The sequence below is a fragment of the Hippocampus bargibanti genome, linkage group LG06, assembly GCF_051943395.1.
Source record: "Hippocampus bargibanti isolate YZ-2025 linkage group LG06, ASM5194339v1, whole genome shotgun sequence".
NCBI classification, from domain to species: domain Eukaryota; kingdom Metazoa; phylum Chordata; class Actinopteri; order Syngnathiformes; family Syngnathidae; genus Hippocampus; species Hippocampus bargibanti.
The window spans coordinates 9405495-9476766 of record NC_142739.1 but is presented as its reverse complement, the minus strand read 5'-3'; the positions used below and the strand labels follow the sequence as shown (position 1 = coordinate 9476766).

Below are 71272 nucleotides of genomic sequence, written 5' to 3'. Positions count from 1 at the left end.
ACCCAAAAAAAAGAGGCACAAAATGGCGACCTCCAGTGGCCACCTCCGCTTCCACAGGCTGATGAATTCCTTAATAATAATAATAATAATAATAATAATAATAATAATACATTTAATTTCTAAGCGCCTTTGGAGCTTGGATGCCCTCTTCTGGCGGCTTTTGGGTGCAACACGGTTCTCAGACCAAACATGTACAGCAAAATACATTGACTTGATGGAAGGACTGCTACAATGTGTCTTTTTTCGGTCAGGGGGTGGTCCTTTCGTGACGTCACGTACGGAGTCGTCACCAACTCAAAAACAAGACTTCCTGAATATTCAGAGCGAGTCTTAAAACGTAAAATATAGCTATATGCGGTGGAATCTTATTAAAATACGCTCAGTAGAAGTCATTTGAAGCCATTTACAAATTATGGACACAACTTGACCGAAGACGTCGGTTGTCCTTTAAAATGCATAATAAACCTACTTTGTACGGCAAGAACGTACAGGTTGACAGGTATGTAAACTACAATACGGTTATTGTATAAAACTTGAAAAAAACTTCTCGTGCACCAAATATACAAATATTGAATGCATATTTGAAAATTATGTCGCTGGGGAATTTGTTCAATATTCGTGCGCAGACAACTTCAAAGACCGCAACAAACATTCTTTTGAGTTTTTATTTGAACGGACTCTTCCGTACAACAAAAATAAACTGCGGCTCCAAAGTGTCAATACTAGGATTCTCTCAGCTTCCATTTTGCACAAAATCACAACTGATATAGAAATGCCAAGAACAGCCTTGATGAGAACCAACAGATAAATGATAAGGTCATAAAAAAATATATATATATAAACGACTCATACACATGTCAAATTCCAGTTAATCTAATCTCACTTGGCAAAAAAATGGCGGGGGACGTTAGTGGAGCTGTCTCATCTGATGCGAAAAATCTCATCAGATTTTGGCTTCCATGCATGCTAAATTCCTAAACAGCCACTCTAACTTTACTGCCAACTGGTTAAAAAATAATCTCTTTTTGGTCACTGCATCTTTATGACTACACTTCATGAAGCCAATTTTTAAAAATAAATTATGATTGAAATATGAAACAAATTTCTCCAAAAAGATCTAATTTAGTTATGGTACATTTGTCATTAAAATTAGATGCTTTTATCCATCATCAATTCCTGGATGTCTTAAAAGATTTTAAATTATATTTAAAAGAATGACGCTGCTATTTCCCGGGCTGGGCAATATTGAATAATTCTCTTAACTGTTGTGTCTTCAATTATGGAATTTGAAAAAAAAACATTTAATTTTGGCTCACTTAGGACCTTTTTGTTACTTGTTTTGATGAGCTCTTCCCTACACACAAAAAAAATATTTTCTTATTCATCTTAGTTTCTGACTGCTTTCTAAGAAAATCACATTTTTCAATAAAGATTGTGGTTAACACTTGGGGACTGGAGAGTGTCATCAAACAATGTGAACAAAAACCTTTTTTTCACTTTTCAAAGTAATTTTTATTAAATGCCCAACTCAGGCTGTACCACAAAAAAACAACATATTGAAAATAAATCTTACTCTCATAGAATTTTCCATCCATAAAGTCTCTTTCGCTTATACAAAATTAAATAAGTGACATCTGAAAAAAATACACTCTTTATCTGCCTGCAATTGTGGGGGGAAGCAAGGGGAAAAAACGTAAAAGTACACGCCGGAGAAGTTGAGTCTTCAGTCTTCGTCGCTGTCACTGCCCGACTCACTGAGCTGAAGATCACTTCCTGTTTGCATCGTCGGAAGGGGAAATAGAAAAGATGCTTTGAGATATGTTCACTTGTTTAAAAAAAATACCATAAATATGAAAACAAACCTTTAAAAACGATGTACACTAACACATGTACAATAAACATTAATGGAAAAAATATGTTTTCATTGTTTTTGATTTGTCATGTTGACATTTAGTTAATTGAAAATCCTTTGGCAAATATTGCAACTTGAACACTCACGGAGTGTGTTGATGAGCTGGTGGTTGGCACCCGCCGGCCGATCAGCGCCCCCGTTAGTGAGGGAGTGGCGGTTGGGGGGTGAAGAGGAGACTTGGCCCGGCGGGCGGTTACCGTCACGTTCACCGTTATCACTGTTGTTTCCCGGGCTGGGCGACGCACTGGCCGATCCGGACGAGCTGCTGCCGCTGCTGCTCATCTGCTCGATGACGTCCACTTCAGCTCGTAGCTCTGGAGGATAGAGAGGAAAAGGAAAAAATGACTCCGCACTTTTGAGCATGATGGATTTTGCAAAAAAGGTCTCAATTTCTAAAGTCGTGCGACTGCGGTTGTGTATCAGAGCTTCAAAGCGGCCGTCTTTACCTCTTTTGATATCGTCCAGCTGGGGCTCAGGCGAGGGGTCATCTTTCGAGGGCGACGGCGATGTCTTGAAGGTGATGCCCGGCTTTGTGGGGGCCCGGAATTGAGGTCCCGCCTGGGTGCTCCGTACCGCCTGCTGCTCGATACGAGCTTGGATCTTACTGCTGCCCTCGGCCCTAAGAAAAAAAATGTCACGGGCATTAGCCAACATACACCCCATAATTTTGCTGACTGAAAATCTAGCGATGATATAATAAGCAATAATGACTTTGGAGATGAGTCCGGGACGTTCTGCTTCCAATTGACCGCAATCCAGCATGTTTGTGTGTTGGATTGGATGTACCTTTATTCGTCTCGCAGTGAAGAAATTTACATTTCACAGCAGCAAAGTTATGAAGGGAAGAGGAAAGGAAAGAAAGTAGAAAAACAAATACGCCACCTTGAAGTCAAAAGAACAAAAAAAAGCTAAAGAATAAATAATATGACAACACGAAGACAGAGTCATTCATTATTCAGCACTTGCTGTACCCTCTTTGTGACATGAAGCAGTTCTAAATGAAAGAGGAGAGGATCAAAGCGCCCTTTTCAGCAGTGGATCAGGGACGCCATGGTGGAATGTGCACGTCTACCACAAGCTAAATGTTGTAAGCAAACACAAAGCTGTAGCATCCATTGAGGAAAAGTGATTGTCTCACATCTCCCGTCCCACATAAATCCGCTTCAAATCCAAGCCGCGACACTGAAGGTGCTCAATTCAAAATTCAGACAGTTGGCACCCTCACCTGGTTTTCTTGACCTGAATGCTGCTGCTGAGTTTCTCTAGGACAAAGCCGCCTGTGTCGTGATTGATGATGAGCACACAGTCCTTCTGATACTGCCGCTTGTTGCCTTTGAACACTGTCATGGGTGGAGTGGAGCCCTGACGGACGACGATCACCCCCCGCCCCCCCAAAAAAAATCACCACACTTTTCAAGTAACTACACAGTACTCAAGTGTCAGGAGCTGTACCGGAATGTGGGGCAATGTGATGGTGACTTCATCTCCTTTGCCTACGTGCAGTTCGCCTTCGCAGCTGGTGTCGATGGACGCAGGTTTGAAATCATCTTGAGGAAAAGAAAGTTAGTTGGATCTATTGTTTTGTAAGCAGCATCATGTTGAACACAATTTAGAGTTGGCACGAATTTACCTTTTGTCAAATTGTCTAGTTTGGGAGTTTTCACGTTTTTGTAGTATTTATTTTACGTTTTGTAATTTGCCAAATTGTCTTCATATTTTTTGACAGTTGTAATTCCATTATTTTGTATTTTTGAAATGATTTGGAATTGTATGCTTTTAGCCAATTTCTCCTTTTTTGTACGTTTCCAGCAACCTCCAAAATTTTCTCTGAGAATTCTGTTGTTTTACCTTGATTGATTGTATGTTTTGCCTTTATCGATATTGTATGCTAACATATACAGTAAAGTCTCGTTATATCGATATCGGTTATATCGATAGTACCGCTTATTACGATACTATTTTCATTTCCCTTGCACATTTCTAGTCTTTTTATGTATAATTAGTACCGTTTAGTACGATACCCGGTTATTGATAATCCGGTTATTACGGTGCTCCTTTTCATCCCCCGCCGGCCATTTTTGTTGTTTATATCGATATATCCGTCGCGCCATTGGTCAACTTGGTCACGTGTCTTGTTACGTGAGCCGCCATTGGTCGCGCCATTGGTCGACTTGGTCACATGAGCCGCCATCGGTCGCGCTATTGGTCGACTTGGCCGTGTGACTTTGTCACGTGACACGCCATCGTTCGCGCCATTGGTCAACTTGGTCACGTGTCTTGGTTACGTGTCACGCCATCAGTCGCGCCATTGGTCGACTTGGTCAGGTGACTTGGTTACGTGCCCAGCACCCGTGTAGCAGAGCCATTTTCATTTTCAGACGCTAGCTCGTGTGTAGCAGACGAGATTGAAGTGTTTGTGTTAAAAGGTAAAAATGGGAAGCAGAAGAAGATTGATGACTTTTTTAAATTGTATACATAATACAGTAAGATGTAAGCGTTGCAGTTTCCCTGTTGTGTTATGTACATGCCCACTGTACTGTATATGAATGCAATCGTTTTTTGCAACAATGTTTCTTGTTTTGTCTGCTGAAGCGCGATGATTTTGAAAATTATTAACATTCCATACTGTGTATTAAAGGACAGCCGATGTCACTTTTTATTCAAATGCAAATAAAAGTGACTTCACGCCAAGACGTCTTGCATTGCTTGTGAATCCAAACAATGGCTTCAGATTCGGATAATATGCTTTCTTGTTACACATCCAGTTATGAATATGTTTCAAATACACTGTAGTTCTGAAGATTAAAGCATACATGTTTACAATCATTAAAGAATTATATGTGCCATTTTGAGGCAACATTGGGGGAACATCTCTGACCCAAAAAAAAGGGAGCTAATGGCCAGCTCCGTTTCTTATATGGCGCTTGGCTGCCCTCTTTTGGCGGCTTTTGTTTAATGCAGTTCGGCGCAGGATCGGATATATCGATAGTCCCGGTTATATTGATATTTTTTCGGACTCCCTTGAATATCGATATAACGAGACTTTACTGTATTTCTCATTGCTTGATGAATATATATATTTTTATCCTCACTGTCTTGTTTTGGCATTTACTTTTGTAGTTTGTAGTTTTTGTCATCTGACTTTTTTTCCTACATTTTTTTGTTATTGTATTTTTTTGTTCAGCCACCAATTATTTATTTTCTCGAGTAAGTCTGTGTAAGCTCTCAGTCGTACAGGAGTGGTCCATCGATGAGAAGGTTTCTTCAGCCGTGCTGAATCGCAATGCTGATGAGGGTCGTTATGCTGATGAGGTGATACCGGGGGGGGTGGGTGTAATAGGCCAATCGTTAGTCAGGAATGTAGGAACAATCAGTGGGGCCACAGGGGGGGGGGGTCCCGCGCCCCCCCCCAACCTGAGAGTAGGGACCTATCATAGCTGTGTCACCAGGTCTGGACATTAGGGATATATAAATGGGGCCGATACGACCAGTCAGACTTTAGTTCGCTGACGAAGCCTCTTGGATAGGAGGCGAAACGTCCGAAACCTTCACTTTTGTACAGATGACGGCTGAAGAAACCTTCTCATCGATTTCTCGAGTAAGATATTCGTTTTTAGTTTTTTTCAGGCTATTTTTACATATACACCTTTTTTACACTCAATGTTTATTTTTCTTGCAACAATGTCAGACAATGGATGGAACTTGCTACCTAACAAATAAGCATGATGCAATTGTTTCAAAATAACGGAATGACGTACCACTATTTTCTCCCAACCATTTTGATTATGCTACCATTTTCTCAACAGGTGGGATAGAATATTGCTGCATTGCAAGAGGTGGGTGTGAAGCGCGTCTTGACTCACATCTGATTGTATGAAAGGAGGACTTGGGCCTTTTCTCAAAGCTTTCCCCAAGCTTTAAAACATGTTCTTCTTTGTCCAGCAACGGGTTCGTACTTCCGTTCATCTTCCCCCTTTCTTGTCTTCACTGGAGCCGAACTGTCATCGCAAAATCGATACATAAAAATTAACAAAAGTGAAACAGAAAAGCGATTTTTGTTAACATTAAATCAGCTGCGACAACGTCAGCCACAAGGTTAACTGTTAGCAAAACATGAGTGCGTCACTATTACGACACTTCCGTCTGCTGTCCAAGATGTCAAAAATAAACATTCTTTGTTGAAACACTATCAACCGCAATGGAAATGTATCTCTTTGTAACATAGTGCTACGTAGACATTTTAATTTCTTTAAATGTTCTTGTGATAATCATGAGATTAGTGTTGTATCCTTAAAATTGTTTTTAGTCCAGTATGATGGTGATTTTTGTCTACGTATTTTGATTTATATATTTTTGTAATAAATAGTGTCAAATCATTAATACTCACAAAATTATGGAATCTAATAATATTTGTGTGTTATTCCAAACTTAACGATGTGTACACAAAAACAGTTGCATCAAATGTGCATTTCTTTAATAGACTGTGGAACATATAGTTGTGGTTCTCTGCGTTTAACAACGTATGGAAACGTGTGCTGTGACGGCGACACCAGATAATCCACTCTGATCATCATACCCATTGTGATCTCTCAGGTATAATATATATACATATATAATTGCCATTTCTCTATTGTAATTTCCTAAACGTTATGCATACTTATTTTACCCGCATGTTTAATCACTTCCGTACAGCCCGCTATTTCATTTTATACTTTGAGGTAGTCTCGAGGATCATGATTGTATTTGTGACTTCCCGTACTCGTTTCTCCACGGACGTGTCAAATGTTGCACAACATGGAGCTGGGTTCCAAAAAAGCACTTTTTGTATTGCAATTAATTTTTACGTCGTTCCTTTCCTTTGTGTAGCAATTAACTATAAAAATGTTTTCAGTATAGAATACCACAAACTGAAAGCTTTTAATGCAGCATGGCCGCCCCGAAGAATCAAAGTTTCCTCACTGGGGATAGCGTCACACTTTGTGATGAACACGCAGGCGTGATGGATGAAGTAAACAAACCAGAAGCCTCGAACCAGCGAAAGTCTGCTGGAGAGCAAAATGTGGTCTCAGCCTTCAAGCAGATGAAGCTGGAGAAGGAAGCACAGAAGAATTGGGACTTGTTCTACAAAAGGAACGCCATCAATTTTTTCAAGGACAGACATTGGACCAGCAGAGAGTTCGATGAGCTAAAGACATGCAGACAAGTGAGTAATTAGGAATCAAGCCATAAAAATACAGTACTTCTCGAATTTTAAAACGTGTATTTTAAAAAGTATATGTTAAACCAAAACGAATAGTGCAGTGAGTATGTTGCCATAAATGAGTGCAAATTCTACGCCTTGCGTGTCTCATGGTAATATTTTAGTCACGTTCCTTCCACGCCAAAATACCCAAGTACAACATTGCGTAAAAATACTACTTTGACAAACCCCCTCCCCCATTTTTTAAAGCTGCCCCAGAAAGCCAATGTAGCAAGTGAGAACACCCTTTGTTGATGACACATATTCTGGAGTCTTACTTGTTTTTATGTGCCAAAGAGGGTCTTAAAATCCATCAATGTTAGCTGCATTTTGAAGTTCAAACAACTTATCAGAAAACCTTTATTTGTCCCACAATGGGGAAATTTGCAGTCCACAGCAGCAATTGAAAGGGGATGGGTTGGGGGGGTGAAAGGATAGAAAACAAGATATTCTAAGCTCAAACAATATGAATGAAACAACTATTTATATTTGATTTTCCGTGTTTGTTTTGCAGTCTGAATCACAGAAGTTAATCCTGCTGGAGGCAGGATGCGGCGTGGGGAACTGTATCTTTCCTCTGCTAGAGGAAGAATGTAACATATTTGTCTATGCTTGCGACTTCTCGCCCAGAGCAGTTGACTTTGTCAAAGTAAGCCAGCCCCACTTATTTCCCGTTACAGTATAAAACATCTGCCCACCCTTACCAGGTTTCTGTGATATGAAGAAAAGAGACCAAGATGTGTCATTAAAAAATATTCCACTACTCTACCACCACAATATTTGTATTTTTGAAAAGGCATGACAAACAACTCTGTGCACGATTAGCCAATAATATTAAAACTTATGTATTGTGTGCCACATGACATCGTTTTAAGAGCCGACTCAGTGTGATTTGAATTTGTTGCGTTTCGCCGACAGAAGAATCCCCTGTGCAATCCTGAGCGCTGCTCCGTCTTCCAATGCGACCTCACTCGCGACCACCTGCGAGACAACATTCCTGAGGGGTGCGTGGATGCCGCCATGCTCATCTTTGTGCTCTCCGCCATACATCCTGACAAGATGGCATCGGCCGTGCGCAACATCCACACGGTACGACTGCAATTGTGGTTTTGGCTATTTTGAATACAGTGTACTCTCCATATCCATACTTGATGAGCATCATTTTCCCTGTTTTCCTCAAAGGTGCTGAAAGCCGGAGGCGTCGTTCTCTTCCGGGACTATGGCGTGCACGATCACGCCATGCAGCGGTTCAAAGCCAGCAGCAAATTGGCAGATAACTTCTATGTGAGGCAGGATGGAACCAGATCTTACTTCTTTTCCAAAGGTGCACACCTGTTCACACCAGCTGCGAAGACACAAGCATTCACACATACATAGACTGTAATTGGGACTTTAAGTCCTGATAACAATGAGCAAAATGACGTTAGGCATTTGCTGCACTTGCACACTGGTAAAAAAAAGTGACTACCATATTTTCCGGTGTATAAGGCGCACCCCCAATAAAGGGTGTATTTTCAAATTTATTACATATATAAGGCGCACAAGAGTATAAGGCACAACTTCAATGAATGAAAAAAAGGTTTCCAAATATATATAAATATATAAGTTTTCCAAATATAAGGCACACCGCATTATAAGGAGCTAAAGTAGAGGTTGTTACACACTGCTTCTACTACAGGAGGAAAATGGAGTCAGTGACTGCTGACAGTAGTTGCGAGACCCGTCGTGGGCTCAATCTTATTTCGCATATAAGACGCATCTGTGTGTGAGGTGCAGGGTCATCTTTTGAAGACAATCAAGGCTTTTGGGTACACCTTATACACCGGAAAATACGGTATGTAGAAGATAAAAAGAATGCAGAAACACCTACCCAAAAATTGTCATTAGCTTTCCAAACAAAATAAAAACTGGACATTGCGCAACAAAATAACATTTGGATAATTAAAAATGTCATGGTAAAAAAAGGTCAAAACATTTAACATCCCGGTAAATAGACAAATTGTTTTGTTCAACCGATAATAAAAACATGGAACTATCCTGCTCTAAATCTAAGATTAGAAAATAAATTTTAAATAAAAATTAAATTGGGATCAAAATATTGAAAACTAATTACAACTGGACACATTTTTCTTATTATTATAAATACTAGAAAATACAAAAATATATATTGGAGGAAAAAAATAGCCACAAATTACTACAATAATTTTAAAAAGCATTAATTATGAATTAATACATCCTGAACATTAAAAATGAATCCCAAAATACAAGAACTTATCTACAAGAAAAACATTCGGTGGTAAAAATAATGATTCTACGAGAAAAGGTATGAGCAAAAAAAAAAGGTCCACAATATTGGGAAATAAATGTGCAAATATTGAAACAATATTAGATTGCTCAAAAAATTTAAGTAAACATACCCTCCCAAAAATCAAAATGAAATTACCACGCAAAAATTATTGAGTAAGAATATAACTAACAATAACTAAAATGCGATGAAAAACATTTTGACTGTGTTGCTGTCATGATCTGGTTGGCGACCAACGGGGGGCGCTGTCGGCCCCGCCTGCACCTGCACAGGTGCTGGTCGTCCCGATCAGATTGGCGACCAACGGGTAGCGACGTCAGCCCTGCCTGCAGCCTCGCAGGTGCTGGTCGTTTAATCACTGACACTTAAAAAGACAACCGGCACGACCATCCGGTGTCGGTTCATTGTTTGCTGCATGTTTGTTGCATGCATTGTGTGCTGTGCATGTGTTTGTTTAACCTTGGCGGACTTTTACTTTTGGTCTTCTTTTGATACTTTGTATTTTTTCCATTCAGATGATTTTGATGTTTTACATTTTGTTCCTGCTGACCTTTATTTTAATACAATTTGTCAAACAACCTCCTGCTCCCTCCTGCCTGCTTTTTGGGATCCGCACCCGCCATCACCACCTCGCAAACCGTGACAGTTGCTATGTTACATTACCCCTGTTTTTAGACTTCCTGGCGGGACTCTTCTCAGAGGTGGGCTTCTCCTGCATCACCATCGAGTACGTCCAGAGGGAGACAATCAACAAGAAAGAAGGACTTTGCGTTCCCAGAGTTTTCCTGCAGGCCAAGTTCGCCAAAAGAGAATCATGAGCCCAAAGCGCACACAAGATGAAAGACAGCGAAAGGTCGCAAAGTTCTCGAAATTATTGTGGAAAAAGGACTACTGTATTCACTTTTAATCGTCATTTCTTTTACATTTTACATAAACTTGCCATTTGTTTCATATTCACTGGAAATGTTTTTCTTGGCACGTATCCATCAGCTGTCAATTTAGAATTATTATATTATACAGTGGGACCTTGGCTTACGAACTTAATTGGTTACCAGACAGAGTGTGTAAGGCGAAAAGTGTATCCCGAAAATTAATTTCCCATTGGAAACCATTAAAATGAAAATAATCAGTTCCTAGGTCCCCATAAAACATAATTTTCTACTCTCTAATTTTCTAAGCCTTAAAACTACAGAAAATATACCTTATTTTATGTATAATAAATGTGCTATAGTATTATGATTAAAGAAATAAACTGTACTGTACAATAAAGTCATTTTATTTACCTTTGTGCTGGTCGTTAATGGCTTGACGGAATGGAGTGTCCGGTTTCCTCAGCATTAAACACTTGATGAGGAACATTGGCTTCTTTCACCATCTTGAGGAATGATCCCTTGTAGGTGCTTTCTCTGTGATAATTGTATCTAGTTCTTCATCAATTGTGATCTGTTTAGCTGGGTTGATAGCTTTTTGCATCAAGTGTACAGATGACTTGTGCGGGTTATTTGTGGAGCCTGAACGAAAGTGTGAGCGTATGAGAATAGTGAGCAAATGGATAGAAAACAGTTAAAATATTGCATATATTTTAACTGTTTTCTATCCATTTGCTCACTATTCTCTCAAAATACAGTAAAGTCTCGTTATATCGATATTCAAGGGAGTCCGAAAAAATATCGATATAACCGGGACTATCGATATATCCGACCCTGTTTGCATGTAATTTTCTCCGTGCGTGCATAGAAATAGTATCGATATATCCGATATCGATATAACGAGACTTTACTGTATCATCTATATTTTAACTGTTTTCTATCCATTTTCTCACTATTCTCACACTCACACTTTTGTTTTTGTTTCAAACTGTCAGCTCCCTTTCGTGTGTGTGTTTTCTCACTCTCTCTGTCTGCCTCTCTCTTTAATGTTTAACCCTCCCCACTGCTGGGTTCTTGACCAATCACGTGGCTTTAACCGGAGACACCATTTTGTTTTTTGGAGAACGGCCTCACTCTCTCTGTAACCCAATCCCCCACTGCTGTGTACTTGACCAATCACGTAGCTTTAACCGAAGAGTGGGGGCGGGGAATAGAGGACAAACATGGTGCCCACCATTTTCTTGTTAGAACGTTCTCAAACGACACATCACTCATTGTGGCAGCTCTGTGTGTATCCCGAAAAATAGTTCGTCTGCCAAGGTAAAATTTTCATAAACCGAAAAGTTCGTAAGCCAAGAGGTTCGCAAGAGGTTCTGTATATATTATATAATAATTAAGAAAATAATTATTTGGGTTGTAAACTACAAAGAACCTTCATGTCAAAAAGATGCCATTGAATATTCATGTTATGTAAGGAATTGTCAAAGCAAAAAGGAATGCTTTTGTTGAGTGACAGGATCCTGCAGGGTCATCCCAGGGAAACTGAGAGGAAGTGAAAATCGGCCAAAAGTCATGTGACCAGGCCTGCCTGAAATTTTTACTTTGCGGTTATATAACTCCCTCAAAACACTTCTCAAAAAAGCAGCATGTACAATTTTGAGCATTTTGCGATCCTGAGTTGACACATAACAGTGTGGTTGTGTTATCCATCAAATACCCGCACAGTGTCCATCTCGACATCAATGACTTTAATGCCTTCCAACCTTGGACTCGCTATCGATCTGGCAGCGCATCCCATTAGATAAAGTTTATTTTCATGGGACAACACTGAAGAAATGACACTTTGATGCGATTTGAAGAAATCAGTGTAGTTTGTAGTATGTATTAACTCATTCACTGACATTCCCGATTTGTTCGGGTTTTGGTTTTTCTTGCTGAGGTGCCGATAAAGCGCTGGCCAGACATCTGGCAATGTTTTTTCCCTTTCACATTGGATTGGATTGGATTGGCCTTTATTAGTCTCGCAGTGGAGAAATTTACATTTCACAGCAGCAAAGTTATGAAAGAAATGAAAGTAGAAAAGCAAAACACAGGAGCTGCTGGAAACGCAGCCACTCTCGCGGCGCCGTCTTGAAGTCAAAAGAACAAAAAGAACAACTAAATAACAAATAACATGACAACACAAAGACACAGAGAGACATTCATTCTTAAGCTTTCTGTACCCTCTTTGTTACATAAAGCAGTTCCAGATGAAAGAGGAGAGGATCAAAGCGTCTCTTCACCAGTGGATAGGGACATCATGGTGGAATGTGCACGTCGACTACAAGCTAAATGTTGAAAGCAAACACGCAGCTGTAGCATCCATTGACGAAAAGAGATTGTCTTGGGAGAGATTGGGGCAGCATTTCCCTTCTTTCCATGTTGACACTTTGTTCCAGCTCTATACAAACCAATATGTATGTATTGAATCTTGGACAGCCACCCTTATTTCAAGATCATATGACTTAAGATCCGGGGCGTACAACTTTTACGTCGGGCGTACAACTTTCAAAACGTCTCGGCCCAGGTGGCCGACAACTTCTTCAAGAAAAAAAAACATTATCAGACCTTTGTTTTATTCAATAAAGCAAAAGCTACAAGCAAACCGCTACAAGCCACGTGGCCTCCTCTTTCTAAGCATCATTCAAAACTTTCAAGTACACTTTTCAGTCACGGTATAGTCCGAAGCATAAAACAGGCTTCTTTCTGATGGGCTGCCGTGCCAAGTATGCAAATTGCCAAACGAACGTTCGTTTGGCAATTTACCTTGAACTTGTCATTGACCAACATTCAGACCGCATGAGTGAGCAAGCACAACAGCTCAATAAGCGTGACGCTTGGAATGCAGTTTACTCAACTCGTTCTCATTTTTTTTTATTTTTCCTCCCAGGTCACCTTCACCGTGTCATCATCTTGGGAGTCAAACAAGGTGGAGACACTTCCTGTCTGCTTTCCTGTGTGAGTCACGTTACCACAAGCACACATCCTGTTATTCCCCACCCATAGGAACAGCACCAAAGGTGTCCGGGTTTTTTTTTTTTTTTTGCTTATGTAGCACATCATGTAAATACCCCAAGCAGAAAAGAGAAGTTGTCTTCCACAAGGTTAGTAGAGTGTGAAACATCCCAACAATTAGTTCCCTGTCAGATTGATTAACATTGATATGCAGAAATGAGAGCATATTTAATGCTATGATAAGCGTGTGGACAACAAAGTGTCTCTGAATTAACATTCAAATCTGTAGTCTGGTCTTCAGCAGAGGCCCTGCTCATCTAATCACGGCATTCTGATTAAAATGGCCATCCCCATTATTCTACAAACACAAAATTAAACCGAGAAAAGGAAGGTGGGGGTGCATTGTCACACGGCACAGACAATTTTTGACACTATTTATTTTAGTATGGTCTTTGATGTGTCATGGGACGCTGCAAAAAAAGATTTTTTTACTTCATTTAATTTAGTTTTGTCTTTAATGTGTCAGGAGATGCTTCAAAATATGAAGCTAAATTGTGAGGTTTTTTAGAGTTAAAATGTGTTTTGTCTTTCACCAATCACTCATGAATACAATGAACATGTTCTTCAGCATTAAATGACAACCGACGTCTCCGGACAAGTTGTGTGCATAATTTGTAAAATGACTTATACTGAGCGTATTTTACAAAGATTCCACCGCATATAGCTAAATTTTACGTTTTAAGACTCGCGCTGAATATTCCGGAAGTCTTGTTTTTGAGTTGGCGACGAGTCCGTACGTGACGTCACTGAAGGAACGCCCCTGACCGAACGCCCCTGACCGAACAAAAGGACACATTGTAGCAGTCCATCACGCCAATGCTTGTTTGCTCTGAAAACCTCGTGTTGCACCAGAAAGAGCCAGAAGAGGGCGTCCAAGCTCCATGTAAGGAATTTATCTTTAAAGGCTGATTAATTCCTCACAGGAGGTCGGTGGCCATTTTCTGCCTCTTTTTGGGTGAGAAATTTCCCCCCAATGTTGCCTCAAAATGGCACGGAATAAATTCTTTAATCAATTGCAAACATGTATGCCTTCCTCTTCAGAACTATTTGAATCATATTCATAACTGGATGTGTAACAAGAAAGCATATTCTCCGAATCTGAAGCCATTGTTTTGATTCTCCTGCAATGCAAGACGAGTAAGACGAACTGGGGGCGGGACTTTCTGTAAATTCGCAGCTAATTTTTTTTGCAGATTTTGGACACTGAGTCATTTTTATTGGTGTTTTGCATTTGAATAAAAATATCATACTGCGTGTTTTGGGTATTTTAGATGCTATAAAACGTTTTTCTGATGTCAGTTAGGAAACAAAAAAGTGACGTCGGTTGTCCTTTAAGTCGTAATGCTTTAAAAATAAGACTTGCTATGTACAGCGCTGGATATATCTCTTCCCTTAGATCTTGCAAAGGGTCACAATGATGTGTGTATTTTTAGATGTTGTTACAAGGCCTCTTGACAAATGTTCTTTGACATTCCTCAAGCCTTTGTTTGTGCGCGCGGGCATTTGTGATAAGCAATCTGAGCAGCATCCTTGATATCCAACTGAAAGTTTGTGTCCTCGTTCTGAATGCTCTCACAAGTAGGACAATTAGAGTTGACCAAAATTGTGCCCTACAAGTACAGTGATACCTCAGCTTACAAACTTAATTGGTTCCCAGAAAGTGTGTGAGGTGAAAAGTGTGACTTCCAAACATTAATTCCCTATAGGAAACCATTAAAATGAGAATAATCCGTTCCCAGGTCCCCATAAAACATAATTTTCTACTAAATAAGCCTTAAAACTAAACAAAATATACCTTTTTTATGTATCACAAATATGCTATTGTATTGTAATTAAAGAGATAAACTGTACTATAATAGTACTGTAGTATAATAGTCGTTTTATTTACCTTTGTGATGGTCGTTGATGGCTTGATGGAATGGAGTGGGAGGAGATGGGAGGGAGTGAGTTAATGTTTGGAAGGACTGTAGGAAGGAGGGTTAGCCTATCTTTCATAGGCTTATGCCCAGGGATGGACTTCTCTTCCTGTGTGATGAAAGCCCGGTTAGGCATCTTTTTCCAAAAAAGGCCAGTTTCATCAGCATGAAACACTTGATGAGGAATGTAGCCTGCTTCTTCCACCATCTTGAGGAATGATTCCTTGTAAGCTTCGGCAGCTTTAATGTCAGAACTAGCTGCCTCACCATGACGAATGACACTATGAATCCCTGTATGACACTTAAAAGTTCGCAAACCATCTGTCGCTAGCCTTGAAATCATTAATGGATGACAAACTTTCAGGTTGCCTCTTGCCTGCTGACGATGTCCGAGTGAAGTTGCCGTGCTTTCTCTGCAATGATACCCACGCTTTTTGTTAATCCAAATTAACTGAAGTTTTTTAACCTCTTCTATTGCCTGAGACTGTTGCTTCGACAACACGGAAGCACCCAAAGCAACACACGCACCTTGAATAGCTTCCTTGTTCCGAAGAATGGTAGCAATGGTCGACTTAGCGTACTGGTATTGGGATGCTAAGTCACACAAACGTACACCTCATTCGTGTTTTTCGATGATCTCCTTCTGCTTGACCGTAATTTTGTTTTGTCTCCTCTTTGGCTGAACACTAGCCTTTGGTGGGGTCTTTTTCGGTCCCAAAATAGCAAATGTATCATTGACAACAAACCACGTATGCCACGGATGCACTCAGAGAAAGGGGGTGTGGAAAACTAGTCCCGCACCCACGGTGGTGCTGTTCGGCAATGTGGTTTGGTGTTCTTCCGCTGAAAATTAGTCCGCCAGCCACCGTATTGCTCTCTGTTTTCCGAAAACTAGTTTGTATGCCAAGATTATATTTTCGTGATTTTAATGTTCGTAAGGCGAAAAGTTAGTTAGCTAAAGCGTTCGTAAGCCGAGGTATCACTGTAGTAAATTATTTTATGATATATTGTATAATATTTTTGCATCCTCGTAGGACAACTCTGTCATACCTGGACACGTTACTTGCAATCTGGTCATTCTACACGAGTACGCTTAATTAGTTTACTGGTTGGAGGGCAAGGATGGTTACGAAATTGAATAAAAATGCTCAGGCATCTTTCTTTGTTATGTGCTTGCATGAGTATGGTTCTAACCCATCCGCCTAATCTTATTTTGCAAATGCGAAAGCGTCTCCAGTCCATCGGACACATAATTAGATCAAGCTCTTTAACAAGCAGTAATGGCTACAAATAGGGGTGATATGAAAGTGTTGCTCATTGCCCTGTAACTGTGTTTCGGGGGTCATTGGAATTGTATGAGATGCCCTCAAAGTGCAGCTCTGCCATGACAAAGTATCTTGTGTTAGATTTTCTAAGAACAAGTATCCAGTGTCATGTGAAACATGTAGTCGGTATGCTTTGTCTGTGTGTCGTGTCTGTGTGTATGAGATAGCATACACACAGTTCAAAGAACTGCAGCAGGCGCACTGTGGTCTTGATTGGGAGTCATTGTCCATTTGGCATGTCAAGTGATTGCATTACATACAAGGTTCAAGACCATATGAGATAGGAAAAGTAGCATCAAGTTGGGGGGATTTTTTTCTGTCATTCAAAATGTAAAATAGGAAAATGTGATGAAATATTGTTTAAAAAAATAAAACGATTCCATAAATCATAAGAGGAACACATTGGAAAACAAACTACAAAAATATTTATTTTTAAGACCTTTTTTTGATTGGTTCTCATTTGATACTGTGCGGAACAAAGCGTCCAGCATTAAATGTGTACTGTGGCTATAAGACGTCAATCAACATGTCAATGCATTGTCTCTATGCAAATGAAACGTATACCGGAAATCGTTTTCTGATTGACGGCCCAAATGACCTGTCAACTCGAGCAAGAAGCGGAAAAGGCTGGTCAACGTCACAAAAGAGAATTCATTGATTTGAGCACTGAACAGCGGTTGTTGAGAAGGTCGGAGCGGGGGGGAGCCGACACATAATTCCTGGTCCGTGTTGGTCCTCTTCGGTTCAATCTTGTTTGCATAGAAACAAACCGGCCAAGCAGGATGTGTTTTTCCGGACAGCCCCGTTGACCATCTCACGACGTCTCGTCGGCCGGTTCTTTGTCGGGTTTGGCACAATGGAGCAGCATCGCTGTGACGACGAGGCGGACTACGACGATGAAGATGTGGACCCTCGTATCCAGGTTGACACAGGCGACGTTCTCCTTTCGTCTTTTTATTATTCTAAAACGTCTAAAACATAAGTTGTCCCACGTCTTTAAAACTGTTTGCAAGCGCGATTGTCTTCCATTTTTTTGCCATCCGAATTGATTGATAATTGGTGACAAAAAAATGAAAGCTGTCAATGGAGAAATCCTCTTGACGTGAAACAATAAAATAGAATAAGTACATTTTGACAAACAGCGGTGAACGATTTCATATTTTCATAAAATTTCGTTTGTCACGCTTTGGTTAATATATTTAAGGTTTTTTTCACTCCCAAATATAAAATCTTTATATTTACGATTTTAAATGTTTTAAATGGGGTGTTGTGTGTATTTGAATTACAAGGCTGAACGATTTTAGAATGATTCAAATGACAACTGTCGCTTCAACAACAATAGTTATAGTCACTGTGCAGTAAGATTGATAACCATGAACCAAAAACCATTACTTTACCCCTTTACGGCTTTTAAAATGATTTGATAAAGCAGAGCGCCATATGGTGGTGTGTAATGACATGAGTGGTTTTATAGGGTTGCAACTGTCACCTTGACCAAATGTCTTGCCAATATCAGGGGTAAAAACTGAACCCAGCCGGGATGCAATACTGCTACATATATCAATATGCCTTTCTTGATACTTACACTACTTACACTATCTAAAGTTTTTTTAATGAAACGGTTTTGCACATTTACAGTATACATTTGACATTTTTTTAATTTTGCTATGCTTAGAATATCTTTTCTATCCTTTCACCCCACCCCACCCCCCTTCAAATTGCTGCTGTGTACTGCAAATTTCCCCATTTTGGGACGAATAAAGGTTTTCTGATTCTGATTCTGAAAGCAAGAACCTGCATTGGTGAGAGCAAGAGGTGAACATGACACATTTTAACATGCTCAGAGCTGATTGGTTTGTGTGACCTGTCAACGTGTAGTATACTGCTTCTGATTGGCCATTTTAAGAATGTGGGGTGGGGGTAATCATGAAATCATGTCTACGATCACAATTTGGATCTCAAAACAAAAACCTGTTCAGCCCTTTTAACATCGTCTTTCGAAAAAGTTTAATTGAGTCAAAAGTATGTTGCCCCAAAATATTTGTATAATTAACTCATTCGCTGCCATTCTTACTGGACCCTCCGCACCCTGCCCACCACCTTTCTCCGCTACTCCCCTCAGGCAGGCGCTCCCGATCCATGTGCACCAAATCCAGCAGACATTTGAACAGCTTATTTCCCCATGCCATTATCTCTCTAAACAGTAGCCCAAACAGAACTGTATAATGTCTCAATTTGTCTTATGGTGATACTAGTGCAGTGTGTTCTACCGGAGACAAATTGCTTGTGTGTTCTATATACTTGGCAATAAAGATGATTCTGATTCTGATATATTTTGTTTATATTGTAAGTGTGACGTGGAACGCCATTCCCGAATTTGTTCGGGTTTTGCTTTCTCTTGCGGGGGTGCTGATAAAGCGCTGGTCAGACCTCTGGCAATGTTTTTCCTGTCCACGAGGGGGCAGCATTTACATTTTGTCCATGTTAGCGCTTTGTTACAGCTTCAGCTGTTGTTAAAGTGCTATATAAATTAATATTTGGCATTCGACTCAGCATGATTCTGACTTCATCTTGTTTTCACTCCCTGGTGCTTCCTACTATCTTTGTGACTGCTTTACTCCCTGTATATGATAGCTGTCCATGTTAAGCGCTTTGTTACAGCTTCAGCTGTTATTAAAGCACTATATAAATCAACATGTATTGTATTGTCTAATATGTATAGTATTGTATTTTGTACAGTCGCCCCCATTTCAAGCTCGGATAACTCCAGACCCATATAAACTTTTTTTCTGATGAAAGAAGAGAGTCTAAGTTTTCTTATGCTGCATTAAATGTTGAAAACTCAATATTTTGTGTGTCCTGGAATTCAAGTGACAATGACAAAAAACCTGGCCCTGGAGTGGACAAACTTGCACATCGTCTGGCAGTGAATGAGTTAGAAATCTATGATTAGCAGCTCATCTGTGTTTATTTAATCCACAAAAAAAGAATTACAATTAATTTGCTCAGAAAATAATCCCTTCAATCAAAGTATGAAGTATTTAACAAAACAGAAACTGACCAATAAAAGCTTCCCCCAACTATTTACAGACAAAAATAACGGCTTGACTTTGTACTCTCAGCATATAAACTTGACGGCAGAATACACGCATATGTCCCCTTACATACCAGGCGCAACAAAAAAAAGTAATTTTTGATGTAATTCTGTGAAAATGTTAAGAAAAATGGAGAAGTTAAGAAATACTTCCTCTGTGTTATGGCTGAAGGGGGAACCATTTAACACACCTGCTGGTTGCACATTTCAGTTTAATGCTTTATCATCTGCATCAGACAAACATGATCTTAAAAAATCCTTCACCGTGTAACACACTTTATTCTGCAATGCAGCTTGAAATCCACTTCATGCTTCCAAGAATAGATTCAAAACGAATTCATTTGTCAGCGCACAATAAAAGTGGCGGATTGGTAAACCATGACGTAAAGAAATATGGGCATGACAATTCAATGTAGAAAATGATGAAGATTTCATATGTCGGTCTCTTGTCATGTCTCGCAGGGTGAGCTGGAGCGACTCAACCAGTCGTCGGACGACATCAACCGATGCGAGACGGCGTTGGAGGTTAGTGAAGTCGCACGCGACGAGCCACGTAGATTTCTAAGTACAGTACAGTGATACCTCGGCTTACGAACGCTTTAGCTCACGACCTTTTCGTCTTACGAACATTAAATTCGCGAGAACATAATCTTGGCATAGGGCCTAGTTTTCGGCGGACGAACCAAACCACACAGTAGCTAGCGGACTAGTTTTCGGCGGATGAACACCAAACCACACGGTTGAAAAGCGCCACGATCTTCTTCTTTTCCTTTCGGCTTTTCCCTTCAAGGGGTCGCCACAGCAAATCAGTGTCCTCCATCTTTAGAGGTTTGATCCACATGTTTGTTTTGGCCAAGCTTTTACGTCGGATGCCCTTCCTGACACAACCCTCTGTATTTATCCGGGCTTGGGACCGGCACAAGAAGACTTATGTCCCTTTGTGGCTACAGAACAAGCAACTCGCTCAGTAACAGACTCCCAAACACAAAATGGTCATCGGCACAGCAACATTCAAAGAGGCAAAAACTATACTCACCATTTGATGACAATATTCTGATCTTACCATGAATCTATTTCCCCTTTCTCCACATCCTTCTATGTGATTGTAGAATGCAATGACAGTTCAATGTTGCTGAAAAGCACCACGATGGCTGGCGGAATAGTTTTCCACATCCCGTTTGAGTGCAGATGTGGTTTGATTTCAAGTGAAAAAATAACAAATATGACAACACAAAGACACAGAGTCATTCATTCTTCAGGACTTGCTGTACCCTCTTTGTGATGACATGAAGCAGTTCTAGTTGAAAGAGGAGAGGATCAAAGCATCCATGTCAGTAGTGGATCAGGGACGTCGTAGAAGAGGTTGAAAAACTTCTGTTGATTTGGATTAACGAAAAGCAGCTAGCAGGGGACAGTGAGTGAGGGTATTATTGCCGAGAAAGCACGGCAACTTCACTCGGATATCATCAAGAGGCAACTACGTCGACCATCACGAGGGTAAATAAAACAACTTTATTATGCAGTTCTGTTTATTTCTTTAATTACAAAACAATAGCATATTTATTATACATAAAATAAGGTATATTTTGTGTAGTTTTAAGCCTTATTTAGTCAAAAATCACGTTATATGGGGACCTGGGAACAGATTATTGTCATTTTTAATGGCTTCTTATGGGAAATAAATGGTTGGCAGACTAACTTTTCGCCTTACACACACTTTCTGGGAACCAATTCAGTTCGTAAGCCGAGGTATCACTGTCCTCTTATGGATGTTCTGGGCATCAAAGTCAAACTCGAGCAAGCCTGAATATGCTTCGTAAAAAAAAAAGTCCAGTTTCGGTCGATTCAGCACCAGGAGCACCATGATTCCACTAAACGGTGCCCCAAATTCTCAAAAAGGAATCCATTTATCTTGCCCTTTTTCACATTAAGTCTATTTTTTAGTCTACGGTCATGGCTCGGGGAAAACAACAAATTAAGCAGAACTGGAAAGCAGAGCCACTTTATTAGGTTCTCCCCAAAAGTTATTTGTTTACTCTTGGTCAACACAATTCGACTTTTCACAGTTGGGCAAATTATGATGTGCAGCCATGATTGAATTATTGAAAATCTGAATACATATTTGAATGTCGCTTTGCTTTTATGATTTTTGCAAGATGAAACTAATCTGCAGGGACTAGGAGGGGGTAGGGATCATTTTGTGCCACATTTTGAGTTTATGTGCTTGTCGGTCAGCCACATCATTAAAGGAGGTGAAAGTCCACTTTTATTACCAACTTACAACAGTCTTGGTGAAGTCAGCAATTGACGTGATCTCAATCTGCTCGGCTCGCATTACCTAATCAATTGACATTAAGTAGATGTTTGAAGAAGGAAGACGACACAAGAAATGTTTATTTGTCTTAAAATGGAGACATTCTCAAAATTAAATAGGTGAGGGCTGGGCGAGTTACATGAATAATGCTTCAATAAAACTGCAGTGCAGCTCAAAAAAATGTTGGTAGACCAAGTTCAAAATGAGAACACATCGAATGACCCCGGGATAAAGAAGGTTTGAATCACTCACGTCCACTGGAAAATGTTGTAAGTCATGTTTCCATGTAAATGCCCTAATCCGTTCCAAGGTCCACAAAAGTTCAGCAATACTTTGGCATACCACTAGAAGGAGTCCCTCAAACGCTCCTCGGTTTATTTGAACTCAAACAAATTTAATAATAATAATCCAATAATTCAAGAAGGAAAAAGATGACAATGCCATCTTTCTTCTTTTGACATCCAGCGGTTCTTTACAAGTACAAGAGCAGCTTTGTTGAAGAAAAAAATGGCTTTTGTCAGCGTTATCAAGCATGCATGAATTGATTTGCCTCTGTTTATTAATTTGCTCTCTGTAACTATCTAGCTGACTAGCTATCTATCTATCTAGCTATTAGTTATATAGCTAGCTAGCTTTCTATCTATTTGAGTTACTTCCGGGTTTATGTGAACGCTGGCGCGTGGCTGCCGCTGCTCGCCCACTGCATAACTTATCCTGTGACTGTAATGTGACCTTGAGAGTTTTGAAAGGTGCTTATTGTTGGAATCTTTTGATCGTTCGCCCTCGGTTCATTGCTTCGACGGGTGTTGATGGAAGATGATGGTTAAATCATCAGGGAGCCAGTTGTAGAACAGAAAGTTGGTTTAATCCTGGAGAGAGCGGAGACATCGCGGTGTCGGCTAAGGAGGAAGCATGGCGAGAGAGAGAGAGAGAGAGAGAGAGAGAGAGAGAGAGAGAGAGAGAGAGAGAGAGAGAGAGAGAGAGAGAGAGAGAGAGAGAGAGAGAGAGAGAGAGAGAGAGAGAGAGAGAGAGAGAGAGAGAGAGAGAGAGAGAGAGAGAGAGAGAGAGAGAGAGAGAGAGAGAGAGAGAGAGAAAGCGACACTGCGGGAGTATTTATGCGGCGCACAGTGTGTGACGTGATAGGATGTTTCCCCCACTCCCACCGGTATCACCTCATCAGCATTACGTGTTATTATTGTTATTTATATGCACACCACATTTTAAAGAACCTCCAAAGTAACTCTTTTGCTTGTGTCAGGATGCCCGTCAGAAGTTCCGCTCGGTGTTGGTGGAGGCAACCGTCAAGTTGGACGAGCTGCTCAACAAGATCGGGAAGTCAGTGGACGAATCCAAACCGTATTGGGAGGCTCGTCGTCTGTCCCGACAGGTCGGTTCTTATAATCTTTTTCTTCTTTAAAACAAAAAGTTGAATGTTTTATAAAATGCAGAAGTTCGTTTAAAACTGGAAAGTATGCGGTAGGAAGTTTATTTCTTCTTTAAGACTGATTGTGTGTTTTGAGATTGCGTGTATACTGTAAAAATATATGTAATGATAGCTTGCTGTGACAATTGAAATTACCACGTATTTTAGTTCTGGTACTTCTGTGTACCTCTGCAAATCTGAAGATGGAGGTTACTGATTCGCTGTGGCGACCCCTTGAAGGGAAAAGCCGAAAGGAAAAGAAGAAGTTTTATTTGCCATTAATGGGTTTAATTTTGATTGTTTGTCCCTGATTCATTGCTTCTACGGGCGTTGATGGCAGTGGATGGTTAAATCATCAGGAAGCCAGGTGTTGAACAGAAAGTTGGTTTAATCTTGAAGAGAGCGGGGACATTGTGGGAGGGCAGCGAAGTAAGGAGGCACAGAGGAGAGAGACGAACTAGAACGGGAGAGCATTTATACAGCGCACAGTGTGTGACGCGATAGGATGTGACGTAATGTAAATGCGACATCATGTAAAGGAAGGCAGGATACGACGTATCAGGAAATCCGAAACGTAAACAAAGATTAGAAGCGATGTTTAGAGATGTTTGTATAGCGAATTACCCCAACAGCCATAAGCCGTTTATTAGTTGCCCTGGTGTTAAAAAGTAGTCATCATTTTATTTGGCACTGTTAGCCCACATTACTCAGTCCTTTCTATGAACCAAAGCTAGCTAGCTTAAAGGACAATCGACTCCTCCGCACAAGTTGTGTCCATAATTTGTAAAATCACTTCAAATAACTTATACTGAGCGTACTTTACAAAGATTCCACGGCATATAGCTATATTTTACATTTTAAGACTCACGCTGAATATTCAGGAAGTCTTGTTTTCGAGTTGGTGATGATTCCTGACGTCACGTCAGGAACACCCCTGACCGAGAAAGCGACACACAATGCATTTTGGGTACTTTATTTGGTCTGAAAACACCGTGTTGATGGCGAAATTAGAAGGAAAACACATAAATAACACAATAGTGAACCGTTGTGTGTTGCACCAAGACTACTATTTGTTACTAGTTGACACAAATTCCCAGCAGACAAATCAGCCCATTTCCAACGGATCTTGTGCGCCATCTTGTGCATATTCTGGGATGCTACATTGGAGTCCAGACGCCTCAAAATGATCCGGAAGGACTTTTCTAATCAATTGCAAACATTTATGCTTTCCTCTTCAGAACTATTTGAATCATATTCATAATTCGATGAGTAACAAGAAAGCATCTTCTCTGAATCTGAAGCCATTGTTTTGATTGTAGAGCAAGGCAAGAGGTCGTGGTGTGATGTCACGAACAAGGAGGTGGGACCTTCTGAAACTCGCTATTTACGAGGTCATTTCGAAGTCGTTTTGGGACACTTTAAGTCATTTTTATTGGTGTTTTGCATTTGACTAGAAATATCAGCCTACGTGTTTTGGGTATTTTAGTAGCTATAAAGCGTTTTTCTGATGTCAGGAAAGAAAAAAATGGTGTTGGTTGTCCTTTAAGGCTAACATATATTGCAAAACGTCCTTGACAGGCTAGCGGAATTAAAACAGAGCACAGTTGTAGCTCTTACAAAATTAATTGTTTCAGGAAAAAAATATCTTAACTGGAAAAATGTGTGAGTCAGGACACGTTTTCCATGGAAATGCAAGGTATACAAAAGTTCAGACAAATGTTTTTTAAAGCATACAAATGCATCAAAATATGCAACAAATACACGTTACAGATCATTGCCCAATAAATGAGAGTTGTGCATAATGTAAAAAAAAAAAAAAAAAATGAGTCATTTCATTTTTAGCTGCACCCTCGTCGTTTTTTGTGAGGATGATGCTCGGTAATACCCAATTGCAGCAAATAGCAGCACTGTATTTTTACTTTTAATATCTTGAAATTTCTTTTATAACAACAACATAAATCGAGAGGTACTATTTTTATTCCGGATCTTTTTTTAAAACAAGACATGATGAATAAGTCCACCACATGATAGTTTTGCTTTTTTTTATATCTCGTTGTTACTGCTGACATTTTATTGTTCGTTTGCAAAGTACACTCAGGCCAAAGTCGTTGGGGAAAAGTGCTGACTAACAACATTTCACTGTCACTGATTCATAAACTACCAAAGAGTGTCCCAGTTTAGTAGTGTTGCGCTAGTCATTCTGGCAGCAGTCCGGCAGCGTTTTAACAGTAATCAAAATGGTAACTTTTCGTAGCGATTGAAAGTACTCACGAGAAAAATTATGCACAGCAGTGTCAATCATTGGTCTGGGAACTCGACAAACGTTTTATTCTACGTATGCGCTTAAAAAGGCTTCACATTTTCCGGGTATCACATGATCAGCTTTCGCAGGTGATATCAATCATGTCTTTGTCTCACACACACATCCACACACGCACGATCAACAAGTAGCATAAGACGAGCTTAATGACGATGTGAACGCTTTCCGCGTTCAATGCTGCGTTCAAGTACCTTGAGAAATCACCACCAAAAAAACATCAGCGTTCACCAGAATTGTGGCTCGACAAACATGTTGCCAGACATTGACCTTGTACTGGCCCTCCAGAAGGCTTAGCGATTCATTTTGCTAATCGCAACGACAATAAAGTCCTTGTGATCTCTGAAGTTTTTTGGGGGGGTGTCTGGCATCTGGCTGAAAATAAATTATAATCACACGTTTGTTTTTTGTTTTGGTCTGATGTCTTTGATTGTCCGCATGGCATCACACAAACGGACCTTGACGCAATTGGACACGACTCCCTGATGCAGTTTACGGCAGATAAAAATATCTCCAATTTGTCTACGCTCTACTAACACATTACAGTATAGTTGTTCATTGCCTCACCGTCTTAATTTCTTCTTGTTCTGCCATCATCCATCGCTGTCATTGCGATAAGAAACGGTGCCTGTGTTGACTAAGATAACTGCACGTGGTGCCGTCGTTTGGCAACACGCCTGTTTGACCTCATTCAGCCTGGAAGGGAAAAACAACACTGAATTGCAGATTTGCATTGTGAAATTAGTGATTATGAGTTTCTGCTGGGGGATGTCAACCTTTGATTGGTGCCTGCAAGTTTGTTCTTGTCACGCGAACGATAATTTGCAATTAGCGTTCTTTAGCTATGTCGCCCAAACGGCGTCATTCTCATTCAAGAACCCGTTTTAAGGAAATCCAAGTTACTGGGTGTATTCTTTTCTACCTACAAGAGGCATCAACATGTCTTCAGAATGAGACGTTTTGATCAAACCACCCTTTTGGGGTTGCATTTTAACTCATTCACGGCCATCCCCAAATTTATTTGGGAAATATACATCTGAGGTGGAGTGCCATTCGCGACTTTGTTTGGGTTTTGGCTTTTCTTGCGGGGGGTGCTGATAAAGCGCTGGTTAGACGTCTGGCATTTTTTTCCCTTCCACAAGGGGCAGCATTTACCTTTTGTACATCCACCCCTATTTCAAGTTCAGATTACTCCAGACACATATTACCTAGGAATTAACTCTTTCTTTCTGATGAAAGAAGAGGGTACAAGGCTTCTTGGGCTGTTTTGAATGTGCATGTAGTCCTAAAACTCAATATTCTGTGGGTTCTGGAATTTGAGTGAAAATTACAAAAACCCTGGCACTGGAGTGGACACATTTTTGTACATCTGGCAGTAAATGGGTTGGATTTGTTTGGATGTACCTTTATTTGTCTCACATTTACATTTCACAGCAGCAAAGGTATGAAAGGAAAGCAAGAAATAGAAAAACAAAATACATGAGCTGCTGGAAAGGCAGCCACGCTCGTGCCACCATCTTGAAGTCAAAAAACAAACAAAAAAACTCAATAACAAATAACATGACAACACAAAGACAGTCATTCATTCTTCAGCACTTGCTGTACCCTCTTTGTGACATGAAGCATTAAGTTAATTATCATCCCACAATGGGTACATTTGCAATCTACAGCAATTTGACAGGGGTTCGGGGGTGAAAAGATAAAAAAACAAAGTACAGTATTCTAAGCACAATAGAAATGTCGGAGGACTGAAATGTATAACTGTTTGAAATGTTTCCTAAAGAACTGTACATAGTGCAAGTATAAAAAAAGATAATTATTAAATTGGTAATACAGTAAAGTCTCGTTATATCGATATCGGTTATATCGATAGTACCGCTTATTACGATACTATTTTCATTTCCCTTGCACATTTCTAGTCTTTTTATGTATAATTAGTACCGTTTAGTACGATACCCGGTTATTACGATAATCCGGTTATTACGGTGCTCCTTTTCATCCCCCGCCGGCCATTTTTGTTGTTTATATCGATATATCCGTCGCGCCATTGGTCAACTTGGTCACGTGTCTTGTTACGTGAGCCGCCATCGGTCGCGCCATTGGTCGACTTGGTCACATGAGCCGCCATCGGTCGCGCTATTGGTCGACTTGGCCGTGTGACGTTGTCACGTGACACGCCATCGGTCGCGCCATTGGTCAACTTGGTCACGTGTGTTGGTTACGTGCCCAGCACCCGTGTAGCAGAGCCATTTTCATTTTCAGACGCTAGCTCGTGTGTAGCAGACGAGATTGAAATGTTTGTGTTAAAAGGTAAAAATGGGAAGCAGAAGAAGATTGATGACTTTTTTAAATTGTATACATAATACAGTAAGATGTAAGCGTTGCAGTTTCCCTGTTGTGTTATGTACATGCCCACTGTACTGTATATGAATGCAATCGTTTTTTGCAACAATGTTTCTTGTTTTGTCTGCTGAAGCGCGATGATTTTGAAAATTATTAACATTCCATACTGTGTATTAAAGGACAGCCGATGTCACTTTTTATTCAAATGCAAATAAAAGTGACTTCACGCCAAGACGTCTTGCTTTGCTTGTGAATCCAAACAATGGCTTCAGATTCGGATAATATGCTTTCTTGTTACACATCCAGTTATGAATATGTTTCAAATACACTGTAGTTCTGAAGATTAAAGCATACATGTTTACAATCATTAACGAATTATATGTGCCATTTTGAGGCAACATTGGGGGAACATCTCTGACCCAAAAAAAGGGAGCTAATGGCCAGCTCCGTTTCTTATATGGCGCTTGGCTGCCCTCTTTTGGCGGCTTTTGTTTAATGCAGTTCGGCGCAGGATCGGATATATCGATAGTCCCAGTTATATCGATATTTTTTCGGACTCCCTTGAATATCGATATAACGAGACTTTACTGTAATTAAAAAATATCTGTTAATCGAATGTATTTTAGCTATTTTAATCTAATTTATTTGAGATATCTGACGAATCGCGATTACCGTAAATGTAAATTGTGAATACACACGAACTGGGAGATTAGCATTGTTATGCTTGCTGGGAGAAAAATGATGTCAGCTGGACGCTTTAGGTCAGCAGCGAAGCTAAGGAGCGAAAGTTCCCAGCGTTTATTCAGCAACGAAGTGCCGAGCGAGATGTTTTCACCGCCATAAAATACGCACTTCATTCTTTTGTTATTCTCATTTTTTTTGTGGGGCTGAGACAAAGAAGAAAAGCCCTTGTCACCTTACATTGCTATCTAGCTTTAAGCTAAAATTGTTTGTCTTATTTCCGCACGGTCAAAAAAAAGGGATTTACGAAGCGGAAAAAAACTTGCTGGCGCCCAGATATTCAACAACATCACGGTCACACTAAAATCCGAAAGCAGATGACCTTGCCCCCAACGTGTTTTTAAGACGTCAGCGTTTGCTTTTCGACCGCTCGCCCCCACACACACAACGGCGGTGCACTCGCTTTCCTAACCACATGACAACAAGGCAACGATTATTGGCGTCACGCTGCGCCGGCCAACAAGCTAACTACCGACACGAATTGAGTTAGCTCTAGCATGTGATGATGTCAGCGTTTCGGCACATGTACAACTGAATCAACAGCTTTTTTCATCTGTTATTTTGAACTCTCTATCATGGTAAAAACAGCACTCAAAAATATTTGTAAACGTCCCATCTGCGTGCTTCAGGCCCAGCTGGAGGCCCAGAAGGCCACGCAGGACTTCCAGCGAGCCTCCGAAGTCTTGCGCGCCGCCAAAGAGACAATCTCGCTGGCCGAGCAGCGCCTCCGAGAGGAGGACCGTCGACAGTTTGACTCAGCCTGGCAGGAGATGCTCAACCACGCCACACAGAGGGTCAGCATTCAGCTTCCCTAACACGATTTGCCACCGCCAATGTGCTGATGAGTTGCGTTTTGGCGTTCGCAGGTGATGGAGGCAGAGCACGAGAAGGTCCGAAGCGAGGTGGCCCACAAGGAGACGGCGACCAAGCACGCCGACGCCGTCACTCGCTTGAAGCAGCTGGAGAAGAAACTCAAACGCACCATCAACAAGTCCAAGTAACAAACTTCTTCTTCTTTTCCTTTCGGCTTTTCCCCTCAGGGGTCGCCACAGCAAATCAATGTCCTCCATCTATCCCGGTTTTGTGCATCCTCCTCTCTCACACCAGCTACCTTCATGTCCTCTTTGACCACATCCATAAACCTCCTCTTCGGTCTTCCTTTCGGTCTCCTGCCTAGCAGTTCAAGGCTCAGCGTCCTTCTCCCGATATAGTCACTCTCTCTCCTCTGGACATGTCCAAACCATCTCAGTCTGGCCTCTCTGACTTTCTCTCCAAAGCCTCTAATATGAGTTGTCCCTCTAATGTACTCATTCCTGATCCTAGCCAACCTGGTCACTCCCAAAGAAAACCTCAACATCTTCAGCTCTGCTACCTCCAGCTCTGCTTCCTGTCTTTTCTTCAGTGGCACTGTCTCCAGTCCAAACATCATGGCTGGTCTCACTACTGTTTTGCACACTTTTCCTTTCATCCTAACTGAAACCCTTCTATCACACATCACACCTGACATTTTTCTCCAGCCGCTCCAGCCTGCCTGGACACGCTTCTTCACCTCTTTTCCACACTCTCCATTTCTCTGGACAGTTGACCCCAAGTACTTAAAATCCTCCACCTTCTTTATCTCTTCTCCCTGTAGCATCACTCTTGCACTAGGATCCCTCTCATTCACACACATATATTCCGTCTTGCTGCGACTGATCTTCATTCCTCTCCTTTCCAGGGCACATCTCCACAGCTCTAGTTTCTCCGCCACCTGTTCCCCGTTCTCGCTACAGATCATGTCATCTGCAAACATCATGGTCCAATGAGATTATTGTCTAATATCGTCTGTCAGCCTGTCCATCACCATAGCAAACAAGAAGGGGCTCAGAGCTGACCCCTGGTGGAGTCCCACCTCCACCTTGAATTCCTCAATGATACCGACAGCACACCTCACAACTGTCTTACAGTCATGACACCGCTCTGACATACTTTTCCGTCACTCCAAACTTCCTCATGCAATGCTACAGCTCTTCTCTGGGCATCCTGTCATACGCTTTCTCCAGATCTACAAAGACACAATGCAATTCCTTCTGACCTTCTCTGTACTTCTCTATCAGCATTCTTAAAGCAAACATTGCATCTGTCGTACTGTTTTTTTGGCATAAAGCCATACTGCTGCTCACAAATGTTCACTTCTGCTCTTAGTCTAGCTTCAACTACTCTTTCCCAGAGTTTCATTGTATGGCTCATCAACTTTATTCCTCTGTAGTTAGTACAACTCTGCACATCTCCTTTGTTCTTAAAAATGGGCACGAGTTCACTTCGTCTCCATTCTTCAGGCATCTGTTCACCATCTAAGATCTTGTTGAATAACCCAGTCAGGAACCACCGCCACCTCTCCAAGACACTTCCATACCTCAATTGGTAAATCATCAGGCCCGAGTGCCTTTCCCCCCTTCATCCTCTTCAGCGCCCTCCTCACTTCATCCTTGCTAATGTTTGCTACGTCTTGGTCCACAACAGTCACGTCTTCTACTCTTTGTTCCTTCTCATTTTCCTCATTCATCAATTCTTCAAAGTACTCTTTCCATCTTGCCATCACACTACTGGTACCTGTTAATACATTGCCATCTCTATCCTTAATCACCCGAACCTGCTGCAGGTCCTTACCATCTTTGTCTCTCTGTCTCGCCAGCCTGTAAAGATCAGTCTCGCCTTCCTTGCTGTCCAGCCGAGCATACAAGTCATCATAGGGCTCTTGTTTGGCCTTTTCCACCTGCACTTTAACCGTGCGCTGCATCTCCTTGTACTGCTGTCTACTCTCGTCCATCCTCTGTGTCCCACTTCTTCTTTGCTAACCTCTTTCTCTGTATACACTCCTGCACCTCCCCATTCCACCACCAAGTCTCCTTATCTACTTTTCTTTCACTCGATACACCAAGTACTTTCCGACCTGTGTCTCTGATTATGTTCGCTGTAGTTTGCCAGTCAAGTCCAAGTAAGAAACAAGGGGGAAAAAGGGAAAACTATGATTATACAGTAAAGTCTCGTTATATCGATATTCAAGGGAGTCCGAAAAAATATCGATATAACCGGGACTATCGATATATCCGACCCTGTTTGCATGTAATTTTCTCCGTGCGTGCATAGAAATAGTATCGATATAACCGGGACTATCGATATATCCGATATCGATATAACGAGACTTTACTGTAGTTTTTTTGCGATTATAGATTTTGTTTTAGAATGTAATTTTTGAAATTTCACCGTGACTTTTCAAATGTCCCTTCATCTTTTGTCAATGACATCGCTTTTCTTTTTAAATTGAAAATTCGACTTCCTGGGTTTCATATTCATTGTTGCGAATGATGCGTTCATGTGTCGCTGGGAGAAAATATACTTTAATTTTCCTTCATCCATGCATCTTCGCTTCTCTATTCTTTTTTACTTCCTGATTTTCTTTGTCAATATTTGTTTTTGGTTTGATCAAGTATACATGATTAAATACTCAAGTTTCATCGTGTTTCAGTTGAATGAAAAAAAATAATTGAATCCTTCCATTTGTATTTTCCTCCTTTTCCACAGGCCCTACTTCGAGATGAAGGCCAAATTCTACCTGCAGCTAGAGGTATGCAACAATTTCTTTCAATTCAAAGCCAATCCTTCATCTTTTATATGATTTTTTTCCCTTCACCGCGCATGCAGAACCTGAAGATGACGGTGGATGAGCGACAAGCCAAGTTGTCACAAGCCAAGGCCGAATATAAAGCAGCCCTCGGGAACCTGGAGGCCATCTCGGACGAGATCCACAAGCGACGGCGAAGCTCCGTCATGGGACCGAGAGGGCAGGGTGTCGGCGCAGAGGGGGAATGCCTAGGCAGCGACGGCGGGGACCAGTCGTCCGGCATCGAGATGGACTCCGATGGAATTTCCAGTAAGATGAATAAGACATTCTTCATTTTTGTTTTTTTTAGTCAGGAAATGTATTTTTTTGCCTCCTGCTTATTTTAATGGCCAGGGGAAAAACAACAACACATATTTCAATATTTATTCTCTCTTCCTTCAATCAACCCCCCGCAGTGATGTCAGTGTGTTTTGACGATGCCGTTGGGTACAACGGTAGCACTATGATGTCTGATGAAAACGCCTCCGGTTCTCGTCTCGGGTCTTCAACCAGCACACCTCAGGGGCTCCAGTCGCCGTCGTGTCCCTTCACCAACTTCACGTCTTCATCTTGCGCCTCCTCCACCTCCACCTGTCCGTCACCGAGCCCATCCTGCTCCTCTTCCTCCTCCTCACCTCCCTCTAGACCTTGCAGCCTGGAGCTGCCCAACTCCGTCTCGCTGTCGGACTTTGGCCTCATTTCGCCCGTGCTCGGCCCTCGAAGCGAGTGCAGCGGGGCGTCGTCGCCCGAGTGTGACCTGGAGAGAGGTGAGTGACGGGTGGATGGAGAAGACCTTCATCTGTTTTAGGTCTCTTTATACTTTGGTCCAATTTCCATGACTTTTGATGAGTACTAAATGTTGCATCTTAGGTGACAGAGCAGAAGGCGCTGAAGTGACGTTGGACAACAGGCCGACCCTCATCATCAACAACAACAACCAGAACAACAACAGCAGCAGTGGGACGACTGCCACCAAGAGGAGCTTCAACCTGGAGGCTCGCTTCAGCTTCCTCAACTTGCGACGCCAACGCAGCGACGCCAAAAACACGGACAACTTTACCCAGAAGGCAGTGGTGGTCAAAAGGCTTTGAGGAACCACAAGAACACTTTGATTGATTCGGATAGAAATAAAAGCATACTGATGTAAAAAGATTAAAAAATCATCCTTTTTAGCATCTATTGATTCTGTCCTCCAAGATGGTAGCTTACAGCAAATGTTGTGTTGGTGTCATGTGAGGGAATTTTTAACAAGTTAATGTTGAACTGTTTATAAACATAACCTGAGTATCAACACTCCTTTGAAACCCAAACTTGAGAATAAAGTCCAACCGTGTGACCCAATGACATACAGTACATAGCAGTCCATTTAATGTCTTCATAATAACAGACATCCATAATCCTTGACACAGGTCACGGAAGCATTTTTGTCTCAAAAAAATCTGCATAAATGATTGGCCTGCAGATGAGTCCAATAGTGATTAGCAGCTTTGTGGACCAATCATTGCAGCTGAGCCACTTTGAGGGGTGCGGTGCTGGCAAAGTCCAGGAAGAAGGGGCCTTCCTGTTTGGGCAGGAAGGTGGTGGGTACCACGTTGTAAACGCCTGCCGGGACCTGCTCACAATCCATATAGCAGAAGCCGCATCTGCCGGGGACGACATCGGACAACATGCATGCACGTGTTAAGATGACAAGCCTTAAACCAGCTTTAAAATGAGATCGACTAATTTTTTTTTGACACCGAAGTTGAAACGGCCACTTTAGACGTGGTGACCAAAAATCCCACCCCCCCCCCCCCCATTTTTGAGCATGAAAGTACCTGTAATCTCCACTGCTCCTCTTAGATGTAGAAGTCGCTCCGCCATCGGTGGTGGTTGACACGGTGACCATCTCGAAGCCAACGCTGTATTGCCTTAAAGTACACGTGATGACAATTATCGCATGCAATCCACATGAAGTTCTCGTATTGGCATGTCATTCCGCGGTGTTTTTCATTTATTTCAGGGGTCGGGAACCTTTTTGACTAAGAGAGCCATAAAAGTAAAATATTTCGAAATGTTTTTCAGTGAGAGCCACACGCACGCGCGCGCACATACAAACGCTCGCGTGCGCGCACACACACACGCGTGCGCGGCCACTTTTCAACAAAATATCAGAATGTATTATTTAAAATAACTTTGTGATAGTACTCACCGTTAACATGAATGGTTTTCCGTTCCTTGTGATTGGTCAAAATCCAGGCAAACGATCGGAATGAAACTCAATTTGCCGGTCCAGAGGCGAAGTTACTGCTAGCTAGCCTGCACACGGCTCATAAGCTTCCACACTTGCTATCTGCAATCTACTTCTCGCAGAAGTATGTTGATGCTAACGTTAACATCGGGCTTGTTAAAATGTCACTGACATTCGACTGTTTCATCGATGGTATTGTTTCATTGCAAATTAGAATCAGAACATTTTCTCTCCTCTAATGCTCCGGTGCATTCACGCTGAAGTGCACTAGTTGGGCGTTTACCTGTTTCAACATGACAGCCACTATCATCCAATCAAAATGGCGCTTTCGGCCATTCTAGGTCTGTGTCATCCAATCAAAATTGCGCTTTCCGCCAACTGCACCCGCAACGGGAAATGAACGGCGAAAAAAACGACAATATGTATTTAGTTTTATCGGCGAGCCATATGCAATCATCAAAAGAGTCATATATTGCTCACGAGCCATAGGTTCCCGACCCCTGATTTATTTCAACCAAAAACTTGAGCGTCTTGAATAGGAAGCCACAGGTCAACAAAACGAGGCTAGCGTGATGCAAAGGCACAATGCAAAACGCCATTGATGGGTCTAGTGCACAGCAAACATGTTTTGGTGCTTTCACTAATACATGAACACTGATGGTGGAGCAACACATTTAGATAGATACTCGTACTCGCGGTTTATATTTTCCAAAATTATTTTCCTGCGCTGAACATTCATTTGACTTTGCTTTGAATGTTGCAAAGGTTTCATTTTTTTTCCAGTTTTTTTTTCTTTTACATTTAACTCATTCACTGCCAGACGTGCAAAAATGTGTCCAATACTTCCATGGTTTTTGGTCATTTTCACTCAAATCCTAGGACCCACAGAGTATTGAGTTTTAGGACTACATAAACATTCAATGCAGCAGAAGAAACCTTAGACTCTCTTCTTTCATCAGGAAAATGAGTTAATTCCTAAATTATATGGGTCTGGAGTTATATGAGCTTGAAATGAGGGTGGCTGTCCAAAATACAATGCAATACATACATATTGGTTTATATCGCGCTTCAACAACAGCTGAAGCTGGAACAAAGCGCGAACCTGGAAAAAAGGGAAATGATGACCCCTTATGGAAGGGAAAACGCTGCCAGAGTTCTGCGCCGTGCTTTAATGGCAAGAAAAATCAAAACCAGAACAAATTCGGGAATGGCGCGCTACGTCATATTTTCAATTCTCAAATACATTTGTAAATGGCAGTGAATGAGTTAATTGTTGTTTTGTAACTTTGTGAAGCATAATGAATTACCTTGAATATTAAATATATGAAACATATTGATATGTTGGTGACTTACTTCATGGCAACCAAAAGTGAACCCATCGATCCAATAATTTTGAGGATCACGCTGTGTCTGGTTTGACGAGTTGCTAATGGGATTTGATGTGCCTCTCCTAATGTGGCATTGCACCCCCCCAAAAAAATGGTGCAGAGAATAGATGCTTGCCCAGCTGTCACGGGAAAATGACCCGTGAGACCCATTTGAAGCTTCATAAATCACATTTGCACGTTTGTCCACACGCAAAAATGTTGTAAATAAGTTGGAATTCCGTACTTGGCCACAAAAGAGACATCGAGAAGTTTTACGTGTTGGAAAATGTCACAAAAGCTGTGATTCTTGTTTGAGGATTTATGTCAGGGACGTCTTGTGTCAGGCGTAAAAATGAAAAATGCTATTCCGCCAGATGACATCGGTTCACAATTTACCTTCAACCATTTTCAAACACTGAAAAAGTAGTACCGCTTCTTGATGTTGTTATTTTGAAGGAAAATCACGAGAAAAAGACATCAAGTTAACCACATTTTTGGGATCATGTGCAAGTGATGGACATGTTCGAACTAAGTAAATCCAAAGGATCTAAAATATCATTGCACGGAAAAAAAGCCACAAACATTGCTTTTGTAAGTGCGCTTAAGGGCGCTGTGAAATGTATTGTCCACGCACGTGCGCGCGAACAAACAGACAAAAGTTGGATTATTTGGACGCTACGCGGGAGGGGGATTCAGCAACTTGATGTCGCTGTTCGCGTTCATGAGTTCACATCATACTTGAACACCCCGTGAAAATGTGTGAAACCTCAGCAAAGTGGTTCACGTTGCTCAGCAACGTCGTTGCTGCGATGTCGCACAAGGGAAAGACGTCGCGTGATTAACAAGAGGCAGGGAAGGTCCCCCAACTAGTCACAATGTCAACGTTCTTGCGGAGCAGATGGAATTTATGCCTGTGATGATTTTTGTTGTTGTTTTAAAGAAGCAGTTGGATGATGTTTGTCATCACTGCTAGCATCTATGCTAGTTTCCATTAGCCTGCCTTTGGCGTTTCGCAGCATATGTTAGCTTTAAGATAGTGTTACAGGTTGGAATATTTTCACATTCACACATATCAGGAACATATTTCTGCAAAGAAGCAATGTCACTCACATATTTTTTTAAATATGAATGTTAGCATGACTTAGCACTTTGGTACTGAGCGCCTTACTTAGTTGTACAGTGGTAACTTTACTTACAAATTTAATATGCTCTGGGAGAATTTTCTGTATTTGGAAATGTATGCAAGTCAAGACTCGTTTTGCACGTAATTACTCTAATTCGTTCCAAGCACCCCAAAATTCAGACATACTATATGTCTGGAACGTATCCCGCAAAGAAACAATGCCACTCAATTTTTTTTTTAAATATGAATGTTAGCATGACTTAGCACTTTGGTACTGAGTACTTGACTTAGTTGTACAGTGGTACCTCTAAATTAATATGTTCTGGGAGAAATTTCTGAATTAGAAAATTTTGTATGTAAATCAAGACACGTTTTGCATGTAACTACCCTAATCCATTCCAAGCCCCACAAAATTCAGACATACTGTATGTCTGGAACGTATCCTCACAAAGAAACAATGCCAACGTTTTTTTTAAATATGAATGTTAGCGTGAGGTAGCACTTTGGTACTGAGTACTTTACTTAGTTGTACAGTGGTACATGTAGTTACAAAATTAATGTCGAGAAGAAATTTCTCAACTCGAAAATTTTGTAAGTCGAGTCACATTTTGCATGTAATTGCCCTAATCCGTTCCAAGCCCCTTAAAATTCATACATAGTGTATGTCTGGAACATATCCCCACAAAGAAACAATGCCACTCTTTTTTTTTTAAATATGAATGATAGCATTACTTAGCACTGTGGTACTGAGTACCTTACTTAGTTGTACAGTGTAGTATGTTCCGGGAGAAATTTCTGAACTAGAAAATTCTGTAAGTCAAAATACGTTTTGCATGTAATTGCCCTAATTCGTTCCCAGCACCCCAAAATTCAGACATACTGTATGTCCGGAACATATCCCCACAAAGAAACAATGCCACTCATAAATATTTAAAATATGAATGTTAGCATTACTTAGCACTTTGGTACTGAGTACTTGACTTAGTTGTACAGTGGTACCTCTACTTACAAAATTAATTCTTCTTGGAGAAATTTCTGAATTTTAAATTTTGTATGTAAGTCAAGACATGTTTTGCATGTAATTACTCTAATCCGTTCCAAGCACCCCAAAATTCAGACACACTAGATGTCTGGAACGTATCCCGCAAAGTAACAATGCCACTCCAAAAAAATTAAAATATGAATGTTAGCATGACTTTACTTAGTTGTACAGTGGTACCTCTACTTACAAAATTAATGTCCAGAAAAAATTTCGGAACAAGAAAATGTTACAAGTCAAGTCACGTTTTGCATGTAATTGCGCTAATCCGTTCCAAGACCTCCAAAATTCAGACATCAATGATTTTTAAAGCATAAAAATGCATTAAAACGTGTAACAAATATGTGTTACAATTACATCATTCTGCAATAAATGGAATTTGTACATAATGTAAAAAAGAGCGGCAAGAATAAACATGGTCATTTGACTTAAGCCCATTCTAGTTTTGTTCATCCTCAAAAGTGATTTTGCCTGGCAATTTTTTTTAAATACCTGCGCCAAGGATGTTTGCTTTTGTCGGCGGGTGTAGCTCACTGACCTGGAACCTCGCAGTTCTACGAGCAGTGGACCGGCTCGCTCCAGCTGCAGTTGGTAGACTGGATTGTTCTTGTACGAGTCCTTATAATTGCCGCAACCACCGGCACTCATGCCTTTCCACTGGCCGTTAATCTGAGCCCCACAGCAAGTAGTCAACACAAACAAGCACACAAAAATGACACACAAACATACCCAGGAGCACCAAAACCACAAAAAAAGAAAGAGATGTTCTCCAAAATGCACATGTTTGCGTTTCATCTTGGCTTACCCTTTTGGTGTGCGTGAAAGGATTTGGGATTTTGGAGAAGTTGAATTTGCAACCAGAGTAAACCTGCAGAAACGGGCCACAAAAGACAAGAACTCATTTCTGTTTGGCTTCGGACTCACAATTAGTGTAGCATTATTTGTAGCATATCAACACGCTTTTTTTGCTGACTGTATATTGGAGTCTCCACTTAGTATTTTTGAATCATACTTTTCATCCATGATTTTATTTCTTTTACACTGCAGGAAACATTTTCTTTTCTACACTCGGGACTCCACATCCGCAGGTGAAGCCGCTTGCCTTGTGGCAAGTGGTCACAAAAGCCGGATTTTGCTGTTGGACAGTATGCGGCTGGATGAGGCGTTTTCATGTTTATTATGTTTGTTAAAGTCATTATAAGTGCCTTGCACGCTGGGTCCGAGAGGACAGTAATTTCATCTGTGCTGTATGTCATGCATATTTGACAATAAAGCTGACTTTGACTTTGTAGCAGACACACACATTTCACCATGACGTCCCTGATCCACTGGTGAAAAGGAAACTTTGATCCTCTCACTTTCATCTAGAACTGCTTCGTACGACAAAGAGGGTGCAGAAAGTTCTTTGGATTGAATGACTGTTGGTGTCTTTGTGTTTTATTTAGTTTATTTTTGTTGTTTTGACTTCAAGATGGTGCTACGAGAGTGTCTGACCTTCCAGCAGCTCCTGTATTTTGTTTTTTTACTTCTTCCTTTCATCACTTTGCTGCTGTGAAATGTAAATTCCTCCAGTGTGGGGCTAATAGAGGATAATCTAATGGAATCTAATCTAATCTACCTTTAGCGCTGCAGTATGCTTAACTGTGAAAAAAAAACATGATTTTGATCCCTTAAATGTGTGCGTGTGTGTGTATGCATCACCTGACCCCCCCCCCCCCCATCCGGCAATATGGGCATAATGATCATTTTGATTGCTATTAGCAAGAAATGTGATATTTTTTTGGGCAGGGTATCATGATCGCAGCTATAAATAGCTATTAAAGACGAAATAATAAAAAAAAAAATCAATTTAATTTGGTGAGATTAAAAAAAGCAGTCTTGGTATTACAACTTGGAATGAAATTTTTGGGAATTAAATCAGAAAAACAACAAGAATAAAGAAAGGTCTTCTGCAGCAAAACAAACGCCATTAGGCAAGGACTATTTTTGTCCCATTTCGGATCAAATCAGGTCTGTAACAACAAATATAAACTCCGCCGATGACTTTGGGCAATACCGGAGAGACTTCTTCTGAAAAACAATTGCCACCTGGACAACTCCAGAAGAGATGACGTTGTCACAAATCCCTGTGGAGATTTCTCGTTATTATCTTACATAAGGCTGCATTCACACTTTCGATTGGTTTTCCGCACAAAAACAAATCCATCAAGTGGAGGTCGAAACTTCATCTGAAGGTGACAAATTATTCGCTTTCGGGCAAGCAACACCAGAAAATGTGTCGATACGGTGCGACGACCTCTTGACGGCGAGAAAGCATGAACGGGCGAGGCCTCCTACCCTCAGCGTGTAGTTGATGGTGTTCTGCTTCTCATACTGCGACACCACCAGCGTGAAGGTGTGCGACCCGCCGCCGGTCAGACGGATCTTGGTCAGGTAGTGGGGGCTGTTGATCCGAATTCCGTCGATGTAAGGAGGTGGCTCGGCTGCAGCGGGCATAACAGGTGTCATTTGTGTCTGATTGAGAGGAGCCGCACCGCACACTTTATTTGGTGCAGCGATCACTTCCTCTTGACTGTGATGTCATACGTTCGTATTTTGAAATGGGTCTTGGATTGTTATCCCTTCTGATTTCATCAGAGTGGATCGACAACCAATAAAAACGTTTTTTAGCTTCTACATACATAAATATAAACATGACAAAGTAAAAAGTAAAACCGTTAAAACGTTAAAACATCAAAACACTAAGACACTAACACACTAAGACATTAAGACATTAAGATATTAAGATACAGTAAAGTCTCGTTAAATCGATAGTCTCGGGAGTCCGAAAAATATCGATATAACCGGGACTATCGATATATCCGACCCTGCGCGCATGTAATTATCTCCTTGCGTTCATAGAAATAGTATCGTAATAAGCGGTACTATCGATATAACGAGACTTTACTGTATTAAGATATTTAAATATTTAAATATTTAAATATTTAAATAATCAAATATTTAAATATTTAACGATTTAAATATTTACATATTTGCAAAAAAAATAAATAAATAAAAACATAAAAAATAAAAATTTAACATTGAACATTTCACATGTTAAATTTCAATTATAAATTTTACAATTTGAATTTAAATTTTAAAATCCAAAAATAAAAAACAAATTAAACATTACTAGTTCCATCCATCCATCTTCTGCCGCTTATTCGAAGTCGGGTTGCAGGGGCAGCAGCTTCAATAGGGAAGCCCAGACTTCCCTCTCACCACAAAGTCACCTCTTCGAGCTCGTCCTGGCGGATCCCGAGGCGTTCCCAGGCCAGCTGGGAGACATAGTCTCTCCAGCGTGTCCTGGGTCGTCCCTGGGTTCTCCTGCCAGTGGGGCATGCTCGGAACCCCTCACCAGGGAGGCGTCCTGGGGGCATCCTAATCAGATGGCCGACCCACTTCATCTGACTCCTCTCAATGTGGAGGAGAAGCGGCTCGACTTTGAGCCCCTCTCGGATGACCAAGCTTCTCACCTTATCTCTAAGGGAGAGCCCAGACACCCTACGGAGAAAGCTAATTTCGGCCGCTTGCATCCGGGATCTCGTTCTTTCGGACACAACCCATAGCTTGTGACCATAAATGAGGGTTGGGATGTAGATCGACCGGTAGATTGAGAGCCTTGCTTTTTGGCTCAGCTCCTTCTTCACCACGACAAATCGGTACAAAGTCTGCAACACAGCAGACGCCGCACCGATCCGCCTGTCGACCTCTCGCTCACTCACACCCTCGTACGTGAACAAGACTCCCAGATATTTAAACTCCTCCACTTGGGGCAAAATCTCCTCCCTGACCCGGAGAGGGCACTCCACCCTTTTCCGACTGAGAACCATTGTCTCAGATTTGGAGGTGCTGATTCTCATCCCAGCCGCTTCACATTCAGCTGCGAAACGCTCGTGAGAGAGTAGGAGAGCTCCGCTTGAAGGCCCCAACAATACCACATCATCTGCAAAAAGCAGAGATGCTATACTGAGGCCATCAAAACGGATCCCTTCAACGCTTCGGCTGCGTCTAGAAATTCTGTCCATAAAGGTTATGAACAGAATCGGTGACAAAGGGCATTCTACTAATTTTTAACTAAAATAGAAATTGAAATAGAAATATATCAGAAATTGAAACAGAAAGTGAAACAATAATGTTAACAGCGTCACATTGAGGTGCTATTCATTTGATATGCGCCGTGGTTTATCAATCTTCTTCGTATTATGTCATAATGGTGCACAATGTGACACCTCAGAATTCTTGATTGTGTCTTTTTTTGGGTCCTTTCGATTGTTCACCCATCTGGTTGAACTTTTTGTTACAATGTCAATTCAAAAAAACAACTGTGTGTGGAAAAAAAATATTGTGATCCAAAAAAATATAAAAATGATGTTGGCGATAATGTGGACAAATAATGACAAAAATAATAAGGAAGAATATCACACCTGGATAGTAAACCTTCTTGCCGTCTGTCTTGTAAACAACCAATGTGATGAATTCTCGGTTCTGCGCAAAGTCCTCCTGCATCAAGAAAAAATAAAATTAAATCATAAAAAAAAAATCCACATTTTATGAAGCTTTCTGTGTGAGACCAAATCCTTGTCAGTCTTTGACTCTGTCCGACCTTGTCAGTGATATGCCTGGAAAGCAGCACCCACACAGCAGCGCCCCCTGATGGACACTGGACCTCCAGCTTATACTGCGGGTTGTTGGCTAAACTGTAGACATCCTTGACCGGGCCCTGCTTTCCATCCCAGCTGCTGCATTTCACACAGAAAGCACAAGACGCACTTTGAGCTTATTTGAAGACATCGCTTCAGAGTTTACAAAGCAAAACCTGTGGATGCAGGTGGATTCTTTGAACAAGGACGGGTTCCAGCTCAGGTAAATGACATCATAATATTGACACAAGTCCTCCCAAGCGATCCAAAACACACCTGAAGAGACAAAAATAAATACATCTTGGGGTTTGAGAGATACCTGTGTACCTGTTGTTGTGTCATGAGTTGGTCTGGGAACTCAGTGAGTTCAACCCTTGCGGATTTAAATGTCCTCCCCGGTCAAAGTACCATTATCAAACTTCCGCGCCGTCTTGGGGTCAAAGTTGAGGTATTTGAGAAGCTCGGGGGTCCAGTTGTTCTCATCTCGCTCGCTGTAGCGGCCTTTCCACCGCAAGTGGCTCCAAGGGTTCTTCAGCTGAAGGAAGCGCATGTTCTACGAGAGGTGGCAACAGGTCAGTAGGAGGAGGAGGAGGAGGAGGACTCTGGTGCCGGTTTTGCGGAGGCTAACCTTGTATTCCCTGATGTCGAGGACCGCATAGGCGTGAGTTGGCACCAAGCCCCACTGCTCCCCTTCCTCTTCTGTCATCACACCGGTTGCCGTGGTGATTAGGACATCACCTCTGTGGAACCTGCAGATGCAAAGGCACCAAATTACGATTGAGTTACATCTCAAAACATTTTAACAGCCTTGTCTTCTATGGATTGGATAGCACAAATATTCATTGTTTACAGTACATATAATATTTAGTAACTTAACAATGGTACATTTGACACACTTTCCGAATTATTTATAGTAATTACTATTTCGTAGTTGTAGGAATAATTTTGAGAGAGAAAAAAATGAAAAAAAAATACAATTAAAAATTTAAAGAATGTATTTTTCATTTATTTAAAAAAATTAAAATTTTCAATGTCCACTTCAGAAAGCCTTCAATAGTCCCACAATGGGGAAATTTGCAATCTACAGCAGCTAAATTTAAAGGACAACTGACACCACTTTTTTGTTTCCTAACTGACATAATAAAAATGTTTTATAGCATATAAAATGCCCAAAACAGGCAGCATGATATTTCAAATGCAAAACACCAATAAAAATGACTTAAAGTGTCTAAAAACTACTTCAAATTGAACCCGAAAGTGGCCAGTTTCAGAAGGTCCCGCCCCCTTGTTCGTGGTGTCACGCCAAGACGTCTTGCCTTGCTCGAGAATTAAAACAATGGCAACCGATTCGGAGAAGATGCTTTCTTGTTACTCACCCACTTATGAATATGATTGAAATAGTTCTGAAGAGGAAAGCATACATGTTTGCAATCGATTAAAGAAGTCCTTCCGTATCATTTTGAGGCGTATGGACTCCAATGTAGCTCCCAGAAAATGCACAAGATGGCGCACAAGCTCCGTTGGAAATGGGCTGATTTGACTGCTGGGAATTTGTGTCAACTAGTGTGAAATAGTAGTCTTGGTGCAATACACAACGATTCACCATCGCATTATTTATGTGTTTTCCTTCTAATCTCGCCATCAACACGGATCAACACGAAGTTTTCAGACCAAACAAAGTACCGCAAAATGCATTGTGTGTCCTTTCTCGGTCAGGGGCGTTCCTTCCGTGACGTGACGTCAGGAATCGTCACCAACTCAAAAACAAGACTTCCTGAATATTTAGCGCAAGTCTTAAAATGTAAAATATAGCTGTAGTAGAATTATTTAGTAGTGTGTGCTTGTGCAGCATCCTCTGCATGCACATGTGTGGATGTAAGTGCATGTATGTAGGTACGGTCATCACTTTGACTTCTCAATTAACTCATTCTCTGCCATTCCCGAATTTATTTGGGAATGGCGGCGTCAAGCGGCATTCCTGGATTTGTTCGGGTTTCGTTTTTTTCTTGCGGGGCGAGTCAGACCTCCTGCAATGCTTTTCCCCTCCACAACGAGGCAGCGTTTGCCTCTTATCCATGTTAGTGCTTTGTTCCATCTTCAGTTGTTGTTAAAGCGCTATATAAATGAATTTGTATGTATTGTATTGTATTTTGTACAGCCTCCCTCATTTCAAGCTCAGATAACGCCAGATGCATATAATTTGGGAATTAACTATTTTTTTTCTGAGGAAAGACGAGAGTCTAAGATTTCTTGCGCTACATTAAATGTTTATGTCGTCCTAAAAGTCAATATTCTGTGGGTCCATTTGTGTGGCAATTTGAGTAAAAATGCCAAAAACCCTGGCACTGGAGTGGACACATTTTTGCATATCGTCTGGCAGTGAATGAGTTAATTGACAACAATTGCGTTACTGGTAAGCCACACTAGGAATCTTTTTGAAGACATTTCACTTGAACTGTGCTCAAAGACTTCAGGTGACTTCACCTCTGGAAGAGCATGCGGAAAGTGTCGTCCTTGCTGAACGACTGATTGTCCGAATGCATGGCGATGCGCTCAGGGATCCAGCCGGTGAGCGCGTGGAGATCGATGTTCTGAGGGAAGGGAGGAAAGAAAAAAAAAAGAACATGAGAAATACATGAAGAGGCCAACACGTAGAAAGCATAACGGCGCCTGCCTACCGAATTGGATCCGGGGAAGTTGTACCCTCCCATCACCTTCATGTAAGCCTTCTCGATGAGTGACACCCATAGCTCATTTCTGTTGCTGGAGTACGAGCACAGCAACTCGCCGTTGCGGTCCACGGGAAGAAAGTCGTCGATGATCACCTGCGTGAGAAGACGCGACACACTTGTCCGATTCTGTATTTCTCTTGATTCCTCGCAAGGCTTTTACCTTCCTGGGGACGCCGTTGATGTGCAGCTTGACCATGTACTTCCCGCAGGGGTTGTACTCTGGCTCCCCTCGTCGGTTCTGAGGATAGATGATGCTGAAACACATCAGCATCACATGTCGAGTGTGTGACTGGTTTTATCTTGGTACTTTATTAGCCACATGCTGTCCAAAGTGAGGAATTATTATTTTGTTGATTACTCGATTAATCTGATTTGAAAAAAATAACGATAAAAAATGTTTGAATTCTCATCCCCTGAAAGCGAAAAGTTTAATTCGACAATTTTAACTCTTTTACTGCCATTCCCGAATTTATTTGGGAATTAAAAATGACGTGAAGCGCCAGTCCTGAATTTGTTGAGGTTTTAGTTTTTCTTGCGAATGGTTCCCGATAAAGTGCTGGTCAGACCTCTGGCAATGTTTGTTCCCTTCAACTAAGGGGCAGCATTTGCCTTTTGTACAGCCGCCCCCACTTGCACCTCATATTACTCTTGAACTAATAAATAAGATTTTTTTTTTCTGAGGAAAGACGAGAATCTAAGATTTCTTGCGCTACATTAAATGTTTATGTAGTCCTAAAAGTCAATATTCTATGGGTCCTGCAATTTGAGTGAAAATGACAAAAACCCTGGCACTGGAGTGGACACATTTTTGCACATCGTCTGGCAGTGAATGAGTTAATTAATCGCACCAGCTGCTCGCGATCAAAATGGCTGCCACACGCTTTTCACTAAGAGCTAGTTCTTTATTTTATTTTTAGTATGTGTATTTGAGCATCAAATTAAAAGAAATATGAAAACAAAAATTCAGGGTCATTCAACCGACCTGGTGATGAGTTTCTTGTTGTAGCGTCTCTCGTAGGCGGCACTGATGGCGAGCGAAGCCACGAAGGAACAATCGGACACCACCGTCTGTGCATCAAAACAACAATCGTGTTCATCTAAAAGCAAAGTTGAACGAGGGCGAACGAGAGGGGGTGGAAGTGTCACCATCGCACACCTGTTTGATGCTGAAGCTGGACACAGACATGATCATGGTGGGACTGGTACAGATCTCATCGGGTCGGACCCAGCGGGAGAAGATGACTTTCTGCTTGGGCGACAGAGCCAAAGTGCCTGATTTGTCCCTGGTGGGGAGGAAAATAAAGACAAAAGACATTCCAAACATCTAACAAGAGGGTGGATGCTGGACCCTGTCGAAAACTCACGAGAAAGGCACGGGAAAGGCGAAACGCTCTTTGAGGTCCACGCTCATGAAGGGAACGTAGGCGATGCCATTGATTGTCGACGTGCTCCTATGAAAGCGCCAGGATGTGACGGGCAGAAACGTGTCCAAGAACGACAAATGAGAAGAATATGAGGAACACGAATCAAGGAGGAAAACTTGAAAAGTAGATATCGAGGACTACAAAAAGAACCAGACGTGAAGACAAGTTGAAGAAGATAAGGGGCCAAATGACCTGAGGACCTCGATCTCATCAGACGAGTATCGCTGACCGTGTGGTTCACTGGACTGGACCGCCCTCATGGGCTGAGGTTGCGGGCGGTCATTGAGAGAAAAGTCAGGACCCAGCGGGAAAAACTGGCGGGCGGGTCCCGATGAGCTGGACTTCACCCCCGACGGTCCCGCCCTGTCCTGAGTCTGCGAAGGACCAGATTTGGCCTGTATTTGCTTGAGACCTTCCGCCCTGAGGGACACCACTTGACTTTACTCACATCACATCGATGACGACTGGAAACATTGCATACTTTCAGGCGGCAGAATGTTCACAATCACTTTTTTAAAATGCTCTACTCAAACCAACCTGTCCAAAGCTTGATGGGCCAACTGCTTGAGCTTGGTCTGCATACCCTGGTCAGACGTTTCGTTGGACTGCCAATACGTAAAGAGACAGGCGGAGCCGAGCATAAATACCACATACCAAAGAATATGAGAAGACACATGCAGATGAATACAGGGATGCATCTGGGAAATTAAAAATGGGGGCTAGTTGCCCCCCCTTGTGTCTGAAAAGGGGCCAACTTCTAAAATGGATGGGGTCCGATTTAACTAGATTGCCAAAGTATACAAAACTGATCGAAATAAACCAAAATACATTCATTGGAGCATATTTCTAAATTGATGCAAAGGTTTCTTCAGCCGTTATCTGTACTTCTTTTAAGGTGTTGGACGTTTCGCTTCTTATCCAAGATGCTTCGTCAGCGAACTAAAGTCCTTTGCTGGTAGTTTCAGCCCTATATATATATATACAGTAAAGTCTCGTTATATCGATATTGGTTATATCGATAGTACCGCTTATTACGATATTATTTTCGTTTCCCTTGCACATTTCTAGTCTTTTTATGTATAATTAGTACCGTTTAGTACGATACCCGGTTGTTACGATAATCCGGTTATTACGGTGCTCCTTTTCATCCCCCGCCGGCCATTTTTGTTGTTTACATCGATATATCCGTCGCGCCATTGGTCAACTTGGTCACGTGTCTTGTTACGTGAGCCGCCATCGGTCGCGCCATTGGTCGACTTGGTCACATGAGCCGCCATCGGTCGCGCTATTGGTCGACTTGGCCGTGTGATTTTGTCACGTGACACGCCATCCGTCGCGCCATTGGTCAACTTGGTCACGTGTCTTGGTTACGTGTCACGCCATCAGTCGCGCCATTGGTCGACTTGGTCAGGTGACTTGGTTACGTGCCCAGCACTCGTGTAGCAGAGCCATTTTCATTTTCAGACGCTAGCTCGTGTGTAGCAGACGAGATTGAAGTGTTTGTGTTAAAAGGTAAAAATGGGAAGCAGATGAAGATTGATGACTTTTTTAAATTGTATACATAATACAGTAAGATGTAAGCGTTGCAGTTTCCCTGTTGTGTTATGTACATGCCCACTGTACTGTATAGGAATGCAATCGTTTTTTGCAACAATGTTTCTTGTTTTGTCTGCTGAAGCGCGATGATTTTGAAAATTATTAACATTCCATACTGTGTATTAAAGGACAGCCGATGTCACTTTTTATTCAAATGCAAATAAAAATGACTTCACGCCAAGACGTCTTGCATTGCTTGTGAATCCAAACAATGGCTTCAGATTCGGATAATATGCTTTCTTGTTACACATCCAGTTATGAATATGTTTCAAATACACTGTAGTTCTGAAGATTAAAGCATACATGTTTACAATCATTAAAGAATTATATGTGCCATTTTGAGGCAACATTGGAACAAAAAAGGGAGCTAATGGCCAGCTCCGTTTCTTATATGGCGCTTGGCTGCCCTCTTTTGGCGGCTTTTGTTTAATGCAGTTCGGCGCAGGATCGGATATATCGATAGTCCCGGTTATATCGATATTTTTTCGGACTCCCTTGAGTATCGATATAACGAGACTTTACTGTATATCCCTACTGTCCAGACGTGGCGGTGCCAGACTCTACTATCAGAATCAGAATCAGAATCAGAATCATCTTTATTGCCAAGTATGTAGAACACACAAGGAATTTGTTTCCGGTAGAACACGCTGCACTAGTATCGTTGTCAAAAAAACTGCTAAGTGGCACTATACAGTTCCATTTTGGCTACTGTTGAAAGAGTTCAAAGAGTTAATGGCTTGGGGGAAGAAGCTGTTTAAATGTCTGCTGGATTTGGTGCGCATGGATCGGTAGCGCCTGCTTGAGGGGAGTAGCTGGAAAAGGTGGTGGGCAGGGTGCGGAGGGTCCAGTAGGATTTTCCGCGCCCTAGTTTGGATTCTTGCAGTGTGCAAGTCCTCGAGAGTGGGTAGGGCGGTGCCAATGATTTTTTCCGCCGTCCTAACTGTCCGTTGAAGTCGGACTTTGTCCATTTTTGTGGCGGCCCCGAACCAAACGGTGATGGAAGAACACAGGATGGATTCGATGACAGCCGTGTAGAAATGTGGCAGGCCATGCTTCTTTAGCAGCCTCAGGAAGTACATTCTCTGTTGGGCCTTTTTCAGGATAGAGTTGGTGTTGACCTCCCACTTCATGTCCTGGGAGACTGTGATTCCCAGGAACTTGAAGGTCTCAACGGTTGACACCAGGCAGTTGGATAGTGTGAGGGGTAGCTGTGGTGATGGATGTTTCCTGAAGTCCACCATCATCTCAACTGTCTTGAGCGTGTTCAGCTCCAGGTTGTGACGGCTGCACCAGAGCTCCAGCTGCTCCACTTGTTGTCGGTACGCAGACTCGTCGCCGTCTTTGATGAGACCGATGACCGTGGTGTCGTCTGCGAACTTTATGAATTTGACAGCTGGGTGCGTTGAGGTGCAGTCGTTCGTGTAGAGAGAGAAGAGCAATGGAGAGAGGACGCGACTATGATTGGTCCCTACTCTCAGGTTGTAGTATAATCATATTAGTGGGCCTCAATCGGCAGTACATATGCACCTAAAAGCTAGCAACCACTCATTTGACGACAATGAGGTTAAAATCTTAGCGAAAGAAAATAGATGGTTTGAAAGGGGAGTAAAAGAAGCTATTTTCATAAAACAGCAAAATCCTTCACTAAATCGGAATGGTAGGGTGACTTTCAATTTGGATCGTTCGTATAACAGACTTCTTAGGCAACATAGGCTTAGTTATGCTGATGAGGTGATACCAGAGCAAATGGGGCAATAAGGCCAGTCGTGGACCTCATACTCAGTCAGGACAATAGAAGTAATCAGTCAGGACAAGAAGAAGAAGAAATCAGTGTAGTCGCAGGGAGTAATCATAGCAGGGACCAATCATAGCAGAGTACGGCACCACCACGTCTGGACAGTAGGGATATATATATAGGGTCAAAACTACCAGCAAAAGACTTTAGTTCGCTGACGAAGCGTCTTGGATAAGAAGCGAAACGTCTGACACCTTCAAAGAAGTACAGATGACGGCTGAAGAAACCTTTTCATCGATGGACCACTCCTGTACGACTGAGAGCTTACATAGACATATTTCTAAATTGCAACGAAAAACCATTATTTGACTAAAATCTATTTTTCTAATATCTCAACAATTTTAATTCAAGTCAAAAAATGTATTAATACATAAAACAAACATTTTAAATTTTCTTTAGTTACTACATAAAGTTGCGCCAGTGGCTGTCAAAACGCGTAAATGGCGCGGCCCAGATGCAGCCCTGTGAAAATGAGGTAGACGCGCAAAAGAAGAAAAGGCCACGATGGAAGAACGTTTAACAACGTGCTGGAGAGAACCTTTAGAAGGGGACGTGTTTGCTGACCGTTTTGATGCAAAGCTCGACAGCCTGAGTGTAGAGTTCCACGGCTTCGTCGTCATTTCCCTTGCCATCTTCCTCGAAGGCTTGCGTGACCAAGAAGTGGGCACGCTCCAGGTCGAGCTGATGACGGGACTTGAGGGGGTCGCTCTTCTGCGCCTCCACTGCGCTCACTTGGCGGGGAACAGGGTAGAGAATTTTAGGATTGGGGAACGAGGGGGGGAAGGGGGAATAATACAAGCATATTTCCACTCTTTGATAATATTATCCTTTTTTTTCAATTTTTTGTTCACCGAGATTTTTTTTTTTTTTTTTTTTTTTTTTTTTTCCAAAAAACACTCCAGAGTTAAAAAAAAATTGATTTTGGACATTTTTTATTTTTTCAATAAAAAAAATCCAAAGAGTAAAAAATGATTTTGGACCATGTTTCTTTTTCAGAGAAAAAAAAACTCCAAAGAGTTAAAAAAAAAAGATTTTGGACCATTTTTCATTTTCAGTAAAAAAAAAAAAAGGAAAGAGACAGAGTAAGTAAGTACGTACATACTGTAAGTAAGAAAATAAAGAAATTAATAGAAATGGTAAATGACTACTTTACTTAAAAAAAAGACAATGTAAGGAAATAAATATATAAAAAATAGAAAAATAAAAATGGTAAATGACTTCTTTATTTTAACCGTAACAAACATAAATAATATAAATAGTTACATTAAAATGAAAATGCTTTTATTTCGAGAACCCCCCAGTGTCAGAATTAATCGCTGGAAAAGTTGACTGCGACGAAAGAAATATGTCATCCACCCAGTTTTCATAACACCGTTCTCTCTCTCTCTCACACACACACACACACACACACACACACACACACACACACACACACACACACACACACACACACACACACACACACACACACACACACACACACACACACACACACAAAGAGCGTGTAAGAAAAGTCATGGAAAAACTAACTCAGACATCGACTGTGCATACACTTCCTTATGGGCAAGTCTGACAGGAACATTCACATGAAAATAACATGCTTGAAAGCATCATTGGGATACAAAAATATCACATGAATAATTTACAAATAAAAAAAGGCAGGAAATGTGAATCTTTCAACCAAAATTTGTCCATAAACCTCCACACAAACGAGAGCTTTTCACTCTGTGTCACCACGTGTGTGTTCTTGTGGATGATGTGCAAGCATGACAAGTGTGAGGCGAGCAAGCGGAGAGAACGAAAGTGTGTGGGGTGCATGAGAGGCGTCTACGACACAGAGAGAAACAGTACGTGTGAAGCATGTCAACGGTGAAACGTAAAACGGAGACTGGCAAGCAGTGAAGGGGAGTGAGTGGGAGCGTGCAAGGGAGGTTTGTGTGCACCAGGCAAGCGGTTAGAGAGGAAGCTTTGCGAGTGGAGCAGGTGGACACGTACAAAGAGTTTGCAAGCAGAGTGAGTGTGCGCGAGACTGGTTCACGAATGGAGTGAGTAGGTGCAGGCGAAGCAGACAACAGGGGGGGGGGGAGAGTGGCTGCCTTTACAGCACCTCCTGTATTTTGTTTTTCTACTTCCTTCTTTCCTTTCCTCACTTTGCTGTTGTCAAATGTAAACAATCTGCACTGAGAGACTAATAAAGGTTAATCCAATTCAATCCAAAAATGACACCAGTAGTGGCGTTGGTTTTTGAAAGGCAGACAAGAGGGGAAAAAGTTTGTGAGTAGCATACATATTAAGTCTCACGATTTGGTTGGGAGACTACCGATTTTGACCACGATACTCACTTTACAAAGCAACTATTGACACAACACAGACAGATCATTTGTAAGGTGAGACAAAATAAAATGTAAAAAACAAAAAACATTTTAATTGAATTTATTAAAAAACAATGAATGCATTTTTGTGTTTTATTTACTTCTAATTTACACTTTTGCAACACTCACATAATTTTATTACGCACCACAGAGTCGCGAGTGCGAAACTCTCCCAATTTATGATTTCTAAAACTTAACATGTACGGAGTAGAGCGAGTGAGTGTTGATAATTATTATGCTTGCTAGTGTATTAACGAGCTCGTAAGTGTGTTGAGTGTGGTTTTGGTGGTCTTACACGCATTGTGGAGGGTCTGTACTCGATCCAGATACTCGTTGACTTTATCCTGGATTCCGTCAAGCTTGGAGCCCGCCATGCCGGCGTAGATGAGGGCCTGGGCGGCCTCCTGAAACGAACAAGTCACGCTCCTCAAACATCGAAGTGCTAAAGTCATCCGCGTACACCAACTGTCGCTCACAGATTACAGACGAATAAGTAGTTGACATTCGACCCTCGCACTCACTTTATAGTAAAACACAGCTTCGTTGTATTTGCCATTCTGGTCGTAGGTGACAGCCGTTTTGGCAAATTTGATCGCGTCGATCTCCAACGCTATGCTGTCCATTCTCAGCACAAAGTGTTGGCCAGGGGAATGGAAAACACGGTTAATTTATTTGACAAGGATAGCAGGTAACTTCAGGGAGGCGGACGCAAGACGGCGACATGTTGGCGTTCATGTAAAACTACGGTCACTGATTTTAAGACCAACGCTGCTAGGTTGAAGTCAAAATTGACAGACGGATGTTTGCCGGGTCAAAAAAAAAAAAAAACATGCGCGTTACTTCCGGAACGTTGTGTAGCGCATGCGCGGCGCAGAGGCGTTCGAAACGACGTGACGTTCAGGAACTCGGGGTAGAATAGAAAACTACAAAAGCCCAACCTCTGTAACTTTCGCCAGAGGCGGCCAGAAGAGGACGATATAGTTGCGTTGAAGTAGAGGAATGTCGCATCTCTCTTTTTGACACCACTTTCTCATAACGTACAGCCATTCTTTTTTTGCAAAGAAGGCCGTTTGTGCAGGCCATGTCTGGGATACAGTACAAATAAAATTGCATGGGTCCTTCAGGTACAAAAGGAAAAACAATGTTTTACAACATCTGATGTAGTAATGACAGATGTGCTGATATTTGGACCGATTTACTGTTTGTGGGAATGTTCATCGTCATCTTCTGCCAGTTGATGAGCATTTCACGGATCATACCTCGGTGATCGAACTAAATGTGGCGTTCCAGTAGAGGAGGAAAAGAGGATATCGCCTAAAAAAGAATACGTATTTAAATCTATTTACCGTAATCTCGTTCGCAAGTGAAATTAAACCTATGGAAATCCGGTTTTGAAAATATAAAAAGTCACCCAGGAAGCACAAATTTCTCCACTGCGAGACTAATAAAGGCAAATCCAATCCAATCCAAAACTCTGTGAGGAATTAACAAACAGAACAGTGCATGATGTGACGGGAATAAACCGTTTAAATCTAAGGGACACTCAAACGAATTAAAGTGCATATCTTGAAATTGGTCTGTATTTAAAGAGTTAACACGAGAGATGACTTCACCCTTTCTCCCACCCCACTGCCCAATACCCACCAACCAAAGCCCCTCGGTCCACTCCTCCCTTTCATTCTCTAGTCTCTTCACACAGCACACACGCACACACACACACACACACACACACACACACACACACACACACACACACACACACACACACACACACACACACACACACACACACACACACACACACACACACACAAACGCACACAACACACACGCACACACCCTCCTTGTCTTCCCCCTTTAATAGCTCTGACGGCCAGGCAGCAGCTTCACTTGTCAGGTCCACTCTCAGTGTCCACCACTTGCATCCTTTCTGCAATGGACCTGCACACCACTACACACTACCGTCACATGGCCCAGGAGAAGCACCAAATGCTGGACCTCAACCGCCGGCTGCAGAGCTATCTAAGCCGGGTCAAGGTCCTGGAGGAGGAAAACATGATGCTGGCTCAAGAGATCCAAGCCCATCGGCACGACCACCACGGAGCCTCGGTGAGGGAGAAGAATTTGAAAGAAGATCTCCATCTGGCCAGAGCGGAGCTAGACAAGGTGTGGAGGGAGCAGGTGTACACTCAGATGGAGGTCTGCAAATTAAGTGAGGAAATCCAGATGGTCGAGCATCACTGGCAGAAAGAGGCATTGGCTCAAGCGGAGGTCATGGCGCAAATAGAGGTGAGCAGGAAGGAGCTGGAGGAGGAACACGGGGCTCAGAGGTGGCTCAGGGAGAAAATCAAGCAATTGGAGGAGGAAATGGATCACCTGGTTCGGAACCACCAAGCACAGGTGGCCCACTTGCAAACCACAGTGAGCCATTCAATACCACTACGTACCACTCCAAATCTGGACCTCCTTCAGCTGGAGCAGGAGCTCAACCAACAGGCCTCCAGGGCATGGCATGAGATGGCGGAAGTCTACCAAGGACAGTTAGACCAACTGGAGGACAGCCTGAAGGAGACATCAGCACATTTGAGTCAGGTGGAGCACCACAAGAGTGAGTACCAGACCCATCTGAGGGCCCTGGAGAGAGAGCGGATCTCCGTAGGGGATGTTAGGAGGCAACTGGAGGAGACGGCGCATCAGCAAAGGGAAGAACACAGACAATACATAAACACACTTCAGGTGAAGCAACCACAATAATCGAAATGTTTCATAAAGTTTTGTTTTAGATATCAATTGTATGTCAATGAGTACATTGAGTGTCCAGTGACTACTTAATAAAATGTGCATCTCAATAAATTCAAATACAGTGATTATCTTGGCATACAAGTGACCGGACTTCTTCAAAAACAATGTAAATATAATTGTATGGTATAAATTTACAACTACACAGCTTTGCTTTGTACTGAATACAAGTTCAATATCTTACTCAAAACTCAACTTTGAACTTAAATTCAAAATCATACTGTCACTGTTTTACTAACCTTTTGCCAATTTTCGACTGACTGTCAATTCAAATGACTCTCATAGTCAGTCATTCGGATCACTGCAGTTTCCTTCCGTGGATTTAAATATCACACCAAGAAATGGACCCCCATATGATCCACTGCTATGTTTATACTTCCTGTCCACGAAGTAGGCAGTGTATCCTATTGTGCCGACTTGTGATCATTCCCAGTTGCCCTCTTCCTCATCAGGAAGCCCAACAACAATCGAATAATGCAAACGGATTCCTGTCTGTTTGACAAGTGACCTGCAGGAGTCATCTAATCATCGAAACTAAGCTTAGACATTTCACCCCTTTAACCCCCATCTCATATTGGTGTCGTATGTACAGGAGCACTGGGAGTGTGTAGAGAAGGAGAAAGAGCATCTGGGCCAGCAGCTTGATCGGCTGGTGCAGGAGAACCGAGGCCTACTACAGCAGAAGATGTCGCTGGGCCTGGAGGTGGTCACCTACAGGTAGAAAATAAAACAATACCTTCTGGATGCCTGATAAGATCTCACGTCCAACATAATCATCATCCCAACAAAGGCTGGGAGTCAAGACACCTTTGTCATTTTTGTATGGGAGTTTAGCAGTCAAATAAGACATATAGCAGTCAGTGTTTGTAAAAAAATATTTAGACTACTGCAATAACGCAACAACAAAATAACAACATAAAATCTCTGTAAAATGCTTCGAGAACTTCTGAACTGATATGAATAAGAGGAACAGGCATAGTTAGACAAAGAGTGTGTTTCACATGGATTTAAATGTGATTTGGTAATTCTGAACACAACATTTGTGCTAGCAAGAGGGTGTGCATACTTGTGCAACCACGTTATTCAGTTGGTGACCATTCCCGGACAAATATAGAATCAACTTTAAAATTCTGCTTTATACATTTAAACCTATCCATGACCTTGCCCCCCTTACCTATCTGGCCTTCTTCAAATTTCTATTCCCTCTCGTTCCCTCAGATCCTCTTCCTCCCTTCACCTCGGTATGCCCCCCCCCCCTGCCCGTCTCAGCACGATGGGGGACAGGGCTTTCAGCTGCTCTGCCCCCAAACTCTGGAATTTACTTCCACCCAACATTCATACCATTGATTCTCTTCCCACCTTCAAATCCCATCTCAAAACCCACCTATTTAAAATCGCATTTTCTGTGTAGCTCTTTCTCTTGTTTCTATTTATAACTGTATTTTATCTATTGTATTCTATTTGTGATTGTATTTTATTTATTATTGTACCTATGCTTGTCTGTGACTAAAGTGTCCTTGAGAGCATTGAAAGGCGCTTAAAATGAAGTGTATTATTATTATTCCTTCCCTTCTTGAAAATATTTGAGAAAAAAAAACTTTCAATTGAGTCGCACGGGTTAAAGATCATATTAATGGTGGGAAATATTTCAATTGGGTATATCTAGCATATGAACAAGGATGTGTAGACCTTTTACACCCACTGTATTTACCCAATGATATACCGCACACCAGTCCAGGGTGCTGCTCTTGTAAAAAATAAAGTCAACAACACAATAAATCAACTGGCTCCTTGAGTTCATCTGTGAGCCAGAGAGGGTTTGCCTTGTATCCGGTAATAGATATGACACACGTATAAAGCGCGACCGTGTGACCAAGTGTGATCGAGTCACTCCAATCCAAACTGGATCTTCCCCAGCCAAATAACATTCAAGGCTGCAGCTGTTTGGGACTCCAAAGGTCACGTCCTTGAAGCAGCAGCCCGAGTTGCCCTGCTGCCGCCAATGACCTCAATCCACTATGGAGCCTGAAAGTGCAACCCCCCCCCCCCTTAGTGCCCCGTCATATCATAAAACACACAAATCCATCATCTAACAACCAAGCCCCCCCCCCCCCCCACCCCCAATATATTGACCCATACAACTCATACATTTATGAGCTGTGGGATTCCAGAATAACACCAGGGAACCGATATATGACATTTAACACTATTTGCATATGACTCAATCATTAGACCTTCAAGATTAAATTCCAGATAAGACTGGCACACATCCTCCCAAAAACAAACAAACAAACAAACAAACAAACAAACAAAGCAAACAAAGTACTAAGACTATGACTATTTAAGGGCATTCATAGTGAATCGGAATGCCATTACTCTGTTCCAGCCACCGCCTCCCCTAAACAATAAAAAAAACACCGCCTCTTGTACTTTGTGAAAATACAAATATTGATATAATTCAACAAAAAATTGAAGAATTAAACGTTTTTCTCAATGCTTTTTTTACTTCACTTCAATGGACATTGTGATTCTCCTTCTGCCACCAGGGGCAGTATATGTTTAATCAAAGGTTTAATTTTCATAAATTTAATGTTCGTAAACCGAAAAGTTCGTAAGGCAAGGCGTTCGTAAACCGAGGCCCCACTGTATACTGATATAGATGGAAATACAAGTATAGTCACAAGTCCTCAGCTCTGATAGCTCTTCTATCCAGAGGGTAAATAATACTTGCTCCTGAGTATTGTTAAATTATAGTGACTGTTGACGTGTCAGGACTCTTTTATCACATGGCACGACTATTCATTTAGTGAGTTTATGACTTAAACTTGGAGACAAAAAAATGTGATTTAGTGATTAAGCTAATAATTATCAGGAGACATTTTGTGTTTGTGTGTGTGTGTGTATGTGTGTGTGTGTGTCTAACCAATAGTGGGAACCTTTCCTTCATTACCATAACACCGACTGCACACTTACCTTCCTCCCAGGCAGAGCTTCATGGGTCCAAGTTGAGCATCTTTTTTATTCTGCTGTTTTTGCAGAGCTCTGCTGGATGGTGAGGGCCTGCGGCGAGATGATGTCTCTCTTCTGAAAGACTCCAGAAATATTACACTAAAAGGTACACATGCCAGGATGTCATCATCACCTGCATAGCTACAGACACTAAATGGATGTTTTTTGTCTTCATAAAATTAACATTGAAGAGCAAGACTACACTAGATCATTTTATTTTTAATTTTTTTAAATTTTAATTCATTTATTTTTTCCTGCCGCTGTTTGGTTGGGACAAGTCACATAGTTGTGTTTTAGTACATCATCCATTCTGAGTTCATTATTTGGCAGAATTAATGAATTAAAGTGCCACATAAATGTCTACTTTGCCAATGAAATCACGACTCGTGAAACACCAACTGCAAAAACATCCCTAACATTATACCAGTTGAACTAATGGGCCTTCACTTCAATCTCATCCAATTTATTCAGATTAGGAGGTTTCTATGGGGGTTGGTTTTTATCCAAGGAGCAGCAGAGGACATGCACAAAGCAAGAGGCACCTAATGGAAATGCACCATAAGAAAACGGCGATCAATAGTGTCCATTAGTGTGGGGGCTCTGTAGTGGAGCTGGCTTTTAACGATAGCTCACTTCCATGGCACTGAGCAAGCCAGCAATGCAATTACATCTTAGTTGTAAGGTCATATTTTACAATATCTACATATTTGTAATATATTGACAGCATGTTCTCTCCCACAGACATGCCTGTGAAGCCTTTACAAGGGAATTACAAACTGCCTGCTCGCTGTAACACCATCGCGTCTGCCAGAAGAGCACCGATAACTTCAACGACACACTTGCAAAGCAAGCCCGTAACCGTTAGCCAAACTCGCAAAGGTGAAGATACGATGGTGGCCAAACAAGAATGTCCTTATCCCAAAATACTGCACGATGGAGCAGTGGAAAGGTTCAGAGCACAGGAAGTGGATGAAAAAGAAGAAGACATATCTTCTCCTGTTGGGGATGAACATGAGCAACATCCTGCTGAACTTGCAGAAGAGGAATATAGTGAGGAAAAGGACGATACAGCATCTTTCGGATTTCAGGTCCAGTCAAAATCACCAAAGAGTGAAGGGCTAGAGTCAAAAATCATTGAAGAGAAGAATAAGATCACCCCACACCACTCAAGCTCCCACACATCAAAAACAGAACTTCTGACAATGACAGAGGAGATATTCAGTTCCGCTGCAAGAGTGGCATGCGAGCCATGCACGGTGGAAGATGAGCAGGAACAAACATCAAGTTCTGGAACAGAAGCATTCCTGGAACCCACCCTGGAATTCAAGACCAGCAGTCCATTTTCTAAAGATGAGTTCAACCCAATAGATGAGATAAAACAGGAAATAAGCCACTCCACCCTGGGCATGACTGAAACAGAAGCAGTGGACATTTTGTATCCGGATGCAGAAGAGATGGACACATGGGACAGCGTGATTGAAAAGAAGATCCATGTTGAGTTAAGTCAACCCAAACCAGAAGCAGAAAGTCGGTTTGCGGAACCAGAAGAGGACATCTTAAAAAGAAGTTCTGAGCTAAGAGGAGGTGAAATGAAGCTGCAAGATGATGAGGTTTGGCTTCAATGTGAAAAAAGGTCTCAACATTCTGATGATATAGACTTAAATAAAGAGAACGAGGACTCCCAAAATGTCTCAGTATCCTGGCGAACAGAGCTAGAGAGTGACAGCTATGCTCAAGAGAACACACTGGCAGATGCACGTCCACTCATCCGGTACGCCAGTGACGAGACGGATGTCAACACACAAGCGTCATTTGTGGACGAAAGTGAGTCCAGTGATGGTGAGTATGATAGGCAGACAGGAGAAGCAAGTGAACCTGATTGGAACAAAAGCAAGGCCAAAAACTTTGGAACCATGGAGGATTTTTGTGAGGAAGGTGATGAAGAGAGGGTAGAAAATGATATAAAATATGATCAGGAAGCTTCTAGAATGGAAAAACAAACCTTGAAAATCAGTGAGGACCATTGCGATGAAGAAGTAGCGGCAGGTTTCGATCATGTGGAACTCGAGACAGACCAACTTGTGGAGCATGAATTGGAAAATATTTCAATTGACAGCTACGCTTGCCACTTTACTGAAGAGGTGGCCAATGAGAGGCAAGTGGTGCTTCCTGAGGATGACAAAGAGGCCTATGGAAAAGTAACCATGAAACAAGAAGTCATTACGGGCATACAAGTCACACACAACCTGGACTTTATGGATTCCATTCAACCTCAGAGGTGGCAGGGGGTGGAAGAGGAGGAGGTCCACGATGGAATGATGATAAAGGAACAAGAAGCAATTCCAGAATCTGATGTCCAAATGGAAAGTAACTTGGATCTTAGGGATTCTATTCAGCCTCAGACTCTGGAGGAGGTGGAAGTCGTGAAGAGCCAAGATACAACGAAAATGGGAGAAGAACTCATGATGGAAACTGAATTCAAAATAGAATGCAACCAGGTTTTAAGGGATTCTGTGCAGCCTCTAGGGGACTCTTCGAACGATGATGTCAAGGGAAAGGTGGAAGAGCATGAGGTCCAAGATTGTATAATGACCACGGAACAAGATGTCATCATTGAATATGACACCCAAGTGGAGAGTAACCAGGACATCAGGAATTTCGTCTCGCCTCAGGTGAATACTGTGGATCATGAGAAGAAGGTCCAGGATGAAATGATGACCATGGAATATGAAGAGAAATTCATAGGGAACCTGCCATCCGGCATGAATTCTGATGTCAAAGTAGAAGATGATCAGCAATTCCAGGACTCAATCATGCATCGGTTGGACACTCCAGATGAGGAGGAGGGAAAAAAGATGAAAGAGAAGGAGGACCCAGGATGAACAAGAAAGAATCCCAGAATCTGATATCGAAGTGGACAGCAAACTGGACATTAAGGATTCTGTTCAGCCTCAAACGTTGGAGGAGGTGAAAGTGGTGGGGGTCCAAGATGCAATGATGAAGATGGGACAAGAATTCATCAAAGAATCTGAACTCAAAGTGGAGTGTGACCAGGTTCATAAGGATTCCATCCAGACTCAGATGGACTCTTCAAATGGGAATGCCAAGGAAAATTTGGAATTTCAGGAGGCCCGAGAACGAATAATAACCATGGAACAAGAAGTTACCATGGAACATAACCAGGACACCAGGAGTTTGGTCCCGCCGCAGATTGACATTGTCGATGATGTCGATAAGATAATGAGAGTAGAACACGAAGACGCCGGCAAAGGGAAATTACCATCCTGCATGGATCCTGACATCCACATCCAAGATGATCTGGATCTTGAGAATTTAATCCCACCTCAGTTGGACAATCAAGAGGAGGGCAAGTCTCCTTATAATGAAGACATAGTTCAGGTTGAAATAATGACCATGGAACAAGAGGCTGACAAAGTGAGCTCGCCATCCGACATAGATCCTGATGTCCAAGTAGAAGACAATCTCGACCTTAGTGATTTCATCCCTCCGAAGGTGGAATCACCGGATGAGCATGTGAAGGAGGTCCCAGATGAAATATTGAAACAAGAAGAAGCACAGAAAGTGTACTCATTGTCTTGCATGGAATCTAAAGTCCAATTTGAACAGAATTTGAATTTGGTGCAGCCTCAGTTGGACACTCCAGATGATGGAAAGAAAGTCCAGGATGAAATAATGACCACAGAAGAAATTAGCAAAGAATCTGCCATCCAAGTAGAACATAACCAGACCATCATGAGTTTGTTCCCGCTCCAGATTGAGACTATGAATGATGAGAAGGTCGAGAATGAAATAATGAGCGTAGAACACAAAGAGACGGCTAAAGAGAAGTTGTCATCCCGCATGGATCCTGATGTCCAGATAAATGATGATCTGAAGCTTGAAGACTTGATCCCGCCTCAGTTGGACACGCCAGAGGATGATGAGAAAAGAGGGATGGAAGAGAAGGAGGTCCAACATAGAACATTGGGACAAGAAGAAACACAGAAAGTGCCCTATCTTTCCTGCACAGAATCTGATGTCCAATTGGAACACAATCTAAATTTGGTGCAGCCTCAGTTGGATTCTACAGTTGATGAAGAAAAACTCCAAGAGGAAATCATGCCCACGGAACAAGAAGAGACTGACAAAGTGAGCTCGTCATCCTATATGGATCCTGATGTCCAAGTAGAAGGGAATCTGGACCACAGTGATTTCATCACTCCTCAGGTGGACTCACCGGATGACCATGTGATGGAGGTCCAAGATGAAATATTGAAACAAGAAAAATCACAAAACGTGTATCTGCTATCCTGCATGGAATCTGAAGTCCAAGTGGAACACAATCGGAACTTTTTTCAACCTCAGCTGGACTTTCCAGATCGAGAGAAAGTTCAGCATGAAATAACAACCACAGAACAAGAAGAGGCCAACAAGCTGAACGTACCATCTTGCGCGTATCTTGAAGCCCAAGCAGAAGACGATTTAGACCTCAGGGATTTTGTCCAATCTCACTTGGACTCTCCACCTAACTATTTGGAAGAAGATCAGGATCTAACCTCCAACCAACAAAATGCTGTAAATATAAACTTACCAGACAGCGGATATCTCCAAGATGAAGCGAAGTTTAAACAAGATTTCCAAGATTCCTTCAAAGCTTCAGAGAAAACAAAGGATGACTTTGAGTCTAATGTTTCCATGGTGACACATGCTGATGAAACCTTTAGCGAGGTCCCTAGTGGGCTTGACTGGGTAGGAGAAGTTGAAAAAGAGCTTCAGGAGAAGCTAGAGTGTCAATCTCAGAACCAAAAAGGTTTCCTCCAACACTATACTTACTCCGTGGAAGAAGACAATGTCAACATTCTAGCAGATAAATGGAATATTGTGGAGGACACAAGCGCGGACCTTGACATCAGTCATACAAAAGATGAAGCGGAATCTTTTGTGAGCCATCTTTGTGATGAAATTGGTAATGGTGAAAATGCCATCACATTTGGCGAGAAGCCCGTTGAGATTTCCCTGAAGACTGCATCCAAAGAATCTTTCGTCTTTGCTATGAAGGACTTTGTGTCAAAATTTCCAAAACCCAATGGCAAAGATAACCAGAACCTTTGGACTACCCTTGCAGCAGACAAATGGAATGTTCCGGAGAAAGTCAATGAGGATGTTAACATCAAACATCCAAAACATAAAGAAGAATTTGGTGTGACTCATATTGATGAAGAAGCAGGAGATGGCGCGTCCAAATTTGAAGTGAAACCCGTTGCAATCTCCTCAGAGATTCCAACTGAGGACAGCATCTTTGCTGAGCAAGACTCTTTGCCCGAATCCCGCAACACCAATGTCAAAGACAAGCGGGACTCCTGGGCGTCGTCCATGGAGGTGGCCACCGCTTATGGATCAGATGACACTTCCATGGTCATGTCTGGCATTCATGACATGGAGTTTGGTAATGAGTTGGACTGGGGGAAGGCAGTCAATGGGAGTTCTGCCCATGGTTGTGCCGCTAAGAAGGAGGATCATTTGACCAGGGTGTCAATGCATTCTGAAGAATCTGAGGTTCAGGGAGGGTCCTGGTCATCTGGGGATGAATAAACTGGTGTTTCTGAAAATGTAACATTTGAAAGAAGGACAGCAAGAAATCATCAATTATAGTTGGTGTGATAGTTTACCTGTGAAAATGGATGACTCATTTCTTCCATTTTTTTGCTGCTCGATGTGTGTTAAAATAGCAGTTGTTTTAAAGGACAACCGACGTCTCCGGACAAGTTGTGTCCATAATTTGTAAAATGGCTTCAAATGACTTCTACTGAACGGATTTTACAAAGCCGCAGATAGCTATATTTTACGTTTTAAGACTCGCGCTGAACATTCAGGAAGTCTTGTTTTTGAGTTGGTGACAAGTCTGTATGTGACGTCACTAAAGGACCCCCCCCCCCCCCCCGGCCGACAAAAAGACACATTGTAGCAGTCCATCACATCAATGTATTTTGCTGTACTGTTTGTCTGAAAACCTTGATGTTGCACTCAAAAGCCGCCAGAAGAGGGCATCCAAGCTCCATGGAAGGAATTTATCAGCCTGTGGAAACGGGCTGATTCATTCCTCACGGGAGCAGGTCGCCATTTTTGGGTGTGACATTCCCCCCACCCGTTTGCCTCAAAATGACACAGAATAAATTCTTTAATCGATTGCAAACTTGTATGCTTTCCTCTTCAGAACTATTTGAATCATATTCATAACTGGATGTGTAACAAGAAAGCATATTCTCTGAATCTGAAGCCATTGTTTTGATTTTTCAGCAATGCAACACGTCTTGGCGTGAGGTCCCGAACTGGGGGCGGGACTTTCTGAAACTGCCCAATTCGCAGCTCAATTTTATGCAGATTTTGGACACTTAAAGTCATTTTTATTGGTGTTTTGCATTTGACTAAAAATATCAGCCTGCTGTTTTGGGTATTTTAGATGCTATAAAACTTTTTTTTTTAAAAAATGGTGTTGGTTGTCCTTTAAGCTAGCTGGCTTTCGTTTGACAAAATGCAATGTTTTTAGTTGACTATTTTTGTGTTTAAGTATACAATGTTGAGTTGGAATTTATCAGTTCTCTTTGCCTGATGTTTGTGTTTCAGGCCCTTGAGTGGAGAGTGAATCATTGATTACCTATTATTGATCGAATTGAGCTCATGTTTCATGTTTCACTTCCTTGCTGTGATCAATAATAGCAGATTGCATGACCAAAAAAAACCCACCCAGCAAGAAATGTTTTTATTTCGTTTTTTTTTTCCATGACCAACAAATCTGAATTGTTTGAACGATTGATTGACTGATTAGACTGTAGAGTCAACAGTACATTTAAATCCAATAAATGTCATGACAAGATACTCACCATGTTGTGTTGTCTTTTTGCAATCAAATACCATTGTAATACAAATGATTTTATGGCGGGTTAGCTCAGAGTTAATAATTTTGCTGAAAAAGATTTGAGATAATTTTAAGGCAGATCTCCTCTGTGAAATACAACCGGGCCTTTTAGATTTTTGGGTGTGATTTTGGACAAATAATAAGAATATTAAGTGTCAGAGAACTAAAGGAACATTTCGGTGAAGGGGCGGTGAGTAAAAAATGCCCGAAAGAGAGCAAGCAATGTGTGACTTTGCCGAATTGACTTTTTACCCATCAAAATTAAAATGCAACAACGCCCCCCACCTCATCCTCATCTTCATCACATTTCATCAGTAGCCCAGTGAACAATGCTAGCTCACCTACTCCTCACTGCCTTTATTTATTCAATGACAGGAAGTAAAAAGGTCCAGTGAATGAGTGACTTTTCAATTTTCCAATGAATATTTGAATGAATGTCATTTGACAATTACTGGATTTCCTTATGAGGGTCGCAGGCATGTCGGGTACCCATCCCAGCTGTCGGCGGGGGCATCCTGGACTTTTTGCCAACCAATCGCACGGCACATATAGACAAACAACCATTCACGCTTACAATCGCAACCTTGAGACAATTTAGAGTGTTCACTCAGCCTACCATGCATGTTTTTGGAATGTGGGAGCAAACGCACAGAGGCAGAAAACTCCACACAGGAAGGATGGGGCACTTGCTAACCAGTTGCTCTCCGTGCCACCACCTGTAACAATACTTGATTACAAATATTTAAGTACTTCTATAACCAGTTGAACTTTTCGTTGGAAACACAATCAAATAATACATTACAACCAATGTTAAAATCCCCTATAGGCATTTGAATTGACACATACATAAAGCAGTGTTACATCTTTCACATAATTGAATTGCCTAACAAAACATGTAACTTTAAAGGACGAGTTATGTCCATAATTTGTAAAATCACTTCAAATGACTTCTCCTGAGCATATTTTACAAAGATTCCACCGCATATAGCTATATTTTACGTTTTAAGACTTGCACTGAATATTCAGGAAGTCTTGTTTTCGAGTTGGTGACGATTCCTGACGTGACATCATGTCAGGAACGCCCCTGACTGAGAAAGCGACACACAATGCATTTTGGGTACATTTTTTCATCTGAAAACTTCGTGTTGAACCGTGTTGATGGCGAAATTAGAAGGAAAACACATAAATAACGCGATGGTGAATCTTTGTGTGTTGCACCACGACTACCATTTGATACTAGTTGACAAATTCCCAGCAGACAAATCAATCCATTTCCATCGGAGCCTGAGCGCCATGTTGTTCATTTTCTGGGACGCTACATTTCAGTCCAGATGCCTCAAAATGACACGGAATGACTTCTTTAATCGATTGAAAACATTCATGCTTTCTTCTTCAGAACTATTTGAATCATATTCATAACTGGATGAGTAACAAGAAAGCATCTTCTCCGAATCCGAAGCCATTGTTTTGATTGTAGAGCAAGGCAAGACATCCTGGCGTGAAGCTCTGCATCTCCGAGGTCATTTTGAAGTAGTTTTGGGACACTTTAACTATTTATTTTTTATTGGTGTTTTGAATTTGACTAAAATTATCAGCCTGCGTGTTTTGGGTATTTTAGATGCTATAAAACATTTTTCTGATGTCAGTTAGGAAACAAAAAAATGGTGTCGGTCGTCCTTTAATTGTGATGCTACACACTAAAACGAATGCCATTCTAACGATGCTACCAGCCTGTACACTATTCACCTCAAAAATAGGATGAAGTTCTTCCTGAAATTAACCCTTGAAGTCTAATACAATATACCCAACGTGTTGTGTTAAAATGATAATGCTGTGGTATTTAAAGTCAGAAAACAAGCGAAACAAGATTGACACGGAGTTCAGGCATCAGGGTATCTTTCACGTAGACACGTAGTTGCAGTGAGTGACCAATTATTCCATCATCCTGTATGACTGTTTTAAAAATAGGCGAGGTTGCGCGGCGGCGTGCAATCAGTGTTTGGGTTGTGTTAGCAACAGCTGCACATGACTCTGCTGAGCCTCCACAATGTTTATCCTCCATGACAAATGCTTCATTGCCGGAATTCATATTCTCTTTCATGACATAGAAAATTAATTTGTGAATATTATGTGTTGTTTTAGGTAATACTAAAGGAGCTATGTGTTTCTGTCATTTATACAATACAGTAAAACCTCGGTTTTCTAACATCTCGGTTCTCATCCCATTCGGTTTTCAACCAAAAATGTCATATTTTTCATGCCCCGGTATACAACTGAAATTTGGTCCTCAACCAAACTGAGTGCATCTGAATGCATCACTCGACTACCTTATACGTCACTTCCTTATATGTCACGTCTTCCTCATTGTGACCGACGCATTAATATTGTTGTTGTTTTATTTTTGCGAAATGCAGACATATTTGGTTAAGATCTCCTGAATAGTATGATTTTAAAGCAAGCAGAGGATGATTTGAAAAGTTAGTGTGCCCTGTGTTTGCCCAAAGACAGCTGGGATAGGTGCCAACACGCCCGGTGGCAGAAAGAAAATTGGTGAAAATAAAAGTTTGTTTTTATAGAATTTTACACATTACCTGCTCTATTATTAAGTTTATATTCGGTTTAGGCGATGAAATAGTTAAAAAGTTGTTTTCTAGACTTTGAACGGATTAAGATTTTGTACATTGATTTTAATGGAAAATGCTGTTTTGGTTTTTGAACAAATCGGTTTTCGAACAAGTTTCTGAAACGGATTATGGTCAAAAACCGAGGTATCACTGTACAATAAAATACAATACAATACATAGTGATTTATATAGTGCTTTAACAACAGCTGAAGCTGTAACAAAGCGCTGAACATGGACAGGTATCCTATACAGGAAATAAAGTATTCACAAAATTAGTAGAAAGTACCAGGGAGTGAAACCAAGTTCAAGTTGGAATCATGCTGAGTAGAATGCCAAAGAGTACGAGTGAGTTTTGAGACGGTTTTTGAAGATGGGCAGCAAGGGGGCTTGCCAAATGTTCAGTGGCAGGTCATTCCAGAGAGTGGGACCAGCAAGGGAAAAGGCTTGATCCCCTCTAAGCCTCAGTATAGTTTTTGGCACATCTAATAATGGTTTTATATATGTTTGTAGATGTGTTATATAATAATAATAATAATAATAATAATAATAATAATAATAATAAAATTTCATTTCAAAGCGCCTTTCAAAACTCTCAAGGACACTTTACAGTCATGTAATACAGTAAAGTCTCGTTATATCGATATCGGTTATATCGATAGTACTGCTTATTACGATACTATTTCTATGAACGCAAGGAGAACATTTACATGCCGCAGGATCGGATATATCGATAGTCCGGTTATATCAATATTTTTTCCGACTCCCGAGAATATCGATATAACGAGACTTTACTGTATATGTGTTTAACATTTAACTTACTATATTAATCGAAGAGACAACAGTAGTCAACCTTCATAGCCAATGTCTTGTAAATTACAGCAGCAAGGCTCAAAATCCTCAACTTAACCTCCGGATACACTAGATCAGGGGTGGCCACAGTCGGTCCTCGAGGGCCGCTCTCCTGCCTGTTTTCCAGCTCTCCCAGGAGCAACACATCTGATTCAAATGATCAGCTCATCAGCTAGCTCTGAAGCAGCATTAAAATGGTCCTGATGATTTGAATCAGGTGCGTTGCTCCTGGGAGAGCATGTACGACGGCGACCCTTCAGGACCGACTGTGGGCACCCCTGCACTAGATATTGTAGATTAAAAAATGCCAATGTTATGTAATCCATCTGTTCCACCTAAAAATTCCCTCGTCAGAGTTGGTCAATGTGTCATGGAATTTGCCCAACATGCCTTCTGTGAACAAAAAAGGCCACTTCCTTTTCAATTTAGGGGGTCTTCACCAAAATGGCCGACTTGCTAATCAGTTTTCGGCAGGATATTTTTTTTTAAGGTTTTGATTTATTTTTTTATTAGCCATCAAATTTTGTGTTGGTCAATGAAATGGCACACGGGGCAATTTTTTTTAATCTACTTTTGTGGGTTTGTTCATATTTCTATCAGAATATAAACGCATGGGCCATATAGACTTTCAACCCAAACATGTTGAGAGATGATGGCATGAAAGGAAGGAGGTTTCTCAATCCTTGAGTAGGCGAGGCTTCCACCAAATCACATAACTATGTGTGTGTCAGTGTATGTGTGTGACAGCAGATGCCCACCGTCATCTAATCAGTATGTAGAAATTGAATTAGGCACATCCCAGACAGTGGGGGGAACCCCACCCCTCTACACTCATACACACACACACATACACACACACACACACACACACACACACACACACACACACACACACACACACACACACACACACACACACACACACACACACACACACACACACACACACACACACACGCGCGAGCAACAAAAAAAATGAAATATTTCTCCAATGTCATTTAACTTTTTATGACCATGCTAATGCTAAAAGCAGATGTACTCTATATGACTATTGTTATGCTAGTGATTAAGTTGAACTGAATTTCAAGAGAAACCAGTTGTCTTCTGGAGTGTGTGTGACTGCGCATCGAAGCATTGCGTTGACGTCATTCAGGCAGCTGACACAAACAGATGACAGCCTTCAACCAAACTCAGTGGTGGTGAGAAAATGTTAAACGGATTGCATTTGCATGCTGCTTTTTAAAACGGTTAAACCAAAGGAAACACGTTTCCTAAACCACTGAGCAGAAGCAAAGACAAAAAGCGACAAAGTGTGGTGTAAGTCAACTTGTCTATTTAATATATAAAATACGGTAAAACACACAAAAAGGGGAGCCATGGGGCGCAAGAAGAAGGGCAGCATTGGATACTTTGGTACAATAACAAACACTTTTTTGTAAAAGCAGTATAGATTTCGAAATAACATCAGTGCATACTTTTATTTATGAAAATATACACAAACTGTATATCATTCTCCAACAAAAACAAACCTCTCTTTCCAACAAAAAAGCAGACTAGCCCAACACAATATATTAGCTATCTTTTATTTTATATTTTTTTCTTCATTTTTTTAAAATTTGAATATATTTAAGTGTGACAACGGTGTGTTGATTTGACATTTTATTCCCCTTTGCTTTTGATCCATGCAGCAGTGACATCTTCGCTCACTTGTGCATCGAAAAACCGTGCGACGTTTATTGATAACACAACAACAACAAAAAAGAATCCCCCAAGCACTCAAAAAGATAGAATATTCATCAAATAAAAACTAAGCTACACAAAAAGTCTTCATCACGTTGATGACCTCATCATGATGTTTATAATTTATAGTAATAATAATAATAATAACATCACCAAAAAAACAGACTGTCACCAACACAAATAAACACCGGAGAGCGAGCCTTTGAGCTTTGGTGGACGGTGTGTGGAAATACGTTTGAGTGGTAATTCCATATCCTTGAAACCCACGTCCATGTACTAGTTTGTCCTAAATAGTAAAATAACTCGACTGAGGTACCTCATCGATTAGTGCGTATTAGCTCGGCCCCATTATCGTATGGTGTTCCACAGGGTTCAATTGTGGGGACCCTGTTGTTTTCATTATATTTGCTGCTGTAAGATCGTTTTTGTACTCGTTGGCCTGGTAGAGTTATTATTCTAGTACACAAGAGTAATTGACTA

The 71272-nt window shown here is 41.5% G+C and overlaps 5 protein-coding genes across 7 annotated transcripts; 3 read left to right on the top strand and 2 right to left on the bottom strand.

The window, feature by feature from the left end:
• Nucleotides 1-653: 653 nt before the first annotated feature.
• Nucleotides 654-6033, bottom strand: eaf1 (ELL associated factor 1). Its single transcript, XM_088999491.1, has 6 exons — nt 5776-6033; nt 3365-3459; nt 3138-3274; nt 2359-2531; nt 1999-2226; nt 654-1773 (listed from the first exon to the last, which is right to left on the bottom strand). The coding sequence occupies exons 1-6, from the start codon at nt 5876-5878 to the stop codon at nt 1724-1726; spliced, it is 786 nt and encodes a 261-aa protein (XP_088855617.1). The 5' UTR covers nt 5879-6033; the 3' UTR covers nt 654-1723.
• Nucleotides 6034-6689: 656 nt separating this feature from the next.
• mettl6 (methyltransferase 6, methylcytidine) lies at nt 6690-14265 on the top strand. Of its 3 annotated transcripts, none has more exons than XM_088997784.1 (5): nt 6690-7115; nt 7666-7800; nt 8070-8240; nt 8334-8475; nt 13255-14265. In XM_088997784.1, the coding sequence occupies exons 1-5, from the start codon at nt 6840-6842 to the stop codon at nt 13368-13370; spliced, it is 840 nt and encodes a 279-aa protein (XP_088853910.1). In that variant the 5' UTR covers nt 6690-6839; the 3' UTR covers nt 13371-14265. The 3 variants fall into 3 exon arrangements, with proteins under 3 accessions (XP_088853910.1, XP_088853909.1, XP_088853911.1); XM_088997783.1 differs by lacking the exon at nt 13255-14265 and adding an exon at nt 10132-13191; XM_088997785.1 differs by lacking the exons at nt 7666-7800; nt 13255-14265 and adding an exon at nt 10132-13205.
• Nucleotides 14266-17284: 3019 nt separating this feature from the next.
• On the top strand, nt 17285-33839 carry sh3bp5b (SH3-domain binding protein 5b (BTK-associated)). The gene is made up of 9 exons (XM_088997782.1): nt 17285-17542; nt 20177-20239; nt 23287-23415; nt 29482-29646; nt 29719-29849; nt 32417-32459; nt 32537-32765; nt 32912-33262; nt 33366-33839. Exons 1-9 carry the CDS (start codon nt 17477-17479, stop codon nt 33584-33586), a joined length of 1398 nt encoding a protein of 465 aa, XP_088853908.1. The 5' UTR covers nt 17285-17476; the 3' UTR covers nt 33587-33839.
• Nucleotides 33840-33841: 2 nt separating this feature from the next.
• capn7 (calpain 7) lies at nt 33842-53691 on the bottom strand. The gene is made up of 21 exons (XM_088997781.1): nt 53377-53691; nt 53151-53259; nt 51048-51214; nt 47630-47697; nt 47285-47512; nt 47033-47119; nt 46825-46951; nt 46651-46736; nt 45829-45922; nt 45615-45761; nt 45421-45527; nt 43565-43685; nt 43345-43489; nt 43113-43212; nt 42900-43035; nt 42721-42796; nt 40592-40737; nt 39060-39122; nt 38793-38923; nt 34313-34405; nt 33842-34138 (listed from the first exon to the last, which is right to left on the bottom strand). Exons 1-21 carry the CDS (start codon nt 53476-53478, stop codon nt 33994-33996), a joined length of 2478 nt encoding a protein of 825 aa, XP_088853907.1. The 5' UTR covers nt 53479-53691; the 3' UTR covers nt 33842-33993.
• Nucleotides 53692-54587: 896 nt separating this feature from the next.
• nes (nestin) lies at nt 54588-65537 on the top strand. The gene is given in 5 exon segments (XM_088999047.1): nt 54588-55591; nt 56247-56371; nt 58693-58769; nt 59405-61532; nt 61534-65537. Coding segments are annotated over 5 exon segments (5853 nt in total). The 5' UTR covers nt 54588-54790; the 3' UTR covers nt 64256-65537.
• Nucleotides 65538-71272: the final 5735 nt, after the last annotated feature.

Coding starts and splice junctions, on each gene's coding strand:
- eaf1 (XM_088999491.1), bottom strand. CDS start 5,878: ATGAACGGAAGTACGAACCCGTTGCTGGACAAAGAAGAACATGTTTTA. Junction 3,275..3,364: donor TCACATTGCCCCACATTCCG/GTACAGCTCCTG, acceptor GTCGTCCGTCAG/GGCTCCACTCCACCCATGAC. Junction 1,774..1,998: donor CCAGCTCATCAACACACTCC/GTGAGTGTTCAA, acceptor CGATGCAAACAG/GAAGTGATCTTCAGCTCAGT.
- mettl6 (XM_088997783.1), top strand. CDS start 6,840: ATGGCCGCCCCGAAGAATCAAAGTTTCCTCACTGGGGATAGCGTCACA. Junction 7,801..8,069: donor GAGCAGTTGACTTTGTCAAA/GTAAGCCAGCCC, acceptor TTTCGCCGACAG/AAGAATCCCCTGTGCAATCC. Junction 8,241..8,333: donor CCGTGCGCAACATCCACACG/GTACGACTGCAA, acceptor TTTTCCTCAAAG/GTGCTGAAAGCCGGAGGCGT.
- sh3bp5b (XM_088997782.1), top strand. CDS start 17,477: ATGGAGCAGCATCGCTGTGACGACGAGGCGGACTACGACGATGAAGAT. Junction 29,647..29,718: donor TCAACCACGCCACACAGAGG/GTCAGCATTCAG, acceptor TGGCGTTCGCAG/GTGATGGAGGCAGAGCACGA. Junction 32,766..32,911: donor GGACTCCGATGGAATTTCCA/GTAAGATGAATA, acceptor AACCCCCCGCAG/TGATGTCAGTGTGTTTTGAC.
- capn7 (XM_088997781.1), bottom strand. CDS start 53,478: ATGGACAGCATAGCGTTGGAGATCGACGCGATCAAATTTGCCAAAACG. Junction 43,686..45,420: donor TTCCGCATGCTCTTCCAGAG/GTGAAGTCACCT, acceptor TTGCATCTGCAG/GTTCCACAGAGGTGATGTCC. Junction 38,924..39,059: donor CTTTCACGCACACCAAAAGG/GTAAGCCAAGAT, acceptor TGTGGGGCTCAG/ATTAACGGCCAGTGGAAAGG.